This window comes from Protomyctophum bolini (genome assembly GCF_963924005.1).
Source record: "Protomyctophum bolini genome assembly, chromosome: 12".
NCBI lineage: Eukaryota > Metazoa > Chordata > Actinopteri > Myctophiformes > Myctophidae > Protomyctophum > Protomyctophum bolini.
Window position 1 is genome coordinate 1,005,361 of NC_137873.1, and position 72,089 is coordinate 1,077,449.

At 42.6% G+C, this 72,089-nt stretch overlaps 2 protein-coding genes across 2 annotated transcripts; both read right to left on the reverse strand.

Moving 5' to 3' along the window:
- Positions 1 to 1,208: 1,208 nt before the first annotated feature.
- On the reverse strand, positions 1,209 to 58,224 carry LOC308325391 (laminin subunit gamma-1-like; the record flags this gene model as incomplete). The annotated part of the gene is made up of 12 exons (XM_080777878.1): positions 57,429 to 58,224; positions 26,312 to 26,616; positions 14,899 to 15,029; positions 12,327 to 12,493; positions 8,970 to 9,167; positions 8,524 to 8,641; positions 8,223 to 8,321; positions 5,146 to 5,282; positions 4,371 to 4,493; positions 3,268 to 3,457; positions 1,922 to 2,034; positions 1,209 to 1,435 (listed from the first exon to the last, which is right to left on the reverse strand). Exons 1-12 carry the CDS (start codon positions 57,805 to 57,807, stop codon positions 1,209 to 1,211), a joined length of 2,187 nt encoding a protein of 728 aa, XP_080634004.1. The 5' UTR covers positions 57,808 to 58,224.
- Positions 58,225 to 66,115: 7,891 nt separating this feature from the next.
- LOC308324932 (histone H2B 1/2-like) lies at positions 66,116 to 66,430 on the reverse strand (the record flags this gene model as incomplete). Its single annotated transcript, XM_080777277.1, has 1 exon — positions 66,116 to 66,430. The coding sequence occupies one exon, from the start codon at positions 66,428 to 66,430 to the stop codon at positions 66,116 to 66,118; it is 315 nt and encodes a 104-aa protein (XP_080633403.1).
- Positions 66,431 to 72,089: the final 5,659 nt, after the last annotated feature.

The window sequence follows — 72,089 nt, forward strand, 5'->3', positions numbered from 1 at the left end:
TTGAAGATGGATGGATGGATGTTGGGGTAGGGGTATACTAGTCCTTTTTTTGAATGAAATAAGATAATTATAATGACAACAATGTGATCATTGGTCTTGCACCTGAAGTTCAAAAAGGAGTAGGAAGAAGTAAAAACGTATTTACTCCTACCCCCATCAGTAATTGCAATAAACATATAATCCAAATGTAACAGCATCCATACATACATACATACACACACACGTACATGTGTCCATGTGTATGTAAGAACAATACATGAGAAATCAAGTATAATAATTAAGAAATCAAGTATAATAATTAAGAAATCAAGTATAGTCCGAGACAATCAACGTGCCTCATCCTCCACTCTGTAATAGTTAAGTAAGTCATTTTTGTACATACTCTTAAATTGTACAATGTTGGTGCTTTGTTTGAGTTCTACAGCCAGACCATTCCACAAATTGACCCCACAGATTGTTATACATTGACTTTTCATGGTAGTGTGGACAAGAAGTTTCTTCAAATTTAGCTCCCCTCTTAAATTATAACCCCCCTCTCTGTCAAAAAACATGTTCTGTGTGTTCACTGGTAATAATCTATTTCTTGCTTTAAACATGACTTTGCTGTTTTGAACTTGACCATATCAATGAATTTCAATGCCTTTAACTGTAAAAAAAAAATCACACCTGTGTGAACCAAGTGGTGCAACTCCCCTCCCTCCCTCCCTCCCTCTCTCTCTCTCTCTCTCTCTCCCTCTCTCTCTGCTCCGTTAGATTACGTCCACCTCCCATTATACAGGCAGTTGATTTGCGTCCAGCAGGTGGCTGATCAATAATGTGTATATCTGGCACTTTGATAATCAAATATAACCCTATGCCTTTTTACTCAACTAAGATGACGAGAAAGTTGCATTTGATAAACAATCTGCAATATCCCCATGTCCGTTATTGCCATACTTTTTATTTGAGGTTGCTATAATTAGCTTAGTGTTTTTAATCAATATGCTAGCCTGCTAAACCATCCCCGTTATGTGAATGCACATTATCATGCGTCTTCTGCAAAAAGGTCTGGCTGAGATACATGTTAATGTGAATTCATGTGATCGGGACGGTTTACCAGTCTATCAATATTGTTAGATAGCCCATTACATATTAATGTATATGGAGTAAAAATGTAGTCAACTCAAAGAGGAAGTAGGTCATCTAAGTTTGTGAAAACATTGGGTCGTCTACGTACCAGACTTGGGGTCATACGAGTCGCTGTGTTCGTTGCAGGGCTCACAGGAGCTGAAGGGTCCCAGCGCGGGTGTGGCTCGCTGGTATCCCAGGGTGCATTGCTCACAGTGCTGTCCAACGTATCCCTGGGGGCAGGTACACTGCTCCACCCAGCGGGCGGGGGTCCCGCCCGCGCCCCGGCGCGCAGAGATCAGGGTCACGTCGTCCAGGTAACCGGCACCTGGGTGACAAAAAGAATGAGAGATTCCATTTTAGTTTCTACATCTACAACCCCAAAACCACCATTAACCGCTTGGAATGTTCAAACCTATCTCAAACATTGTGTCATTATCGTTATTAGAACAAATAACTTTGCTTAAATAACGGTGAAACATGGCCTTCTCTTGTGGTAATAATCCAAAGTCACATGATAAATTAGTGGGTTGTTTTGTCAGACACAGACAGGAGGCTCAAACGTGACATTGAGGAGCAGCTCTATTCTCAACTCGACATGCCAAAAATGGTTGGCGCTTGAAGAGCAGCACGTCTTTACCACACAGCTAAAACAAAAAACACTATGTGGACAAAACCCCTAACTGGACATGGTTTCATTAAGTTCTATTGGGCCCAAAAGAACCACAACACTCTTTATAGACAAACTGACACCATGGTGTCTGAGATCTTCTACTTGGTATAATTGTTGGTATTATTTGAGGGGGTACTTTACTTTTCTCGCTGTAAGTTCCTCTGATCTTGATGGAGGTCAGGTTGTGGAGCAGCTTCTGGAAGTCAGAGTGACTGATGGTTGGTCTCCAGGGGTAGTCAGTACTGTCATGAAGCCTGCAGGGGGCGCACACACACACCACAAAAATGTAACACACCACACACACACCCACACACACACTACACTACACTACAACAAATGCAGATTAACACACAAATAAACTGTTCTGTTCACCACTTAAGTATTCTTAGTGAACTGTACATACACAGACCGCTTTTCTCCTGTCTATACCAATGGTCTTCAACCAGTGGTCCAAATGGACAGTTGATAACCAAATGGACCCTTAATAGATCTACAACTTTTGAAAATTATTTTTTAAACATCTGCATTACTTAATTTTCAAGAATTCCACACAATTAGAGAATGTAGAAGAATTGCCTGTTATCTCTCCCATGGTACAAACATCAATACAGCATGGAATTGTGGACAAACCATCACACAAACCAGAACAAAAACTGCAGCGAATCCACCTGAACCCCTCTCGCTGAACCCACCTGAAGACGTATGTCTGCATGTTCTCACTACCCACCTGAAGACGTATGTCTGCATGTTCTCACTACCCACCTGAAGACGCATGTCTGCATGTTCTCACTACCCACCTGAAGACGTATGTCTGAATGTTCTCACTACCCACCTGAAGACGCATGTCTGCATGTTCTCACTACCCACCTGAAGACGCATGTCTGCATGTTCTCACTACCCACCTGAAGACGTATGTCTGCATGTTCTCACTACCCACCTGAAGACGCATGTCTGCATGTTCTCACTACCCACCTGAAGACGCATGTCTGCATGTTCTCACTACCGACCTGAAGACGCATGTCTGCATGTTCTCACTACCCACCTGAAGAGAAGACGTATGTCTGCATGTTCTCACTGAACCCACCTGAAGACGCATGTCTGCATGTTCTCACTGACCCACCTGAAGACGTATGTCTGCATGTTCTCACTGAACCCACCTGAAGACGTATGTTTGCATGTTCTCACTGAACCCACCTGAAGACGCATGTCTGCATGTTCTCACTGACCCACCTGAAGACGTATGTCTGCATGTTCTCACTGAACCCACCTGAAGACGTATGTTTGCATGTTCTCACTGAACCCACCTGAAGACGTATGTCTGCATGTTCTCACTGAACCCACCTGAAGACGTATGTCTGCATGTTCTCACTGAACCCACCTGAAGACGCATGTCTGCATGTTCTCACTGACCCACCTGAAGACGTATGTTTGCATGTTCTCACTGACCCACCTGAAGACGCATGTCTGCATGTTCTCACTGAACCCACCTGAAGACGTATGTTTGCATGTTCTCGCTGGGGTAGGCGTTGCCCTGTGCGATGAGAGGCACTGCCACTCTGTGATTGGCTCCCTCCAGGATCAGGTCCTCGGCCGACAGGCGCGTGTCTCGACGGTCCACGCGGAAGCTCAGCGTCAGGTTCTGACCGTAGCTCAGCAACTGGTCGCCGAGGAACTTCTCTGTATCCACGAGAAGAGATGAGAGGGTTCAGGTGTTGTCATAACACGGGTTATTCACATGTTGCCAGATAAAATCTGGGGTATGCCTGTCACGATTACCGATTAATTGTCACAAACAATTATGATTAATGATTTTATTGTTTTTGGCATTGAACATTGGCACTTTGATATGAAATTTCAGATTGCCTCTAAGGCTTCTTAATCAAAATGTGCACAGGGGGAGGCCTGGGCCATGGCTCAATGGTCCAGGCACCTTGGCTGGTAATCCAGTCTGGCAGTGTGCCGCGGGTTCGACTCCCGATCCCGACGGCCTTTACTACATGTCTTCCCCCCATCTCTCTCCCCATTTCCTGTCAGCCTACTGTCTGTCCCTCCATAAAAAATATAAAATAAAGGCGAAAGCCAAAAACAACATTAAAAAAATAATTAAAAAAAAGTGCAAAGGGCAGATATGACAAGTAATTTATACTTGTATACAAATAAATGATTTAATACTTTTATAGTATTTTTTAGCACAAATAGGTCATCTACACGCTTGTAGATCTGCTATTTCTGCTTGTTTAAACGATTATGACGATTATGCAATAATTGAGACAGATCCTTTAGAATTTTAACGATTCCAAATGGGCTCTTACAGGTGTTATGGTGGTCCAAATTACAACGTTTGAGAACCACAAGGCGTTCTGGAAACGGTTCCAAATGAGACGGAACCGATTCCTCAATGTCGGATCCAGTCCGACTATAAAAATAACGTGCATATCACACAGGACCCGAGGGTGTGCAGTGCCTGGTGTGAAGGCTGTCGAATAATCAGTTGAACCGCCCGGCCAGAACCGCTGACCTGACCAAATAACCATAAATGGTATGGTGTGTTTGTTGCTCTGTGTGGGAGTGAGGGAGTGTGTGTGTGTACCTGGAGCTATGAAGTACATAGGGAAGTAGTCGTCAGAGATGAGGGAGATCTCCTGACCACTGGGAGAATACTGGACCGGAACACTGGAACCATCGCGCTGCTGACCACTCCACTGTTCATCATCTGCACACACACACACAGTTATGTTCAGTGTTAATATACCTCTGTAAGGGTCAGACAGACCACTGGGTTAATGTATGGGGAATGTAATGTATATCCCCAGTAACGCACCAAACCCACAGGACGTGCCGCCGCCGGCGTTAAGCGTTGAGTGTTTGATATTGATGCTAATGAATGTAGCTGTTCTCACTGGCACGCGTTAAGATGAGTTTTGTGAGGGAACAAAAGCATATATACTGTATATTTTGGACAGGAATTGGACGAGAACAGTCGCACACAAAAACCTGTGGACACTTTTTTGGTGTGTCTGTCAACTTTGTTTTTTTTTCCAACCAAGGTTCATGTTATTAGAGACGGTAAAAAAATGATTGTTATTATGCAAAATATGTATTTTCTTTACAAAATGTTACGGCAATGTCTTTATTATTATTTACTTTGGTCCTACTAGACCCCAGGAAATTACATCTGGCCACAAAAGATCACAGGATGAATGTGAAGGCGTGTGAAGCTGTGAGTTTACTGGCAGAACGCCATTGTGGGTCGTGCGCTCCATGGCCACTAGAGAGCACACTGACGGGAGATGTCTATAAATTACCCAAACATTACCCCTTTCATCCAGTGTACAGGTGTTATAAAGGGTTAGCGTTAACGTTACCTGCATTAAAGTGTGTGGTGATGGTGTGTATGCTGTATCCCTCGGCGCTGTCACACACCGACGAGTGTTGGAAACAGAAACATGCAGTACACCCCTGATGGTTCAGGGGGTCCAGGTTGAAGAAACCCAGCTTACACCTGGAAAACAACACAACATGATCAACACCTGGAAACGCAAACGCACAACAAAATACACACCTGGAAACGACACACGACGAATACAAATGGAATAACTTTGCTATTCACATCATAGGGCTTTAAGTGTTTAAGGCAGAAAACAGTGTGTAACATGTGTGTCGGGTAGTTGAGAGTGTCGGGTAGTTGAGACAGAAAAAGATCCATTGGAACACAGGTTCTCTTTTCAATTTCCTGAACAGTAACAATGTCGTCACTGTCAGGTGTATATTCTATATATTCTTTAATGAAAGTATTTAACTTTTTCATGCTTCATGTTAGGTCGACTCTGACTCCATGCCCATGATGGCGTGTCTGCTTCATGTTAGGTTGACTCTGACTCCATGCCCATGATGGCGTGTCTGCTTCATGTTAGGTTGACTTTGAGTCCACGCCCATGATGGCGTGTCTGATGTCCCATGAGGTTTCTCTGTCTGTCTGTGCGTGCGTGTGCGCACATGCATGGTTTCAGGGTTAATTAAAGTGTGCTGACAGAATCAGATCCTATAGACATAATAACAGCTGGTACTGACAGACAGAGACATGCAATTGCATGTGATCCAGGCCCCTGTTGAGTGTGTGTGTGTGTGTGTGTGTGTGTGTGTGTGTGTGTGTGTGTGTGTGTGTGTGTGTGTGTGTGTGTTGAGGTCCCTGTAGAGTGCCTGTGCGTGCTCAAGTTAACAGTTACAACTGAGAATCCCAGACTTCCCTTTCCGGGCCACATTAGCCAACCCATTAAGACCCGAGACCAGATTCTACAAATGTCTTCAAAATCCTGACAGTTTTCGGAAAACCTTTTCTATACGTTTGGGGTGCTCAAACTTTTTCATGTCAAGTACTCCCAAAATTGTATTGTAATGCATTAGGCCCCTGACCCATATCTGAAAATATGTTGTTCCAGGGAACCCCCAGAAGCAAAGATTTAAGTTCAAAACGTTCACTGTGAAAGAATACATTTTCAAAGATTTGAGAAAAATCACATCTGTCTGAATTTAAAGATGAATGTCAACGTTTGGGAAAGTGAGGACATTTTGAGTGCGTCTGTGTACTGAGTCTACTGACAGTGAAGTATAACTTATAACTGTCGTCACTGCTCTGAGTTACACAATTTACACTAATAGCAATGAATGAGAGAGTGAGCGTGTGTGCACGTGTGTGTGTGTGTGTGTGTGTGTGTGTGTGTGTGTGTGTGGGGGGGGGGGGGTAGAGAGAAAATAGATGAGGAGAAAAGAGGAGAGAAGAAAATAGAGGTGGTGAGCGTCACTGACAGGAAGAGAAAGACAGCTGATCAAGACGGACACAAATAGACAGAGGGAGATAGACAGGGGAATTCTAGTGTGTGTGTGTGTGTGTGTGTGTGTGTGTGTGTGTGTGTGTGTGTGTGTGTGTGTGTGTGTGTGTGTGTTTACCGACAGTGAAATATGAGGCTGGCTCCACTGCTGTGAGCTACACAATTAACACTAAACAGCAATTAATTTAACAGGTCCATCCAGCAGATGGGGAGTTCCTGTTGTAATATTATGAATATTGTCAGCATTGTCAACACTTCTTGTTGTTCAGCGGATATCCATTAATTTTGATGAGATTTGTCACATAGGGAGTCAAACTGTTTGATGGGATTCGTTGAAGCCAATGAGAGCAGAGTGGACAAGATTATGAAGAGACTATACTGTCGCTAAACAATAAATGGGTTGGGGAAACTAAAAGAAGACGGGTCACACGTTGTTTTGTGATCTCTTGCAGTTGTCCGTTGAGCTTTCTAATTTCAATGAGGTACCTACAGAGCACAGAGTAGGTTTCTAAGCTTAGTAACCCTTTTCCAGAGCAAATACTACCTAGTATAAAAATGTATTCATTATCTACTGTACATATCAAAACAAAAAAGAACATTATAAGACTCCTATTATTTTCCTGGTTGATTATTAGGCTGCAATCATTCAAAAATAGTGTTTGTTTGTCCGGCCGGCTCTCATTGACTGCATTCCATCACATTTCCAGCTCAAGTTTGCTATCCCAGTGTGGCTCTATGTTGCATGTGATGACATAGAACATGGTAAATATCTACGTCTATGTCAGGTCTTCTGGTTGATGTGTGATCCATTTTATTTATAAAAATGACCATATATTTTATTTGTACATATCTTACAAAAGGAGAAAACACAAAACGCTTGAGAGCTTATTTCCATCATGATCCTTGCATCATGAAAATGTGTGTAAACTGAACACTATGTGCTTGCCATGTATAGACAAGTAAAATACAACAGTACAACATGGGCACTGTAAAAGGAACCCGTTACAACTCAACTAATAGGTGGTTATAATTACTAGGTTCAGCTGCTATTCAGACGGCTCTTTATGGAGGACATAACAAGTTAACAAACAACATTTGAGGTTGAAACATGTCATTAAGTCAATTTTGGATAAGAAATAAAACTCCTACAGAGTGCATATACAGTATATCCTGCCTTCTGATGTTATCTTTTTATTCTTTCCTATCATGCGGCTGTTGGAACAGCTTGGATTTGTGTGCATTCCACTAATCTGTGTCATGGAGAAGTTCAGGGTTCTGCTGGTGCATCGGTTGTGTCGAGTGAAATGCTGTGTACTGTTCACAGTGGCAGTTAAAAAGCTCCAGGCTACCATTCATTTTCAATGGAAGCCAGCGACATGAACATACAAAGCTACAGGCTACCACTCCTTGTCAATGGAAGCCAGCGACATGAAGTTCCAACGCTACAGGCTACCATTTATTTGCAATACGCATTCTACACACCACTGGGTTCGGCTGACAGTTCTGAGTTCTGTTCTGCTTACAGCCAGGAGTAGGTACATGTGTGTGTGTGTGTGTGTGTGTGTGTGTGTGTGTGTGTGTGTGTGCGTGCGTGCGTGCGTGCGTGCATGTACCCGTCACAGCTGAAACCTTCTACGTTTTCTTTACATTGACATCTTCCAGTCTGAACGTCACACTCCTGAGTACTGCCTGATGGATTGCATGAACATGCCCTGTAGAGAGACGAGAGACACAGACAGAGAGAGGGAGAGACACAGAGAGAGAGAGGGAGAAACACAGAGAGAGAGAGAGAGAGAGAGATCAAAGAGTGAGATTAGGTGCAAACCATACAGTAAATTATTGTGTTAACATTGAGAGTGTACAAATGATCCATCTGAACACTCTCTCAGTTAGAGATTGATCAAAAACAATTACCTGCAGCCAGCCTCAGTCAGAGTGTGAAATCCTGGCTGACAGCGGTCACATTTATCTCCCGTCACTCCTGGTTTGCAGCTACACCTCCCAGTGCTGTCACACTGTGTACTCTGAGACCCTGAGAGGAAGAGAGGAGAGGTTACCACCACAGATACATAGTAGATACATCTTTTATTGTCGTTTACCGTTGACTTTACAGTGTAGATTAGGGTCCCCTAGTCCCAGATTAAAAAAAAAAAAAAACACCAAACTGAGGGTCCATGGTCATATGTGGTCTCTCAAAGTGGGGTCCCCCAGGGGTCCTGAAGGGGGTTCCAGGGGATCTCCAGCTAAACAGTTGGTAACACAGTCTACAACACAGTTATGGGGTCCGTGGCCGAATGCATACTAAACTGGGTGGTAAACATGGTGCAATCTGCAATGCATATCAAAGTGGGGGTCCTTACCGACAGGGTTGCATCCACATGGCAGGCATCGTCCCCCTGTCTGCTCTCGACCCTCTGGGTAGTAGTTGTCAAGGCAGCGCTCACAGTTTGGTCCGTCGGTGTTGTCGGCACAGTTCCGGCAGTGACCTCCGTGATTTGTGGCGCGGTACAGCTCTGCGTCGAAGTAACACTCCAAACTCTTCCCGTTACAATTGCAGGCTGCACACACACACACACACACACACACACACACACACACACACACACACACACACACACACAAGTTAATAGTTTGTTATGAATATCAACTTGTTTAAAGGGATTGTGACATTTAAAACACATTTTTGTAGATATTTTGTGTTCTTTGGCTTTTCTTGACATCAATTTCACCAAAAAAAACCCAAATTTGAACATTCAGTGTATTCTCCGCTGTCTGGACTTTTGTGAATAATTATGCAAATATGACTCGTGGGTTGGACGGCGGAGGCCTACGTAATGTAACGCTAAACCCCGCCCCCTCTCCTCTGCTCCCTGCCTACCAATTCTACTACCCGCCCCCCTCCTCCTCATCCCCGCCCCTCTCCTCTCCTCCACCTGATGCTCTCCTCTCTTCTTCCTCATTCTGACCGCGACTTTGTTTCAGTATAATAATAATAATAATAATGGCTTCTAGAGAAAAAGCAATCTGCTCCGTTGTCGGCTGTGTCAATCAACACAAGTCCTTGCACTTTCCACCAACTGGCCTAGATGAAGATTCACGCTCTAGGTGGATGCATTTTATTTTTGACGGTAACGTTCCAACCAAGTTGTCAAAGAAGCGACTCTTGGTGTGCGCACATCACAAGTTCAGAGTGGATTTGCAACCAAACTTTTTATGAACCCAGGAGCAATACCAAGCATTCGTGTCCCAATCCCAACTATAAGTATTTATACTGCAATGATTTGTGTTAAATTGTTGTGCAGTACTATTTGAGAGGACTCACAATAAAAAAATCAATCGCCTGCAGCACTCCGAAGTGCTTCATGGTAGCCTACTTTTAATTTATAGTCAATCACTGCCACTACCCGCATTAGCTGTGTGTTTGACTATTATTAATCTTTGATTCGTGGCGTGCACCAGCTGTTGTAGATTGCATGTGCTCATTATTGTTCTTGTAATGCGATACAGTGGAATAGCAACGCAGCCAACGCTCGTGTGATATAATCCACGTTAAAAGTATGGCGAATAATGATAGGCTATAGTCATTGAGTATGATATCGATGACATTACACAAGTTTATGTCGACGTGGTCGTGGGGTGAGATATTGCAGGAGTTTCATAGGCGCGTTCGGAAATAGCGCACTGAGCCCACTGGCACTGTGCAATGCAAACTAATAGGAGAGTGCGCTCCGGTGCGGTATTTCCGAACGTGCCTTATTTGTTTACCAACTGTTGCTCGTACGATGACGTTGAATAGAGAATACATGTTACAAAGGGAGTCTACCAACGCGCCTCAAGCCTAAAACGGCTGATCCGGTGCTTCACAGGTGCAGGGACATCAAAGTTGCAAAAGGAGAGGAGACTGGAGCAACACGGACATTTAGAGCCTTTTACGTTTCGACCTTGCGGTCTTCATCAGAGTGGACTCTGATGAAGACCGCAAGGTCGAAACGTTAGTCGTTTTGTATACTCAGCACCTTAATAAAAGGCTCTAAATGCCCGTGTTGCTCCAGTCTCCTCTCCTTTTGCAGCAGAGAATACATGTTGTTGTCCATCCCCTCAGTACATACATGCAGTGATAGTCTTATTATAAATAACATTTTATATAAACTATAACCAAATAGTTATAAAAGGAGAAGAAGTTGCGTGCGTTGGCACTGGCAGCGTTGCTATGGCTGAGATGCTGTGAACTTGTAAAGGAAAAAAAAAAAGAACAGTCCCTTTCTCTGAGGGGGGCGGAGAGGTATGGAGGGCTTGAGGGGTGGGGGGGGCGGAGCTGGGTAGTGATTGACAGGAAAGGGGGAATTACCGACATCTACAGGCTAAAATAATGTGTTTTTCTATGCCTTCTCAGGATGCATATTACATACACACAAAAACTCCTGGCAAGAAATACTGGAGTGGAGATTTCTGTTCAAACTTTTTAGACACGTTTGAAGGACCATGGCCAAGACTTTTAATGTTGTTAAAATTATGTTAAAAATAATGTCACGATTCCTTTAAATATTATTGTTTGGGTATATTTCATAATCAGAAATTCCTCAGTGGTTAACAGCAGGAATGTTGTTTAGTGCGTGGAACAGACTAACACTAACACGATAACTTTCACATAACATGCACCACAGAACGGAAGTGCAACAGTTAATCCAACTAATTGATCATGGAAAAAAAGTATTTCTTATTATTTAAACAAACGATTTTAGATTTTAAGTAGAAGAAGTTAAAACAGTTGATCTGTAAGCTCAAAATCCATTGCATCACGTGAGCTTGAAGAATAGCTATTTTCACACGACACTGTTGTACAATTAAGTATACTGTACAATAGGGGCTTAAGTGGTCAAATACATTCTCCTTCTGATGTCGGAAAATGTTCTAGAGATTAATGGGAAAAATAATGGCTAGAACAATAGCTAATAATATAGTGTGTATGTGCGGTCCTGGTGTAATGTTTCCAGACGTTGGTCTTAGGAAGAGGATTAGCAGTGAGGGAGTTGGCCTCTCAATCCAGTTAGTCATGCATCTGTGCTCGGCTGTGGATGTCTGACTTGCCAGGAAAATGTTTTATTTTTTCAAATGCATGTTTGATAAAGCCAGCGTCCTCCAGGATCAGCAACTATATACACGCTACAACTATTTCATGTTCTTTATTTGACCGATCCGGATACATTTGTATCGCGCAACAGTAAACTGATCTTACATCAGTTTATAGTTTATATTGTGCAACTGTATAAACTATATCTCACACTGACAGATATTTCAAAATCACATTCTTTCCACTGATATCCGTCTTCAACTGCCACAGTTTTTCCCTCTATCAATGTCTCCATCTCTCTCTCTTCCCCCCCCTTCTCTCTCAAGAGAAAGAGAGATGGGGATTGTGCAGTTGTGTAGGGTAGTTGTGTATCATTACATTGGTTACAGTTGTGTATCGTTTTGTAGTTGTGCTTTCATTAGTGTTGCGTCATTCATTCCAAATCCTGTTAGCAACATCATTCTAAAATAACACAGATGCTTTCCCGGTTTTAAACGGCATAACAACTAGGCTAGGCTTTCCCGGTCTTATTGGTTAGACATTCGTTAGGGCTGTCTGCAGTGGCTGGATGTGTGTGTGAGTGAATGGAATGCATCTAAAACTGTAAAGCGCTACATAAATACACCATTTCCAGTTGTATACGTACGTAAGCATTCGTTGGGGTTCTCAGCGGTGGCTCTCCTCCATGGTCGGTCGTTGTAAAATGGTTGACAGCGGCCGCAGTCGTCTCCCTCCGTGTTGTGTTTACAGTTACACTTCTTTACGTTACCCTCGTTCTTCACACACTCACTGGCATGGCCGTTACACTTACACCTATACACACACACACACACACACACACACACACACACACACACACACACACCATCAGGCTAGGATGTCATCAGGCTAGGATGAGCATTGAGGTAAAGTAGGGTCGCATAACATATTTACTGTCTCTTTTGGGGAGAAACGTCAACTCTTACTAGTCCAACTGTTTTTTCATCGTATGACAGTATCTCCCAAAATTTGTGAAAATAGCCGATCTACAAGCCCTCAATGAGACACTTTGTGAGCTTCTCATTGCTCCCATTTTTTGGGGGGAAATGTTAATGTGATACCAACAGTGGTGAAGTGGCTCCCAGGATTAGACTCACTGTGGTTGTACTGGTCAGCTTCCAGTATAACAGTATTAGACTGTGGTTGTACTGGTCAGCTTCCAGTGACCAGTAAGCGGCCTGCGTTTCCTACCGGATCATAATATATTGTTGATGCCCCCTTCTGTGACGCACATGGGACTGCTTCACCCTTCATGCGTCACATTCCAGGAGGACAGCACTGCCCGTCTTTCCTCTGTGTTTGATGTTGGCACTGCGGGGGAGGGAATCTCTCCCCGGAGTCTCTTTTCGTCCTCCCCGTCGCAGTTCTGTGGACCTCTAATATTAACCCCCAACTGACTGCCGAGTGTGACCGTGGATCAGGCCTCTTCATGGAGCCCACCAGAAGTGTGACCTGGACCCGGCCTCACAGAGCTCGACCTGGACCAGATGTGGACCAGACCCCTCCACGGAGCCCATTCTGCCTATTCTCTGTTTTTTCTCTCTGTCTGTCTATCTCTCTCTCTCTCCCTCTACCCCCCCCCCCCCCCCCCCCCCCCGACACGGTCGAGGCAGATGGCCGCCCACCCTAGAGTCGGGTTCTGCCTGACGTTCCTTCCTAAAGGGGAGTTTTTCGTTACCATTGTCGCAATGTTGCTTGCTCTGGGTGGATCTTTGTTGGTTGTAAAGTGTCTTGAGACAACTTGTTGTGATTTGACACTATAATAAAATTGAATTGAATTGACAATTCTGTCCCTATTGGTAGTGGTACATTACTCAAATGGCGCCGAGTCGGCTGTAGCCGACTTCACAACGTTCGGCATGGCGGCTCGCTCGGCAGTGCCTCTCGTTGCTCATGTCTGCGACTGATAGAGACAGCGCGCCTCCGTCGTCGTAAAAGTTATTTCCTAAATACTGCTGTAGTCTACTCTGTTCTCACCAAGTGGGCTGAGTGGTCCGCCTCGCTGGAGTGACAAAAACTATACCTAAAATTAACCTTAATCCCAATAAAATAATTTGTGACGCATTTTAGATAAATAAGCAGTGTCGGGAGAGGGATTCGATCCCGAGTCGCTAGGAATGTAAGTCTATCACTTAACGCTTCACGCCACGGGGGCATCTGGTATTGTATGCCGTTTGGGGTGTTATTTAACGTAGTTTGCTCATGTGAGAGGCAGTTCCGCGTGCGTCACAGACGGGGGCGTCGCCAAGTTACTGTGATCCGGTGGGAAAGGCTAGTTCGGGTTAAGCAGAACAGTAACAGACTGTGGTTGTACTGGTCCTCCAGGAGTGAACCCTGAACCCTCTCAGGGGAAGAGAGAGAGAGGCGCTGCAACAATCAATTATTTTTTTTAGTGAATATCCTATGAATTACTTAAAGGCGCAGTGAAACGGAAATGGTGAACAACATGAAAATGGTGTTTCCACATGAAACACCGGTCTGAAGTTTCTGAACCAATCAGAGTGTCGCATCCCTTCAGGCGATGGGACGGTAGCTAGGGACGGTGGCTAATGCTATGCGCAACAGCGTGGTGTTGTTTGTTTATAAATCAGACGGTCGCCCAGCACAACCAGTTTACTGTTATGTGGCTTATTTCTACCCTATAATGTTTTCAGAAACATATTTTAGCGTGATGATTAAGTTGAAACCGAGTAATACACTGTCTGAATGTTATCTTGAATGGAAATAAAAACGGAGAAATCTGTAATCAGAAGCAGCTGTGTTGCATGGATGCGCAGACATGGGGAATTAAACATGTGAGCTTCATTTTTATTGGCTTTTATCGATGTGTATCTCTACACGTCATCACGCAGCACGTTTTCGTTTTAATAAATAAATAATACAATCGTTTTTATGGACCTTTGATATAAAAACACACAGAAATGAGAATTTTCCCATTGTTTTGGCATCCATTGTTAGGTATGCCCATATGATGACCACGGATATGGTCTAAAAGTGTGAAAAACTTATTTTTCATTTCACTGCGCCTTTAAGCGTCTTTTGAGGGATTATTTGTGAGTGGGTAAAAAGTAATAGATCTTTCATAATCAACTAATTGATTAGTCTGAATAAACACGTTTAAACCCCCAAGAGATAGAGACAGACAGACAGACAGAGGTTTGTGTAGGGTTGTGTCTCACCTCCCTCCCACAGCGAAGTCAGAGATAGCGTAGTAGTAGGACTGGAGGACCTTGGGATCGTTGAAGACCTCGTCTCCAAACGTGTTCAGTCTGTTCAGAGTCACCCTGATGTCCGTGGCTGTCACCCATTCCTGAAACACACACACAAATATATTAAATATACTTAATACTACTATTTTAGCAAATTAGGCGGCATTCGCTATACATACGAAGACGAGAAAGTTGCGTCTCCAAACTCTCCCACTCTGGAAGGTGGTTTCAAAATTAGCCGGTTAAGTCCCCAAAAACACTGTCTCCATGTGGCAAAAAGGGCAGATCGGCTAAATACTGTACTTGCCCGGGTAACGCAGAATACGTCCTCGTCTGGACATAGCATTAGTTTGACTCAGTTCCACTGAAAATATTGTTGCGAGGCGTTGTGATCTTGTAGCTATTTTCACAATTATTGCCTCTTTCTTGGGTCATTTGACAACTTGGCCAGTGTTGTGAGAAAACATCAAGCTAATCAGCTCCCGACCCACAGTTTGAGAAACACTGCTCCAAACAACAAACTTAATGTTTTGGCTTATAGTAGATAAATTAAAAATCACACCTGTGTGAACCAAATGGTGCAACTCTCCTCTCTCTCTCTCTCTCTCTCTCTCTCTCTCTAGACACAGCACTACCCTTCTCTCTGTTTCTGGCGCCCCCCAGGGCTCGACAGTGCGACTAGGTACTCGCATTTGCGACTAAAAATATCACTGTGCGAGTTGTAAAATTCAATTTGTAGCACAGGTGCGACTACAGGATTTGACCATTCAATCGTGATAAAGACAAGTCTCTGTCTACAGCAAGTGCACATTCTATAGTCACGGTTCTATACCTACATTTATATTTCTGAACGGCGGTGTCGTTCGCCAAAAAGAGCAGAGCTACAAGCTAACAACGTGTCGCGGCTCAATGCGGTTTTCATTTGAAGATCTGTCCCTTTGCTCCCACCGCCCCGCCCCTCCCTGTGTTGCTGATCAGTTCTCTTCTCTTCCCTGTCAGCAGCGGAGCGAACGCAACAGGATAGCATGTATTGGTAGCACAGAAGACAGAAGGAGTTGCTAGGACCCCGACACGTTGAATACTAAAGTTATTTAGAAAGTTTGTAATGTTAAAACATCACTTGATATAACTTTTAACCAAACGTGGGTGAAACAGCGTGCAGCCGCGCACGTAAAGAGTGCACGTGCGCACGCACATGGAGTGGACGTATCGATGTATACCGGTATACCAAAACAACCCTTGCTAAGCACCTCTCTAAAAGCGTGTGCGCAGCAGCGCAATACGAATGACCGACCTGGCTGGATATATTAGTCAGTGGCTTGCTCAGGACCAGGTCCCCCTCTCCATAACTCTAAATGCAACGCATTAGACTAGCTATGGACCAGAGCTAGTCAGTGGCCTCACTAGCCTGCATAACGAGCAACGTAAAAAGCCTATATGTCGGATTTTCTGTCTGAACTGAAGCAGCCAAAGCCAAGGAGAATGTTACATTACTAATTCACCATCGAGTAGCCTCTGCACTAAATGTCACAGTCACATGATAGAACAGCAAGATAAAAACGGATAGTCTGTCCATCCATTCATAAAATGAATTGACTATCTATCTATCTAGTATCTATCTATATATCTGCATACCAAACTAATAGTCTATCAGTATAAAAACAAATTGATTATATAGATTATATAAAAAAATATGATATCCAGATGAATATCAATATTGTGATAATTTCTGAAAAGATATTGTGATATAATATTTTGTCATATTGCCTGCCCCTACCTCATATCACTTTATTAAAGAAAAATCACACCTGTGTGAAGTGAGGGGCACTCTTATCATCATACATCATGTTTTAATTTACGTCATATTTAGCAGAATTTTGACCTAATTTATCCGTTCATTGTCAATGGGAAATATTGAGACGTGTGGGGACTAAAGCTGTATATAGGAGGGGCTAGCGCACCTCAAAAACACATTATTTGATAACTTTTCATCGTGCTCCTAAAATAATTTGTGTGCTACTAGATTTTTCAACTTAGGCGCACACGTGCTACTTGGAAAAATGCTAAGCGTCGAGCCCTGGCGCCCCCTATTGCTATTAATAAGTAACATACTCGTGCTCATTGACGTACACAAACAGACAAACAAACAGGTACACGGACATTGCAAGCTGGTTGTAGAAGTGGTTGCACCACTTAAAAATACAAATACAATATTTTTTTACTACCAGCCAGGCAGGGTCCAGGATATGCCTGATAATCTGCCCTGACATATGTATAGCAGCCGCCTGTCAAGAGTAAAGCCCCGTTCAGACCGAAGAAGCAGAAGCTAGCTTTAGCTTCGTGGTCCCATGTTATCTCTATGCAGAACAGCTTCTGCGTTTAAAAGCTGGAAGAATAGCTTTTTTTTGTTTTTGCGTTTTTTTTTTCTCACCGAACCTGAACTTTAAAGCAGCTTTTAAAAGCTGGAGCTTTAAAAATCTGCGTGTAGCCAATCAGAGCACAGCGTGGTTTGAGGAGGCGGAGTTGAGCTCATTTTACAAAACCAAAAAGCTCTGGAAAAGCTGTCCGACCCAATTGTCCGCATTAAAAAATAAACTTTTTAAATATGGGCTGTATATGAAATATGAATGGATATTTGGCAAGACCATAGCATATTTAGCGATAGAAATTAAAGTTTATATGAGAAACAAGTTGTCGAAGCGGTGAAAACAGGTTGTGTTCCGTGTTCCGTCGCGAGTGTCACGTTTCTGGGGACAAGTGATCGTGCATTCACCCCCCCCTCCGGTTCTCATCGAAGCTATGGAATGGATGGACTACTGAACTGAATTCTCCAGAACGCTATCCGTCGCTGACGCTGATTGTGGACTAAACAGTGCACACACACACGGTTGATAAATTAGCAGATATAGATAGATAGACAAACAACTAAACAATATAGTTGTGTCGGGAGTTTTCCCCAAAACCTTCCCCGAGAAGAGGGGAGGAGCAGCCCGCTCTCAGCGCGTTTCTGTGCCGTTTCCTCGTGTGTCTCTCGGTAGTATGTTGAAGCTTTTGCACCGTCAATCATACCTTTAAAATAAATAATTAATAGCCTTTATATCAGTTGTATGTACCCCCTCTATTTACCCCCCCCCCCCCCCACACACACACACACACACACACACACACACACACAGTACGTAGTGCAGTAGTCCCGACTCCCTAGTACTGGAACGCCGAGGAGAGCTGTGCTCGGAGACGATTTGCTGGACGTTTCCTCGCACTAAAATTAATTGCCCTTGTCGCGGGACCTCGCCCTGAGCACAGGGTGTTGACCACTGGTGTACGCTCCTCGACACCCAGTCTCAACTTAGGGGGTCCTCCGCGGGCCGGGCCACAGGGTCCAGAAGTCGGTCCACTTTCGCTCGGGGACCTATAGGTTCAATTGGTTTATTGCGTTCATGTATGTAGGCCTATCGGCTATCGATGAACCTCATAGCATGATATTGATTATTAATTAAGTAATTAAAGTATGCCTAGCCTACTAGCACAATGTTTCACATCATCTGCTAATTAAAAGAAAACTTTAAATGTGCTGATGCTGTAGTGAGGGTCCGGGGGGTGGAGGAGCGGTCTCCTACTGCCACATACCGGTAGCCAGCCGAGGAGGGTCAGTGACGGACTGAATGTCCGGAAATCACACGTAAACATAAGCTGTTTTAATTGCTTTTACGACGTGCTGGATATATACAATTGTATTTCTACGGTATGCTCTTTCTAAATCAACATTAACATTACATACAGAGCCGCCATTTAAAAAAATGCCAGGAGGGTTTCGCTCGTGGCCTAGGGGGGAGAGGAGAGCGGAGTGGGGGGAGTTTACCAAGTTTACCAAGATTATATTATTTATTCATCGATACATAGGCTATGATGTAACTAAATATATAATTATGTCTCCTCTACAGTCGCTATTTTACATTTTTGACTTTCAAATGCGCATCTGCTCAAACTGCCTGTCTCTCGTCTCAAAGCCAGACAGCCAGTCCAGGCAGCTTGAGTGACAGGTACCTTGTACACGCCCACTTTCTCAAAAAAAAGCTGCGTCTTTTAGAGTTCTGCTTTTGCTTTTTAAAGCAGCTTCTTCAGTCTGAACGGGGCTTCACACATAGCTGCTACTGTAAAGCCCCGTTCAGACCGAAGAAGCTGCTTTAAAAAGCAAAAGCAAAACTCTGGAAAACGTAGCTTTTTTTTTTAGAAGGTGGGCGTGTACAAGGTACCTGTCACTCAAGCTGCCTGGACTGGCTGTCTGGCTTTGAGACGAGAGAAATAGCACAGGCAGTTTGAGCAGATGCGCATTTGAAAGTCTAAAATGTAAAATAGCGACTGTAGAGGAGAAATAATTATATATTTAGTTACATCATAACCTATTCATCGATGAATAAATAATATAATCTTGGTAAACTTGTTTGTAAATAACCGAACGAACCGGATCTCAATCCTCCCCGTCTTCAGTGCTCATGTCTCCCCCCCCACTCCGCTCTCCTCTCCCCCAGCTAGGCCACGAGCGAAACACTCCGGGATTTTTTTTTAATGGCGGCTCTGTATGTAATGTTAATGTTGATTTAGCAAGAGCATACAATTGTATATATCCAGCACGTCGTAAAAGCAATTAAAACAGCTTATGTTTACGTGTGATTTCCGGACATTCAGTCCGAAGTAGGGAGCCCCTATCGCGGCGCTGTCAGCCTGTCACTGAGGCCTCCTCGGCTGGCTACCGGTACCGGTATGTGGCAGTAGGAGACCGCTCCTCCAGTCCACCCCCCGGACCCTCACTACAGCATCAGCACATTTAAAGTTTGCTTTTAATTAGCAGATGATGTGAAACATTGTGCTAGTAGACTAGGCATACTTTAATTACTTAATTAATAATCAATATCACCGGAACGGAGTCCAGTGCAACGGACGCGTGTGTGTGTGTGTGTGTGTGGGGGGGGGGGGGGGGGGGGGGTGTGCATGAGTGAGAGAGAGAGAGAGATATCATTTACTTAACATTAACATGAATAGTTAATAGGGCCAGTATATACGGTATATGGCATATATATATATATCTCTCTCTCACACACTCACACACACACACACACACACACACACACGGGGGGGGGATTGTGTTCTATCTATCTTAAATATAGGCTATCTACTGTCTTTCAACTTTTGCTATGAGGTTCATCGACAGCCGATAGGCCTGCCCTACATACATGAACGCAATAAACCAATTGAAATGATTCCCTCAAATAAATATTATCTATATGCGATTCGTTTATCAATTCAGAACGCAGCAAACCAATCACAAAACACGGGCAACATATTGCATAAATAGAGGGGGTACATACAACTGATAAAGGCTATTCATTATTTATTTTAAAGGTATGATGATTGACGGTGCAAAAGCTTCAACATACGGCACAGAAACGCGCTGACAGCGGGCTGCTCCTCCCCTCTTCTCGGGGAAGGTTTTTGGGAAACCTCCGACACAACTATATTGTTTAGTTGTTTGTCTATCGATCTATATCTGCTAATTTATCAACCGTGTGTGTGTGCACTGTTTAGTCCACAAACAGTCCACAAGCGACGGATAGCGTTCTGGAGAGTTCAGTTCAGTAGTCCATCCATAGCTTCGATGAGAACCGGAGGGGGGGGTGAATGCACGATCACTTGTCCCCAGAAACGTGACACTCGCGACGGAACACGGAACACAACCTGTTTTCACCGCTTCGACAACTTGTTTCTCATATAAACTTTAATTTCTATCGATAAATATGCTATGGTCTTGCCAAATATCCATTCATATTTCATATACAGCCCATATTTAAAAAGTTTATTTTTTAATGCGGACAATTGGGTCGGACAGCTTTTCCAGAGGGTTTTGGTTTTGTAAAATGAGCTCAACTCCGCCTCCTCAAACCACGCTGTGCTCTGATTTTTTTTAAACGCAGAAGCTGTTCTGCATAGAGATAACATGGGACCACGAATCTAAAGCAGAAGCCAGCTTCTTCAGTGTGAACGGAGCTTAACTGTGATATCAGAGTTAGGCCCGTCACAATTATTACATAATGGCCTAATCACAAATATCTGATGATCACAATCATTTTTGCATTATCGTCATAATTGTTTCCAGGTTGCAAAAAATGTCATTATATTTTCAAACATTTTCAAAGAATAGCAGAAATAGCAGCAAGCTCACACGTTCACAACGTGTCACGATGCAAAGTGTTGTGAGCTGCCTGTGTAGACTGCCTATTTTCACTAGTTTGGGTCCCGGGAAGACATGGGTTTCGAACTAAAAGGTTTGGGAACAAAATCTTCCCATCTCAAAGATTAGACCATTCCTCACCAAGGTGTCTGACCAGGTCCTTATCCAAGCCACAGACAGACACAGACATACAGACAGACAGAATGCCAGAGAGCATCAACCCAGCCATCCCAGGCAGTGTGACGCTGGTTTGGGGTCAGAGGTATAAATAGCAGTGTTCCAACTAGTCAAATAAGGCAGCATGAGGCCGCAGGGGCTAAAAGTGTTCGTTTGGGGGAAAGGAAAGTCACAACACAGCCCGGAGCCCACTGACTGACTGACTGACGGACAGCCCAGAGCCCATTGACTGACACAGCCCGGAGCCCACTGACTGACTGACGGACAGCCCAGAGCCCACTGACTGACTGACTGACAGCCCGGAGCGCACTGACTGACAGACTGACAGCCCGGAGCCCACTGACTGACACAGCCCAGAGCCCACTGACTGACTGACACAGCCCAGAGCCCATTGACTGACACAGCCCGGAGCCCACTGACTGACTGACAGCCCGGAGCCCACTGACTGACAGCCCGGAGCCCACTGACTGACTGACTGACACAGCCCAGAGCCCACTGACTGACTGACTGACAGTCCGGAGCCCACTGACTGACTGACTACACAGCCCGGAGCCCACTGACTGACTGACTGACAGCCCAGAGCCCACTGACTGACACAGCCCAGAGCCCACTGACTGACTGACTACACAGCCCAGAGCCCACTGACTGACTGACTACACAGCCCAGAGCCCACTGACTGACTGACGGACAGCCCAGAGCCCACTGACTGACTACACAGCCCGGAGCCCACTGACTGACTGACTGACAGCCCAGAGCCCACTGACTGACAGCCCAGAGCCCACTGACTGACAGCCCAGAGCCCACTGACTGACACAGCCCAGAGCCCACTGACTGACTGACAGACTGACAGCCCAGAGCCCTCTGACTGACACAGCCCAGAGCCCACTGACTGACTGACTGACTGATTGGGAACAAAATCTTCCCATCTCAAAGATTAGACCATTCCTCACCAAGGTGTCTGACCAGGTCCTTATCCAAGCCACAGACAGACACAGACATACAGACAGAATGCCAGAGAGCATCAACCCAGCCATCCCAGGCAGTGTGACGCTGGTTTGGGGTCAGAGGTATAAATAGCAGTGTTCCAACTAGTCAAATAAGGCAGCATGAGGCCGCAGGGGCTAAAAGTGTTCGTTTGGGGGAGAGGAAAGTCACAACACAGCCCGGAGCCCACTGACTGACTGACTGACGGACAGCCCAGAGCCCATTGACTGACACAGCCCGGAGCCCACTGACTGACTGACGGACAGCCCAGAGCCCACTGACTGACTGACTGACAGCCCGGAGCGCACTGACTGACAGACTGACAGCCCGGAGCCCACTGACTGACTGACTGACACAGCCCAGAGCCCACTGACTGACTGACACAGCCCAGAGCCCATTGACTGACACAGCCCGGAGCCCACTGACTGACTGACTGACAGCCCGGAGCCCACTGACTGACAGCCCGGAGCCCACTGACTGACTGACTGACACAGCCCAGAGCCCACTGACTGACTGACTGACAGTCCGGAGCCCACTGACTGACTGACTACACAGCCCGGAGCCCACTGACTGACTGACTGACAGCCCAGAGCCCACTGACTGACACAGCCCAGAGCCCACTGACTGACTGACTACACAGCCCAGAGCCCACTGACTGACTGACTACACAGCCCAGAGCCCACTGACTGACTGACGGACAGCCCAGAGCCCACTGACTGACTACACAGCCCGGAGCCCACTGACTGACTGACTGACAGCCCAGAGCCCACTGACTGACAGCCCAGAGCCCACTGACTGACAGCCCAGAGCCCACTGACTGACACAGCCCAGAGCCCACTGACTGACTGACAGACTGACAGCCCAGAGCCCACTGACTGACACAGCCCAGAGCCCACTGACTGACTGACAGACTGACAGCCCAGAGCCCACTGACTGACTACACAGCCCGGAGCCCACTGACTGACTGACACAGCCCGGAGCCCACTGACTGACTGACTACACAGCCCAGAGCCCACTGACTGACTGACTACACAGCCCAGAGCCCACTGACTGACTGACTGACACAACACAGCCCAGAGCCCACTGACTGATTGACTGACTGACTGACTGCTGGCAAACCCCATGCGCTGAGCGGAGTCCCTCAGGACTCGATACTAGTCTATTGTAGTTTCTGTTTTCTCTCTACATTAAACATCTTCACTGAAAACGCGTTCTACGCTTGTAGATCGGCTAATCGAATGGTTTTTCCCCTCATTCCGAATGCTGGGGTTCACTTCAAAGTGGTGAAAGACAACACTGATTCCTTCCACCTTCCACCTCTCAGACCAAATATCTACCACTCAGGCAAGACGGAACGGTCGTTTGTCCAGCAAAGATATTGGGCTCATGAGCTCCAGGCAGTACCAAGTGACAACCAGTAGCTGTCCTACCAGGCAGTACCAAGTGACAACCAGTAGCTGTCCTACCAGGCAGTACCAACTTAAGTGACAACCAGTAGCTGTCCTACCAGGCAGTACCAAGTGACAACCAGCAGCTGTCCTACCATTTAGGAAGAGTAGGGAGACCAGTAACCTCCAACCACTGCACATCATCTTCTCCTTATTTTGTACCAACAGCTTGGACCATACAGATTGGACCAAATGTCTTATTCATTAAAATATATTCCATAATGTTAATGTTATTAACACTACTTTTTCCGGGGACGTTTTCAGAATAAAGGCACTAGAGTGCAAAGCAGATGGGCAAATGTTATTCTGAAAAGCCCGCCTTCCAATTCCCCTCAAACAGAACATCGGCATTCTGATCAAAACCATAGACAGCGCCGTAGATTCAGAGATACGTTTTGCTGGCCCTTAAAACAAGTGAATAATAATAATAAACTTTATTTATATAGCACCTTTCATGTTATAAAATGCAACGCAAAGTGCTTTACAAGAAGATAAAAACACAAACGTAAAATAACAGTTAAGCAAGCAAAACCACAGTAGCCTTAAGACAATAAAAAACAATAGCAAAGAGCATAAAACAACAATAAAAGCAATAGCAAAGATCGAAAGAAAAAGAAGAAAAAAATAAAACAGCAGTAAAACAGGCAAGGCAGTAAGAGCAAACGGGTCTTGAGCTGTGCTTTGAATATGGCTACGGAGGGTGCCTGTCTAAGCTGTAATGGGACTTTATTCCAGGCAGAAATAGAAGCAGAAATCTGCCTCACTGTGTCTTTTAGTTGCCATCCCTTTCTTTATGCACCTCAAGCAGGCCAGCAGTGGAGAACCTGAGGGGGCGGCCTGGGACATAACTAGGTAGACAGTCGAGGAGGTAAGAGGGTGCAAGACCATTTAAAGCTTTAAAAACCAATACAAGAATTTTAAATCAATCCTAGAAACTACTGGAGCCGATGTAGTGAGGCTAAAACTGGGGTAATGCGTTCTCTCATCTTCAACCAAAGCATTGCCTAGCAACAGGAGCTGGCAAAAAAATTGATTACAGCGATCCCGTTTTATATCACCAAGGCACATCCCGGTTGTAAACAAGTCCTTAGCACAATAAGTGTTAAGTGGTGTGATTTTACTGACAAACTCAGTCAGTTCTTCAGAAATGTCACAACTATCAATAAATGAAGCAGGTGTTCATGAAAGGTCTGGATGTCTTCGCACATCTAAAACTGGACTCTGCATTAACAGTTAAAGCTGTGTGACTGGTTTATTACACTGACCAACCCACTGGGGAAAGCAATGAACATAAAACATAACTCAGTTTTCATGAGTTCTGGAAACTCCTGCCAACACCACGATAATATCAGAGAGAGGGAGAGAGAGAGCGGTTCACGGAGAGGGAGAAACAGAGAGGTGGTGGAAACTGCCTGGAAAGTGTAAAAAGAGAGATGTTCTTGTCATCCTGACAAGAACAGTTGGAACAGAGAAAGAGAGAGAGATAGTCCATAGCAAAGTGTTGCAGCTGTTGCAGCAGACACGTGTGTGTGTGTGTGTGTGTGTGTGTGTGTGTGTGTGTGTGTGTGTGTGAGTGAGTGAGTGAGTGAGTGAGTGAGAGAGAGAGAGAGTCAGTGGTGTAGTGGGAAATCTGAGGGCGTTACCTAGCAACATGTTGCAACACTTGGTAGACTCACACTGACCAGCTGCAGTATGATCTCCTCCCTCCTTCTTTCCTGTCCTTTTCTCCCTTCTCTCCACCCATTTCCTTATTTTCCTATGCTTTACAACCTTCCCCCAGTTTCCAAACACACAGAGATTACCTTCAATACAAATAAAGTGTCCACTGTCCAGCGAGGAAATGAGAATATAATCCAATAACATCAGCCCTGCAAAAACACCTCTGTGTACGTGCGTGCGATGGAGAAGACTGTACCTGTTGCTACTTTCTTTAATCTATACACCTGATGCTAAACAATGTTCCTAAAAAAGGACATGCACACACACCTGCTCACAATGCTGCTGTTCTAAATATAGAGTTTAGTTTTAGAGTCAGTCGACTGTTTTAACTTTTTGCCTTGTTTAAGTGAAAAATGTAATAGTTTTAAGCTCTCAAGAGCTAGATTATCATTAAACATCTGCATTACTTATTACTTATTGTGATATTGTTTTGGGTCTGAGAGGCTAAACCTCATCAAATGGTGGTCCTTGGCTCGAATTAAGGCTGCACAATATATCGTTATCGTATCGTTATCGAGGTATGAACATGCACAATATCAGGATCGCAAAAAGGCAACGGTATCGTGATATAGATATATCGTCGACTTCTAAAGCCAGCCCTCTGTTTTAGCCTGTGCCCCTCGGAAAATAAACCATCACTCCGTTTGTCCCTCTGTCTCTCACACACACACACACACGATATATCGTATCGATAGAGATATCTGCAATATATATCGTGATATGAATTTTTGTCCATATCGTGCAGCCCTAGCTCGAATGCCGAAAAAAAAAGAAAAGGGACTATATGAAAAAGGTTCTAAATGAATGAATTGCCATGCATTCTTACCTGTAGAACCGGACTGTTGTCAAAGTTGTAGGCGCTGGGTCTGCCCTCCAGGGTGGAGAAGGCCACGTTGCCGCCGGTCAGAGGAGAGATGTCGCTGAAGTCGTCCGTGCACAGAGCCTGCATCTCATCCTCCCCGGTCCTGATGAAGCCTCGATTCTGCTTCTGGTAGGTCTTCTCACAGGAGCCGCTGAAGTACTGGTAGGGAACCCAGGGAGCGTCCTCGCTGGTCCGCTTGTAGATAGCAAAGCTCTCCGGGCGGCTGGTGTGGAACTTGAGGCGAATGTACGTGATGTCGAAGGCCTTACCTGCAGAACATAATGAGAAATGTTTTCATGTTCTCAACATCAACAGAGCTGCCAGCCAGTGCAGTGCAGGGCGTCCTCCTCAGCCCTCTTCGTAAAGAGTCCCGTCCTGTCGGGACTTGCCCGTTTCCTGCCCGGACCAGCCGTCCACGGCTACATAGAGATGAAAGTCTCTCCCCACCGCCAAGCCCTGAGCACACCTCACAGCACTACAAACAAGCCCAATAAATACAGCAAAGTGGCATGTGTTTAAAATGTACTCACTGATACGCTCTCTATCCTGAAAAAACAACAAATAGTAAATGAGGAGAAAAATAACTATTGCAGTTAGTTAAGATAGGTTTGCTGTTACTCTGCTTTTTAATTATACTCATAGAAGGAATTTTTGGATATAATATATAAGCTCTTTTTGTCCGTCTGTAATCTGGATTCAATTTCACTGAAAACTACAAATGATGGGAGTGTGTGTATGAAAAAGATTTCCCCCCACTTAATTTCACCTGTAAACCTTTAATGTAACAATAGAGTTGAAGTTGAACAACTAAAGCATGTTGCTCAGTAGTCAGTAGCATTTTGGGGCATACATTTCCCCATTCATTGTAAACATAAACCCTCACAATCAAAACGATCAAATAGCTAAGACATTGTTCAACCAAATGTAAAGCTAGCAATGAACATGCACCTAGGAACATGACAGTGTGATAGTAAAAACACATCATCCGGTTGAGGAGCCCAGTAACTTCTAGCACTGAACATGAAAACTTTGAGTACTACGATTCATTTTCTGTTGTAAGTAGGGTAGGCATTTATAAGCTTTTAGCTTCTGCCTACTCCTTTTGATCATCTTCATGTTTTTTGGTTTTGTTTTCATACCAGCTTATGTTCATTGTCTTTACATTTTGTATCTGAAACTGAAGGAAGATCAAATAAACTAAACTAACTAAACTAAAACCATTAAGACATGTAATATGAAGATTCCAGCCAGGAAACCATGTGTTTAAACTTAAAGCCTTCATCATGTTCAACTGAAACACCTCATTTCACAGCCCTCCCTTAAGTTATCATTCAAATGAAAATCTCTTTTATTCACTGAATTTTATCAAGATGTTTCACAATGAATGAATGTCACAGGCCTTTGTCATGACCGCCACAATCCCATGGCATAAAGCTGAGCTGGGAGGCAAGCAGGAAAAACAAAGGGGCTGTAATTAGGAAAGGGGCTTGCAACAAATATAAATAAAGCGACAACAAACAGAACACAAGTCAATTAATGTCACATGTTTCCACCTCAAACACAGGAATCTCAGCACAGCCCTAATATCAGACTTTGTTACCTAAGGCTACAAAGATAGGTTTGCTGGCTACAGAGAACTGCATGACTAAACCACTCAGGAATGTCAGGCACTATATTAAAGACACTGGTGGTGCTGCTGGGTGGATAGACTTATAAAACCTGTCTCGCACACCAAGTAGATCTTATACTGTATATTAACTAATTCAATGAATTGTCACAGGCGTGTTGTTTCATCATGTCAATCAACTTGATTCAATGAGGCCTTTTCTGTAACATACGATAACTTGTGATTGTCAAATACTCAACTGTAACAGTATCCAGCTGTTTTACTCCACTTATGTTTTACATATTTAATAATACTATGAAGTATGAAGCCAACAAAGGACTAAATTAATTTCGCTCCTATGCCACAAAAATGTGGAACACCCTACCAACTGTCATTAAGACATGTGAATCCCCCACCCACCCCTTTTTCCCCTCAATGGTTATGTTTTCCCCCCTTTTTACATCCTATGATGATTTCCTGTTTTTGTCTATATAGAAGTCTATATGTGTACGCTAGGGTTGGGTGACGATACGAATACATCGTCAATCGCGAATATATAAATCCAATCGCCGAATATTTTTATTAGGCGATTTTTCGGGACGATTTTTAACCTTTAAAGTGTGAGCAACATGTGAATCAATTTGGGCCAGGAAAGTAGTAACAGCGACAGTTATAATGGTATGGTCCCCGCAGCCGTGATGCTCAGTTGCTCTCAGTGACTCACAGTGTGAGCCGAGGGACCGAGCCGAGGAAGGCTACTGTTACTGTACTGTAGCCTACACAGGGCTCGACAGTGCGACTAGGTACTCGCATTTGCGACTAAAAATATCACTGTGCGAGTTGTAAAATTCAATTTGTAGCACAGGTGCGACTACAGGATTTGACCATTCAATCGTGATAAAGACAAGTCTCTGTCTACAGCAAGTGCACATTCTATAGTCGCGGTTCTATACCTACATTTATATTTCTGAACGGCGGTGTCGTTCGCCAAAAAGAGCAGAGCTACAAGCTAACAACGTGTCGCGGCTCAATGCGGTTTTCATTTGAAGATCTGTCCCTTTGCTCCCACCGCCCCGCCCCTCCCTGTGTTGCTGATCAGTTCTCTTCTCTTCCCTGTCAGCAGCGGAGCGAACGCAACAGTAGGCCTATAGCATGTATTGGTAGCACAGAAGGAGTTGCTAGGACCCCGACACATTGAATACTAAAGTTATTTAGAAAGTTTGTAATGTTAAAACATCACTTGATATAACTTTTAACCAAACGTGGGTGAAACAGCGTGCAGCCGCGCACGTAAAGAGTGCACGTGCGCACGCACATGGAGTGGACCGGTATACCAAAACAACCCTTGCTACGCACCTCGCTAAAAGCGTGTGCGCAGCAGCGCAATACGAATGACCGACCTGGCTGGATATATTAGTCAGTGGCTAGCTCAGGACCTGGAGGTGGTTGCACCACCTCGCACTAAGTTCAAACGTAGCCTAGTAATTGCGTAAATGGCCTTTACGTCAAGACTTATGCATTACTAAAATGTAAGCTGTTGCACCACACAAATTAGTTATAACGTATCTCTAAGTAACAACTAAATATTTACGCAAGCCATGTGGCAGCACTAAGTCCCTAGGAGCAGTCTACTAACTTGTTATCATCATGGCTGACCGGGTTGATTTCATTGACACATTAATTCAATATAACGAAAGACCCCGTCCTCGCCAACGCGTTTTGCGAGACCGACTACACCCGCTTGATATTTATGATGATGTCGACATATTTGCCAGATTCCGTTTTAAAAGAGACGGCATTATGAAAATAACAGACGTGTTGGCTGAAGACATACAGCACAATAGCGACTTGAACGGTGCGCTTCCCCCGAGTCTCCAAGTATGCGTCGCCCTGCGTTACTTTGCAACGGGGTCTATGCAAAACGTGGTTGGCGACACAATACAAATACACAAGTCTACAGTATGCAGGGCCGTGCGCAGGGTTGCGCTCGCCCTGTGCACGCGCATGAATGACTTTGTATACATGCCAGAAGAAAGCAAAAGCTAAATTACATCAGACAAAAGTTCCATGCTGTGTCAGGGTTCCCAGACGTGATTGGCTGTATAGATGGGACAGCAGACGAAACGGCGAGTTTTTTTTTTTTTTTTTGACAAGATAACGTTTACTTCCTAGTGTAGAAACCGCTCGTTTTCATTGGATCCGGGAGCTATGACATCATTTTATGAGACTATACATTATTTTAGGAACAGTCTAGGCACTACTAGTTACGTTATGCCTTAACCAGTCGTGGTGCAACTCAATTTAGTAAGCCACTAGTTACAAACTACCTAGTAGTTACTAAGGCTCTAGTAAGGACTTTACTCCACAATTTAAGACAGAATTTACGTTCTGGTGGTGCAACCACCTCCAGGTCCATAACTCTAAATGCAACGCATTAGACTAGCTATGGACCAGAGTTCAGTGGCCTCACTGGCCTGCATAAGTGAGCGACGTAAAAAGCCTATATGTCGGATTTTCTGTCTGAACTGAAGCAGTCAAAGCCAAGGAGAATGTTACATTACTAATTCACCATCGAGTAGCCTCTGCACTAAATGTCACACTCACATGATAGAACAGCAAGATAAAACGGATAGTCTGTCCATCCATTCATAAAATGAATTGACTATCTATCTATCTATCTGCATACCAAACTAATAGTCTATCAGTATAAAAACAAATTGATTATATAGATTATATAAAAAAATATGATATCCAGATGAATATCAATATTGTGATAATTTCTGAAAAGATATTGTGATATAATATTTTGTCATATTGCCTGCCCCTACCTCATATCACTTTATTAAAGAAAAATCACACCTGTGTGAAGTGAGGGGCACTCTTATCATCATACATCATGTTTTAATTTACGTCATATTTAGCAGAATTTTGACCTAATTTCTCCGTTCATTGTCAATGGCAAATATTGAGACGTGTGGGGACTAAAGCTGTATATAGGAGGGGCTATAGCGCCCCTCAAAAACACATTATTTGATAACTTTTCATCGTGCTCCTAAAATAATTTGTGTGCTACTAGATTTTTCAACTTAGGCGCACACGTGCTACTTGGAAAAATGCTAAGCGTCGAGCCCTGAGCCTACATGTTGTTTACGCTCCGGAGTCCAGAACCATGCAGTTTAATAATATACAGTCGCAACAGAATGCACACTGCTGTCTCGTGTCTCATCCCAATGCGCCACCCGTGAAGTCGGGGGAAAAAAACAAACAGGCTGGTAGTGTTGTTAGTATAGATGAAGTTCAGTGGGTTAACTTGAATCATTAGCTACACGCTAAGCTAACGATCCCTGAGCCTATACTGTATAGGCTTGGGGATCATTAGCTTAGCGTGTAGCTACTGATTCAACCCACTGAACATCATCTCCGCCTGTAATCCAAGTTATTTTTTTATTGACAACGTGAACGAACCCCGACACCAGCGCTGCAAAAATAGACAGATCTACAAGCTCTCAACGCGTAGCGAACGGTGCTGCAGAAACAGGCAGTGGTTGTGACGTTAGCTTAGCTTGCAGCTGCTTGTCCGTTCCAACTTCACTTCATCTAAACTTATTTCTTATTTTGTTACCCCATGGCTGCGCAGTTGTGCTGCAAAAACAGACGGATCTACAAGCTCTCAACGCGTAGCGAACAGAGCAGCAAAAACAGGCAGGCAGGACGCGGCGCCTTGAGAGCTTGTAGATTTTTTTTTGCGACCTGCAGTGAGCTGTTCTCACTTTACTTTTATGACACGAATACATCGTTAATCGCCGATTCTTGGTCAGACGATGGGCGATTGAAAAAAATTGGCATATCGCCCAACCTTAGTGTACGCTTCAAAATGTTGAAAACGGTGGACCTTCTTGTAAACAAGTGTAATGCTTTATGGTGTCGTCCACTCAGAGTTAACAGTTTTTGTATTGAGTTGTGCTTGAAATGTATACTGTAATTCTGCAAACTGTTAATACATACATCAATCAAAACAAAAAAACACAGCTGAATAAACATGTAAGGTGAACTAGGACGTATTGCCAAATGCCAAGCAATGTACTGTATGTACATTGTACACACTGTATGTGTAGCCTACATACACAGCTTTAGGATCCGCTATTACACCTAGTCAAACTAACACTCACATTTTGCCGTTGCACACATCATCCCGTTAAAAATGGCAAAGCACCAGTTGTGTGTCCTGTGCATTTAATCTCACAGAGAACTGAGGAAGTAGTCTGCACATGCATCCATCGAGCAGCACAGGGTCTGCCAGAGCAAGCTGCAGGGAAGTCGTGCACCGGTACTGTACAGTCTGGTGCAAGGTGAGTTTTACAGTATGATAGGGGTGAGATTTACGGTATTTAAGTTTATTCACCTCCGGCGCAGCGTGGAGTTTGGTTTATTATAATTACCTTAACAAACCAGAGTGCTGGTGAATTTCAGGTGAGGTTTGGTTCATTATGATCACCTCACCTAGCTGCAGGTAGCCCCGCAAGCAGAACCAAAATGTAGTAAAGTTTCTGACACTTTGATTACTTTACCCATTGGGTCCTGTTTCACGCTGGGCTGCCGCCAGTTACGCACACACAAATACAATGTAAACACGTAAGGAGAAAAGAATCTGCGCGCTTTTACGATGTTTTTCCATGTGTTAACTTACGAATGTGCGAACTATAAGTACCTTACATACCATACCGACACATCTCCTGTGTCGCGGAAGCCGTTAAGTATTTTTAATCCATGATTGATTAAAAATGTCGCTTCTTCCTACCTTGTTTATTGACACCTCATTGTACCGCCTATCTGGCTAGCTAGTGGTGCTATAGCTATGACGGAGCAGATCAGAGGCAGGGACGTAGCCCGCAAAGCCAACCGCACATCGGGAGGCGGTACAATAAACGGTAAATAAACAAGAAGAAATCAAAGCGACATTTTTAATCAAACATGGATTAAAAATACTTAACGGCTTCCGCGACACAGGAGATATTCTCAGAGGTATGTCAGGTACTTATAGTTCGCACATTCGTTAGCCATAACAGGAAAAATAATCGTAATACCGCGCCGATCGACTAAACGAAGAGTTTGTTTATATCCGCGTTCCAACAATCGCATTAGAAAATTTTAGCATGGCCAGGAACCCTATATAAAGCGACAATCAAATTTCATAAAAGCTTTATGTAGGGTTCCGAGTAGCCCCTCTCGGAACCCTACATAAAGCTTTTATGAAATTTGATGGTCGCTTTATGTAGGGTCCCTGGTCATGCTAAGATTTTCCAATGCGATTGTTGGAACGCGGATATACACAAACTCATCGTTTAGTCGATCGGCGCGGTATTACCACGCTTTTTCTTGTGTTCGTTTACGAATGTGCGAACTATAAGTACCTTACATACCTCTGATAAAATCTCCTGTGTCGCGGAAGCCGTTAAGTATTTTTAATCCATGTTTGATTAAAAATGCGCTTTGATTTCTTCTTGTTTATTTACCGTTTATTGTACCGCCTCCCGATGTGCGGTTGGCTTTGCGGGCTACGTCCCTGCCTATGATCTGCTCCGTCATAGCTGTAGCACCACTAGCTAGCCAGATAGGCGGTACAATGAGGTGTCAATAAACAAGGTAGGAAGAAGCGACATTTTTAATCAATCATGGATTAAAAATACTTAACGGCTTCCGCGACACAGGAGATGTGTCGGTATGGTATGTAAGGTACTTATAGTTTGCACATTCGTAAACCAACACAGGTAAAAATGGCGTAAAACCGCGCCGATCGACTTCTCCTTATGTGTTTACATTGTATTTGTGTGTGCGTAACTGGCGGCAGCCCAGCGTGAAACAGGACCCAATGTGTAAAGTAAACAAAGTGTCAGAAACTTTACTACATTCGGGTTCTGCTTGCGGGGCTAGGTTCCGAGAGGGGTTAAGCTACTGGAGTAACGTGGTCCTACACTCACGAACTGACAGTAATGTGATCCTACGCCCGAATTTCGTTGCGCATTTAGTAGTGTAATGACGGTAACTGCTGTACAGCGCCGGAGCGGTGGCTATGTGCGCGTACTCAGACGAAGCAGTGGAAGGTCCTGAAAGATACATAACGTCTTACCCAATTTTGCTGTTGTATGAATACAATGATGCTGTACTTTATACCGGATATGTTAAATACTCTATAATAATAGTAATAATAATTAGAATTATAAACTACTACTACTACTAATAATAATAATACCTTGCTGTTGTATGAATACAATGATGCTGTACTTTATACCTGATATGTTAAATACTCTATAATAATAATAGTAATAATAATTATAATTATAAACTACTACTACTACTAATAATAATACCTTGCTGTTGTATGAATACAATGCTGCTGTAATGTTAATGCTGTTGTATGGACACAATCTGCCCATCTGCCTATGTGACGGCAGACTGCTGGGCGAGTGCTGGCGCTTTGGCATGGGGAGCTCACATCATCATGTGGAATTAATTATGTACTGGCCATATATGGAGCGTCTTAAGTGTACAGGGTTTGATGAGGTCAGATCAACAGATCAACATATGGAATATCAGAACAGGTTAGCTCCATATATGGAGATCTAAGGGTTTGAGGTCAGATGTAGAGTTTCTGGTAGGCTCCATATAGGCAGATCTAGGTGATGATCCACTATTCTCCATGTAAGGCTATCCAGGGTTTGATGAGGTCAGTGTCGTGATCTTCATAAATGGAGATGGCCATATGTGGTGGCGTGACATGTCAGGGTGCGTGACCATATATGGAGACGTGATGTCACGAGGCGTGACCATATCTGGAGGTGTGGGTGATGGACAGACGTGAGATGCAGTTTTTCATAGTAAATGTTTATTTAACTCTGAGATTGCAGTCTCCGTTTTATTTAATTAAAATAAATCGAATGGACCTGCAACCACACACAGTCTGAACATTGTGTCTGCACAAGTGCATTTGAAATCCATTGACAATGTCCAGCTAAACATTTTATGAGATATTGGCACAATATTAATTTTGAATTGTGGAGAAATATCATGTCAAAGTCGCCTTCTTAGGCCAAAATCGCAAATAGACTAGAGACAACTATGAAATTTGAACTGCAACCACACACATTCTGAACATTGTGTCTGCACAAATGCATTTGAAATCCATTGACAATGTCCAGCTAAACATTTTATGAGATATTGGCACAATATTAATTTGGAATTGTGGTGAAATATAATGTCAAAGTCGCCTTCTTAGGCCAAAATCGCATATAGACTCTAGAGACAACTATGAACTTTGAACTGCAACCACACACATTCTGAACATTGTCTCTGCACAGGTGCTATTGAAATCCATTGACAATGTCCAGATAAACATTTTATGAGATATTTGCACAATATTACTGTGGCATTGTGGAGAAATATAATGTCAAAGTCGCCTTCTTAGGCCAAAATCGCATATAGACTCTAGAGACAACTATGAACTTTGAACTGCAACCACACACATTCTGAACATTGTCTCTGCACAGGTGCTATTGAAATCCATTGATAATGTCCAGATAAACATTTTATGAGATATTGGCACAATATTACTGTGGCATTGTGGAGAAATATAATGTCAAAGTCGCCTTCTTAGGCCAAAATCGCATATAGACTCGAGACAACTATGAACTTTGACCTGCAACCACACACATTCTGAACGTTGTCTCTGCACAAGTGCATTTGAAATCCATTGACAATGTCCAGATAAACATTTTATGAGATATTGGCACAATATTACTGTGGCATTGTGGAGAAATATAATGTCAAAGTCGCCTTCTTAGGCCAAAATCGCATATAGACTCTAGAGACAACTAAAAACTTTGAACTGCAACCACACACATTCTGAACATTGTGTCTGCACAAGTGCATTTGAAATCCATTGACAATGTCCAGCTAAACATTTTATGAGATATTGGCACAATATTAATTTTGCATTGTGGAGAAATATAATGTCAAAGTCGCCTAACATAAATTGCCAGGAGGTGCTCTACTCAAGGATCTCCTCAGCTCCCTGCGGGCCTGTAGTGTCACTGAGAACTTGTGTGGACATGGATATCCAACTGTTTAGGGGGGTTGACGTGATGTGATTTCTGAATAAATTCAATCAATCGTGGGTATATGGCCCGGGTAGATTACTGGGGGCCTGTTTCTGTGGGGGTCCATGCGGCCTGGATACATTATTGGGTTGTGCACCCTGGAGCCCCGGGCCCCCAGACCCCCGGCTGTGTCTGGTTATTTGGCCGGCTTTGGGGGTCCACGACCCAGGTATATTTTTGGGAAGGACCTCCTATGTGGACCCCCGGCAGTCTGTTCTGTGCCATGGTGCAAAAAAAAAAAAATTATTATAAAACAATACCCAAGTTTTACCGCCTGGGGGTCTGCCGCGGGCCTCCGGTACACCCAGACCCCATGAACGTGTCCAGGACAACGGCCCAGTCCCAACGATTTTCCCTGAAACGGCTGAGGTACAGCCTTTGATGGGGCTTCGGTAACGCGTTGCAGCTCCTTCTTTTTTCCTCTTTTTACGGTAACAAAAACAGCCCTAGCTCCAGAACCGAGGGCTCCACGGACACATGTCGGCCAGCGGCACGCGGTGGTCCAAGCCCCATATGGTCGTGGGCCACTCCCCGGGCGAACGGCGGCCCAAAAAACGTGCATGATGATGATTAGTATTTTATTTAGATTTTTATTATTACCCTCTACCCTAGAGTTTGTGTGTGTGTGTGTGTGTGTGTGTGTCATAGTTTCCCACTGTAGCCTACATTTTTGGCAGTGATGAGTCAGCACAGGTGGTGTAGTAGTTGCAGTGTGTGTGTGTGTGTGTGTGTGTGTGTGTGTGTGTGTGTGTGTGTGTGTGTGAGTGTGAGTGTGAGTGTGTGTGTGTGTGTGAGTGAGAGATCTATAGGCATTCAGCTTTGTTGTTTCTTACAGCTGAGGTCAAACATCCCTAGCTGAGGTCAAGTACCCAATTCATGTCCATTGGAGGTTAAGCAGGGGACAGCAGTGAATAATAATATATGTTGCAATTTCTGTAGGTTTTAATTATTGTTTTATAATTATTTAAAAAAAATAGTCAAATGTGTGTGTAAATACTTCATGCAATTTTGAAAAGGCTGGTTGTCAAGCGAACAGTAACAGTCATTGCCCTGGCTAAAGTCTGTCACAGAGGTTGAGTGTGTCTGTCCTGGCCAATTGAGTGCAGGAAGGCCACAGGGGGCCGTGTGTGTGTGTGTGTGTGTGTGTGTGTGTGTGTGTGTGTGTTTTTTTTTCCTCCATCCTCCCCCTGTGCGTATCCCCCCCCACCCCCTGCCGCATCCCAGATTCAGGTGACCGAATCAGAACTTTGTAACCGAGCAGAACTGGGACTCCCTGTTTGATGGAGGGGAGGGGACAATTCAGACACCATGCTGGGAAGCTTCTCAGGTACTGTGTGTGTGTGTGTGTGTGTGTGTGTGTGTGTGTGTGTGTGTGTGTGTGTGTGTGCAGGCAGCTATAGGCACCCTGACCTGAGACTGACCTTCACCTGGGTCAATCCAATTTAGTGTTTTGCCAGGGGGTAACTTGGCAAACACCCATCTACATTTGGAATGACCCAAACATTTGCAGAGATCTGATTGGCTTAAACAAAGGCATATATTTTGGCTTACTTATTTCCCTTCAGTAGCCTACACAACATCTGGACAGGTGGTTACAATCAATTGTTGGTTTTGAATTTGCATTTTTTCATCATCAAGATGAACAATCCACAAAAGTAAGTAGCCTTCTCTCACAATGACTGCATTAATCGTTTATTATTTCCATCCTCTGTTTTAGAAAATCAACATAGGCCTACATATATTTCTTATAATATAGACTAGCCAATCTACATTGACATGTTGTGATGTATTTTATGTATTTATGTATGTTATGTATATAATGTATTTATATTAAATATTTACGCACAAGCACCTTTTACATTCAGCACATTTGCTGTACTAATAGTCCTGATTTGGCATGTGTAATCCGTTTACTGTTATCTCCTGCAGGTATTTTGATGGCCAAATGATTAGCTATTTTTTGTCATGATTCAGCTCACAAAATTGCATGTCATTGAGTTTTGGTGTAATATTAACTATTTTAAATCAAATATAATTTGTATTTCAGAACATATTATTTCCCTAAATTTGGAGAGGTGAGTAGCCTATAGAGTGACTATACACAGTATTACTGCATTTATCCACCTTTATTAAACCTTTATTAAAACAACTACCACCTATAATGCTATTTTAAAAAGGTGTCATTATGATGTAATTTCTGATTTCAAGAATACAACTGTTGTTACATTGTAATAGCTGTCACCTTTTTTTCCCCCATTGTCATTGTTTTAGCGAAAGCATACAAAGACTTCTGATGAAGTGGTATTTGCTATAAAGCAAATAGCACTTAAAAAATCAATAACAGACAGTTATAGCGATAAACAAGGATTTTGGGGAGCTGTGTGCCAAAACCTTGATGTTCCAAACTCAAAAAATAATCGCAATAAGATCCACCATCTGTATGAAAGGGTAATCTCCTTTAATCTTCTTTTAACATTGAATGCATGCACTTGTGTAATTTCTGCACTGGAAATTAAGTATAGACCTTTTGTTATTGTTAAGGAAAAAACATGATCCATTGACTTTTGAAAAATGTAAAGGCAAGGCACCTTATGTGGGAATTTGTTGATATAGTGATGGCAATATGGTTTAAAAAAAACATTTGGAACAGTAAAGTAAAGTAACCAGCATTTGACTTGTTTTTTTATAGGGCATTCATAAACTATCAATACAAATTATAAACTTAAAAGTTAATTGGCTGTATGTCAGTGTTATTCTTAATAATTTCATCCTTATTTGTCTGACAATAAGTCTCCCCACTACATTATCCATAGTTCACCTCGTAATAACAAATGTATACCTTGCTACTCTTCCACATGTGCTACTGTCTGTCTGTCTCAGGGTCTGAAAGCGCAGGTGCATCTCCCCCTGCAGTCACTCACAGGCGGCCAGCAGTCTGCTTCTCCACATTCAGACACGCCGGATCCCCAGAGCTCCCCGCCGTCCCTAGCACCCATCAACACAGCCTCATCATCTGGCCAGGTAAGGCCTAACACTAGTAACACATAATTAAAGGACCATATAGTCAAGCCCTTTTTTGATTTGACACATTAATGATTATTAATTCATTTATTAGTGATTAGCGGGGCAAATATCTCACAATGGGTAAGGGCTAGTTGTTGTAATGCATGGATATTAGAACATTCTAATGTTGTTGTTTAGCACTTGTTTTTGGAGACCTAGCTCCCTCTGGAAGCCAAATGGATAAACTGAGAGTTTAAACACCTGCAGTAACATGTATCATATGTGTATTAGGACTTTTGGGGTTATTTGATTGACATGAATGAATAAGCCCATTACTGACAAAAAGTGCACAGTTAATAAATGTTAACTTTGCACTTTTGGGGGGGCCCTGAGCTTGAGCCTCCATGTGACAGCAACGTGGTCGCAATATCAGGGCCACCCCTAGCTCAGGGGAACCTGGGCCTGGGCCCAGCAGGCCCGTTGGATAATCCTCCCCTGCCATAATGTAACACAGCAGCCCTTGTTGCTTTCTAATGGAGCCAGACTATTCTTTTTTACCATAGGCTAAAAGCGGATGTGATGTTTGTGGGCGTTTATTTTTCTCTCTGTGTGTGTGTGTGTATGTATGGCTGCTGAAATTGATTGATACAACAATTTGAAATGTGATGTGTTACTATTACAGAGTGGTGAGGAGAAGAGTGACCATGACGTTCAGGTTCAAGAAATTTCACAGACTGAAGTAAGTTGTATCCAGTTAATTTTATTTTGAAAAGATGCTTACTAATTCTAACACTTATTTTTAGTAGAGCTGGGACTTGATTAAAAAAAGTAATCTAATTAATCAGAGGCTTTGCGATGAATTAATCTAGATTAATCGCATTTTAATCGCATATCATTATTTGACCCGAGAACAGTGAGAAAGCAATTTTTTCAAATGGATTTTGGTATACTAGTGAATCAATGAATAGTGAATACATAAGTTTAAGCAATAAAACATTGTTTTTGTAGTAATAGGGGTAATAATTATTTATTGAATAATTGCACACAACTGTGCTGTAATCCACGCTACCATCGGATAGCCTTTTAAATCCTATTTCCAATCCAAGGGGACAAGCAAAGTGATCTCAGCGGCTTCCCCCAGTATGGTGTACTGTCTGCGGTGTAACATTCTGGTGATGTTATTGCCTGGAGAGGACATGGACACTTGGTGCTCAGGTCCGTCTGAAAACTGTCCAGTGACAACGTTCTGCGGTGAAAAAAATAGTGCGATTAAAATGCGTTATTTTTCTGTAGTTATTTTTTTTTGTAATTAATCGCAATTAGTCCCGGCCCTAATTTTTAGTCTTTCATTTCACTTCCAAGCAATTTGTAATCTGATATATTGAAATTTCAGAGCTCAGATGAGCTGACAGGAGAAGAGCTGAGTCGAGAGAGTACAAGTGAGGTAAGTTGTTCAAATGCTATTTTTAAATAAGTGCTTACCACTGCTGATGTGATATGATTCTTTTTTAAAAGGATGGCGAGGACGTAGGAGTTATTTTTCATTTGCACAAATGTTTAGTATTTCTAATACTTCATTTCATTTTCTAAAATTTCACTTCCAAACGTTTTCTAATCGGATATATTGAAATTACAGAGCGGAGATGAGGTGCAGGTTCCTCAGGTTTCACAGAGTGACGTAAGTTGTCCAAACTAAAGTTTCCTGTTCATTTATGTTACATTTATTTTGAAAAAAAACAATGATTTGTAAGACATATTCAATCTTTCATGCATATTCAATGTCTCATATTTGACTCCCACCGTCATATGGGTTCTTAAATTATTGATTAAGGAACAATTTGCAATGTGTTCTGTTGTAATTACAGAGTGGAGAGCATCATCAGAGTGGAGGATCGGTTTCTAGTGGAGATGACTTTTTTGGACAGGCAAATGAATCTCCAGTAACAGGTGGGCTGCAGTCTGCTTTGTCACAGTCTGAAAGAATCCACTCCCCTGACTCCCAGAGCTCCCCATCCCTACCACCCATAACAACAGACCCCAACGTCACGGTCCAGATACCCCCACTCTCCGCCCTGCAGGATCAAGCCATAGTGGTCGATTTCACCAGTGTGAGTACTGAAGAATGTCATAGGAAGGTCATCGTCAAAACAAGGAACTTTGTTTCATCATTAGATATGCCGTGATCAATGGTGTTAACTATGCTGTAGCATTGAGTGCTAATAAAAAATAACAAGTATTTATACGATTTTTTTCGTCCTAATTTAACTGCCCGCAATGATATATGACTTCTGAAATTGAATAATACAACAATTAGCAATTTGTTATGTTGTAATTACAGAGTGGAGAGCATCATCAGAGTGGAGGATCGGTTTCCAGTGGAGATGACTTTTTTGGACAGGCAAATGAATCTCCAGCAACAGGTGGGCTGCAGTGGGCTGCACCCCAGAGCTCCCCATCCCTACCACCCATAATAACAGAGCCCAACGTCACGGTCCAGATACCCGCACTCTCCGCCCCGGGTCAAGCAGTGGTCGATTTCACCAGTGTGAGTACTGAAGGCCATCAGGAAACAAAGTCCCTTGTTTTGACGATGACATCATCGTCAAAACAAGGGACTTTGTTTCCGGTGATCAATGTTGTTAACTATGCTGTAGCTTTGAGTGATATACTAAAAAACAAAATCAGTATTTATATGTTTCTTTTTTCATCTAAATGTACACTTAACTGCCAACAGTGATATAATATCTCAAATTGATTAATAAAACAATTTGCATTACATGTTGAAAATACAGAGTGAAGAGGATGAGAGTGAAGCAGAGGTTTCGAGTGGAGATAAGGTTCAGAGTGGAGATGAAGAAGACTCCAGTGGAGAGAAGAAGGTACAGTACAGAGTGGACAGATTCCACAGAGTATAGTAAGTTGTCAAAATGTTCCAGTTATTCACGACTATTGTGCTTTGCAACAGTGTTGGAATAGTTAATTACCCATTTTGGCCGGGAACCCCTTTTGGTGTTTTAAACATTATGTTATAATTTAGCTATTGAAAAATAGCAGACCTACGAGCTCATAGCGCGCCACCGAGTGGCGCGCTATGAGCTCGTAGGTCTGCTATTTTAGAAAAATCGTAAAAATGTGGCGCAAATCTTTGAATAAATATTCTTTCAAAGTGAATGTTTTTAAATCAGGTCTAAATGGGTTAAAACGTTAACATATTACATATTACTAGTTAGTTGTACTATTATTACTATACTTATTACTCCCTGTCAAAAGCAACTTTTCCTAAGTTTCATTTTTATTTTTTTTCTTGTGCCCAGTAATTGCATCTTTTGTCACCAAAAGTCTTACTTTCCAACACTGAATGTAACAAGTAAATGTTTTCACAAACGCATTCTGCATCATTAGAATTCATTTAACATAAATGTGCCCATTTGATTGGGCAAAACATGTATTTATTATGGAATGTTGTGAAATATGCCTAATATCCAGCACCATACTGTATGTTACACAAATATGCATTATATATATCTCCCATATATATCTCCCATCAATCATGAAAGAATACTGTTTGGACAGTTACATTTGTGTAGACCATGTACTAAAAAACTAAATAAGTATTTATACGTTTCTTTTTTCATCTAAATGTACACTTAACTGCCAACAGTGATATGATATCTAAAATTGATTAATAAAACAATTTGCATTACATGTTGAAAATACAGAGTGAAGAGGATGAGAGTGAAGCAGAGGTTTCGAGTGGAGATAAGGTTCAGAGTGGAGATGAAGAAGACTCCAGTGGAGAGAAGAAGGTACAGTACAGAGTGGACAGATTCCACAGAGTATAGTAAGTTGTCAAAATGTTCCAGTTATTCACGACTATTGTGCTTTGCAACAGTGTTGGAATAGTTAATTTAACCCATTTTGGGCAGGAACCCCTTTTGGTGTTTTAAACATTATGTTATAATTTAGCTTTTGAAAAATAGCAGACCTACGAGCTCATAGCGCGCCACCGAGTGGCGCGCTATGAGCTCGTAGGTCTGCTATTTTTGAAAAATCGTAAAAATGTGGCGCAAATCTTTGAATATATATTCTTTCAAAGTGAATGTTTTTAAATCAGGTCTAAATGGGTTAAAACGTTAACATAATACACATTACTAGTTAGTTGTAGGCTACTATTATTACTATACTTTGTCACCAAAAGTCTTACTTTCCAACACTGAATGTAACAAGTAAATATGTTTTCACAAACGCATTCTGCATCATTAGAATTCATTTAACATAAATGTGCCCATTTGATTGGGCAAAACATGTATTTATTATGGAATGTTGTGAAATATGCCTAATATCCAGCACCATACTGTATGTTACACAAATATGCATTATATATATCTCCCATATATATCTCCCATCAATCATGAAAGAATACTGTTTGGACAGTTACATTTGTGTAGACCATGTATTTTCTTTTCTGTGTACTGAATCTTATTATTTTCCCCATATCAGAGTCCACCGATATCAGACCTCTACACACGTCCTGCACCAAAGAAAGGCTTCTTTTATATAAAAAATAAGGATTGGAAGAAATTGCGACAAAACCAAACAAAGAGACAATTTAATAATCTTGAGTGGACTAATATAATATCAACAGGCATCAGATCCCACCACCCATACTGTAGCTTTGCCTTCAATAGGCATACTGTGAAAACAAAGCTCTCCAAGAAAGAAGGAGGACTTTTTAAGTGTGATGGCTATTGCACCATGGAGGGCTGTCCGGTCCAAGTTGTCGTAAGAGTTCAAGATGAAGCTACATTAAAAGCATGCATTGAATTCTCTGGTGGAGATGTTTGCCATGTTCAAGATGACCTTCGACGAAGGCCTGTGCGTGCTGATGCCCGCGCAAGATATGGAGAGAGACTGCAGAGTAAGCTACCGAGGTCGTTGTATCTTGACGATATCAGAGAGATCCCAGAGGATGTCATGGAGTCTGGATGCAGGGACACAGCGCAAACCCCTTCAGTTTTGAAGAACATTGCATGTTCTGAAAGGAGACGTTTGCGAGCCGATCCAATTGAAGTGCTAAGTCTGCAGAAAATGTTGGATGCAAAGACCGGAGGTGATGGTGAAGTGCTGCAGAAAGTATTAATGGCCCCAAAAGGAGTGATGCTCTGGTCAAAGAAGACTCTGTCAGTCTTCTTTGCCCGATGCAAAAATGATGTCGTTTATATTGATGCGACAGGAAGCATTCTGAGGAAAGCCAAAAACTCACCGCCGTACTACGTGTACGAATTAATAGTGAGAAATCCGACAAAAGGTGGATCCCCTCTACCCGTGGCAACGTTCCTCACTTGTGAGCACACTACGGCCTCAATAACATATTTTTTACAATCCTTCCTGACAGACCTGGCAAAGAAGCATGGCCCTCAAACATATAAAAGACCCGTCATGATAATTTGTGATGGATCCATTGTCCTCCTTCAGGCTATTTCCTGGACATTTTGTAGACTAAGCCTTCCAGAACTCCAGCAGAGGTACTACAATATTATTACAGGACAATGTAACTCAGACAAATTTGACCTCCCCATCGTCCATCGTTGTCTGAGTCATATTGTCAAAAATGCAAAGGACTTGTGCAAGAAAAGGTGAGAAATATTATAATATATATATATAATATAATATTTTATTGTGTAAGTTCCCATTTTGAACTGAAGAAATAATTAACAGCCTCTTTTCCCCTATAGTTTCCCTAAGGCATACTACAGTCTGGCTATGCACGTGTTTGGCCTACTTGCAGACTGTGGCACACTGCCCGAGATGGACGACGCTGTAGTCAGTGCTACAGTCCTCTTTTCCAGTCCCAGCACTAATACAAATGTGGAAAAACATTTCAAAAACCTCCAGCAACTCATGCAGGAAAAGGGAATTGGTGACATTGACAAAGGAGTTGTCGAAGTTGAGGAGGAGGATGACACGGTAATGCTATTTTTGACACAATAGTCAGATATAGTACTATGCTAAAAATAATGTATATTCTTTTCCTCTTTGTAAAAACATTAGTTTATTCAAAAAAGCCCAAATTAACTTTATCCTAAAACCTTTTAAGTTTCTGTTAGTTAGATCCATTTAGACGTCAGGCCGATTCCAAAAGTGTCTTCAAAATCCTATTCTAAAAAAACTTCACATTGATATTGGTGCTTTCAGGCAGAAACCCACGATGTTGGAAGCAATCCGTTTGAGATGCATTTTGATAATGTCATCAGAAATGTTTCTATTGAGGTGAAGGGCCCTCCAAATCCATATTACTCCCCTACATTCATCACGACACTGGCCAAAAACTTCCTGCCCAATGCTGCCCTTTGGTCTGGAATGATGCTAGGTATGATAAGAACACTTTTATATTTTATATTATCTTATTTAGCAATGAGCTTAAGTGTGAATTATATCTATTATTTTATTTTCATTGATGTGTAAAATACACAACATTATGTTTAAATTTACCACATAATTTTATTTTTTTCTTCTTAGGGAACTTATATCGACATGGTATGGATAAGGGTGGAGCATACAATCATTTCAGAGAGGTCTTTGAAAAAGTCTGCAAAATCAAAACACAGGTACAATTACATAATTCATCCTGGTGTGATGCGCACGCACACACGCACGCACTCAACCTCTGTGACAAACTTTAGCCTCCCAGGCAATAACTGTTACTGTTCGTTTGCAACGAGCCTTTTCAAAATTGCCTATTGAACTATTCACACATACATACTGAGCTCCATTGCACATCTCATCTCCCAAGGGTGAAAAAGATAAACTGTAAAAGATAAACCTACAGATATGTCTAAACAAAAGAAAGTAAAAAGGATATGGTTGCAGTGTAAATGTTTTTTAATCTGTATTGTGTTGCAGAACTTCACACAGGATAACCGGACACAGGGCATCATGGAAAAGAGCCAGTGGGACTTGAAACACATACGATTCCCTATGAAAGGTCTCACAAGGCTAGATGACTTTGTGAGCCAATACCAAAAGATCCACGATGCCATGTTGCGTGAATACGGCGACAAAGAGCGCACCAGAAAAAGGGTTGGTTGGAATGTCATATGTCAGTCAGTCTATATGTGTAGTCAGTCTATTAAAAGAAAATATATATATATATAAAATATTAAAAAAATATTTAAATAATCTGCCTTAGGCTACTCGTAAAACTTTTGTAAAATGTTTTTCAAATATGGCAAAGACTTAAATATTAAAGCATAAGGCGTGCCCAAGATAGGTCTGTCCTGTCAGTAGTTCAAAAGTAAATTCAATTCAAGTCAATTCACAGAGACAAATGTATCAAATAAATGAATAATTACATAGATGTGGCCTTCATGAGATTAATGAATTATTAACTTAACCTTTTTCATTTTCAAGAACTACCGGATTGACCTGGAACAATGGAAAAATAAAAGTAAAACTCGACGTGGCACCTATGTTTCCCCGCTTTTAAAGACCTTCAGATTCAAGAATCCTGAAATGCAGGTGTGATTTGTTAATCTTTTATGAATTTTGGCATCACCTTTTGTTTGAAGCTCCTTCCATTTTTTTGTGTACACATAATGAAACTGTTTGAAATGTTGTATTACAGCACAAAAACACCGGTGAGACCCCTACAAAGGCAAAAACATCTCCTGGGACCATGCCACAGGTGCTCAAATGTTCCATAGGCTTTATACTTTAATAAAATAAACACTGTTGTTAATTACCACTATATCGCTATATATATATATAGGCTATTTAGTTACTTTTCTTTGACATTAATGCCATACAGTTCAAAGACACCCGTGAGGCTCCTTCTAAGGCAACAGCTTCTCCAGAGTCTCCATTGCACTCTGATACTGAAGACCTTGAAGGCACCGTGACCAAACCACAGGTGATTAAATGATCCTATACTTAATACTGTTTTAATGACTGAACAATTACTAAAAGTACACTAAACTACAGAAAAGTATGCAGTTCTCGTAATTAGTTTAAACACGTCTCATTGCAACTCGTGAGCTTGTACATTGGCTATTTGCAGTATACTCTGGTTCTCCACTAGAAGCGGTATGAACTATAGGGCATCATTTGATGAAAACAAGATAAAAAGAAAGGTTGTAATATGTTATGAACATATTACAACATATTACAAGTAATAGGCAATTATTCTGTAAATTAAGTAACTTAGAGTTGTATTTGTTCATTAAACAAGAAGCACTTTAATATTGTTGTAAGTCATTCATTAACACTGTATGTACAATATGTAATAATGTATACTAAAATCATAAAAATATATACTGTAGGCAATGTGAAACTTAATTTTCTTTGACATGTTGTATTACAGTTCAAAGACGTGAAGACAAAGGCAACAGCATCTCGTGACTGTTTGAGCTTGACCTTGAGTGATTCAGAAGACCTTTCTGACCCTGGGACCTTACCACAGGTGCTCAAATGCTTCTTTGGCTTTTTAGTTTTTATAAATGTCATCATTAACATTGGGATGACTTATGAACTATACTAGAAGCCGCATGCAGTGACATTACTTCTCATAATGAGTTTTTAAATGTATATTGCTGCTGTCGGGTCGGGTGGAAACCTTTCATGTCCCAAAACTTTAAGTTTTCTTTTTGAGCGGTGCCTCCGCTCCATTATGCAGCTACTGTATTCTCAACTTCATTCTTTCGGTCATGATCCACACTTCATGACCATAGGTGAGAGTAGGAACGAAAATTGCTCAGTAGACAGAGAGCTTTGCCTTCTGGCTCAGATCTCTTTTCGTGTGAGTGCAGTACAGCGAATGCAATTACCGCCCCTGCTGCTCAGATTAGGTAATTTTATTATGTTATTATTGTCTTAACAATGTAATGACTATGTAATCTAGTATTGTAAATGACAATGTATAGTAATAACTGTGTAGCCTATGATAAACATTAATTCATTTTGTTTGACATGTTCATTACAGTTCAAAGACACGGCTAAGATGCCTCCAAAGACAACTGCATCTACAGTCAACTCCAGTGACACAGAACTTCTTGAGGCCATAGCACCGCAGGTACTCTAATGCTCCTTTTTTAAATGATTACTGTTGAAATGACTGAACTATTAGTTATTATAATGAGTGATTAAATTAAGTAAATATAAAATAATTTAAAAGTACACTGTAAACTGGATGTAGTGAGAATGTTTATAGTACTTTGTGTCTCTTTTGTCTTTTTTTTCCTACAACATGACTGATAGGCCTACATGCATTAAAAGTTAATGTGGTAGTATTTCAATTGCTATACATTTTTACAATTTAATTAAATTAATATCTAAATATACTGTACTCCAACATATATGTTACTAGACCTTGATTAGAATATCACTGCCAAGTGCCAATTTGGAAAATGGATTTTAATTTTTATTTCTGTCTCTCTATCTGTTAAATGAACTAAAAAAAGAAGAAGGCAGTTCCACAGAAAGCCAGAGTGCGACGAAGGCGCTCCAAAGTTGAGGGACCAATCTGGCGTGGAACCAACAAAGGAAGACGTCCACCAGTCAGAGTCGATCGAAGAGTAGAAAAAGTGTCTCTCGTGAGAATTCTTGAGATGGACTTTTGGCTAACAGATAAGCATATTGATCAAGCCACTTACTTTCTGGCAAATGAATACACTAACATTGATGGTTTTCAATCTGTATTGCCTTTTGCAGCTATACCAAAGGGGGGCGTTGTAGGCACTCCTGAAGGAAAGTTCATTCAATTTTTGAACATTCGCAGGTCACACTGGGTTACTATAAGCAATATATTTTGTGACCAAGACCAGCTGGTTGTCTACGACAGCCTTAGTCTTAGACTGGACGATCCAACTAAACAGGCTCTATCCTGGCTGCTCAGGACAAGATCACCCTTTTTCGAGGTTCTGCTGCCAGATGTGCAGCAGCAAACTAATGGAAGCAACTGCGGGATGTTTGCGGTGGCCTATGCATATGCTTTGTGCCAAGGTGCTAAACCAGAGATGTGCACATTTATGGAAGGCAAACTGAGGTCACAGCTGTTCAATTCTATTTCCAATGGAAAAATGCAAATTAAATTCCAACCAAAAACCACAAAAATAAAAGATGACAACAAAGCCATCATTAATGTGTACTGTGTGTGTCGTACTGCACACAGCATGGAGTTGATGGTGCAATGCGCACAGTGCGAGGAATGGTATCACCCTACATGTGTGACCATTCCAAAACAAGTAATTGGCAGTAAAGTGACCTGGCATTGTGACATCTGCAGTTAATTTGTGAACCTCTTTATTCACAGATGTATTTATTGATTTCCCCAAGTCAAGGAAACCTTGAGATCTAGTGTGTCTTTTTTTTATGCTAAAACTTGTCATTTGTGTTTTTTTAATATTACTTCAAATGTTATCGAAATGTTACGCAAATAATTATCTCTATAGTCATGTGATCAAGAAAGATCTGTTTTATTTTAATATTTGTATGAATATTTCTTGAATAAAAGGTCAAACTTCAATATTTGTGTATGTGTTTAGTCGGGAAGGGACTTATAAAGTGGGTTTAATTAGTTTATCAGAGTAAATGATATGCTATCCACCGACCAGTGATACCCTGGCCTATGTGTTGAGTCATATTATAGCATTTTCTAATGTGATATAGCCTACAATTAGACACTGTAACATGTGTGTTCACTGTTTATCAGTGATAGATTGTGACCTCATCAAATGGTTTCCATTGCAAAAATGAAAAGACATAATGAAGGTATTTCTTAGATTTTGTAACAAGAAAAATAGTAATTAAAATTGTTTATCAGTGATAGATTTTTACCTTCTGAAATGCTTTTCATTGCAAAAAAACAACACATATCTAAGAAAGTCTCTTTTCTGATTATATCTATCCATATTTCCACAGTAACATTGGACAAAAAAGTTATCAAAGTCTACAAGTCAAATTTTGACATTGTTCATTTGTTACAATAGCACTGGCTAGCAGTAATATGGTACCAACATCTTTCAAATGTTTAACTGGACATTGACAATTGATTACAATAGCACTAGTGCAAGGGAAATTTACAAAATGGCTGTGGTTCAAGACCAAAGTTTCTCCACAATTCCACAGTAATATTGTGCCAATATCTCATCAAATGTTTATCTGGACATTATCAATGGATTCCAATAGCACTTGTGCAGAGACAATGTTCAGAATGTGTGTGGTTGCAGTTCAAAGTTCATAGTTACTTGCGCAAGCAGAGCGCGCAAGTAATATTTTCGCCCGGTCCATATGCACCGTCCCAGCCAACCCGCCACTTTTGATGCGTATGCAAATAAAACTGCAAAATTTTGCCGGATTTGTTGGGACCAGAGTACATGGTGTGTATACGTATGACTAGCTCTCAATGATGACGTAAGAAATATGGTCATGTATGTAATCTGGTCCCAGCAAATCAGGCACAGATATATTACATACATGACCATATGTCTTACGTCATCATTGAGAGCTAGTTGTAGTGGCTAATCAACACTATGAACAATAAAACTTAAAAGCCACTAAAAGCACCGGGCAGCGAATCTTACGCAGTTGGTAGGGAATAAGACCATTGTCCAGTCAGGGCAGCAACATTTGATGGTGTTTTTATTTTGCTTCTCCAGACAGACAGTACAAGATGTCATCATGTCACAGTGCTCTCCCTAACCTGCTGGTAAAAAAACATGGACCTTCCCAGTGCTCACTGACTACCTGTGTGCTCACTTAATTAAATAGCCTCAGCTGTGCCCCCAGAACTGCCCATCACCTTCAAAACAAAAGCATTAGCTGCAACAGAAATAATGGCTGTAAACAAACCAATTAAGCAAAGCAAATTAAACTAAAAATAAGAAATGCATTACATATATAACAGAAATACTGAAATAGAAAATTACTGAATATAGCTCCCACACTAGTCATACATATACATATATATGTAATTTGAAAAAAAAAAAGCAAATTGTGCCTGATTTGCTGGGACATGGTGTGTATACGGTATGTATGACTAGCTCTCAATGATGACGTAAGACATATGGTCATGTATGTAATCTGGTCCCAGCAAATCAGGCACAATTTTGCTGTTTTATTTGCATAGGCATCAAAAGTGGCGGGTTGGCTGGGACGGTTTTTGGCGCAAAGGAACCACAGTATACGCTAATCAACTTACAAATGACATATTATACATGTAATGTATATGTAATGTCAGAGTGTAATTCGTTTTCGATGGTGACGTAATGACTATGTTTTAGTGTTGGGAGGCACTGATTAACATATACGTAACAATCCAAAGTCGTCACTTACGTATTCATTACAACATTCTGTTTCTGGAGTGTATAAAATAACGGTAGTGTCAAAAAGTAGATCATAAAGTATTGTGCAAAAACTAGGTCCCAAAGTTTTATTCTAGAAAGAAAAAATATATAGACATCGTGAGTCAGACGGGCAGCGATTGACAGGAACCACTGACCTAGAGGTCCTTAGAGACGGGCAGAGACTGACAGGAACCACTGACCTAAAGGTCATTTTGAGACGGGCAGCGGCTGACAGGAACCATTGACCTAGAGGTCCTTAGAGACAGCGGTCGAAAGTACTTGCGCGCTCTGCTTGCGCACTAGTTGGCCATTTATGGCCTACTAGTGTGTGCAACAAGCAAGTATGCACTCGACAGAGTGCAGTTCTAGTTGTCTCTAGTCTATATGCGATTTTGGCCTAAGAAGGCGACTTTGACATGATATTTCTCCACAATGCCAAATTAATATTGTGCCAATATCTCATAAAATGTTTATCTGGACATTATCAATGGATTTCAATAGCACCTGTGCAGAGACAATGTTCAGAATGTGTGTGGTTGCAGTTCAAAGTTCATAGTTGTCTCTAGAGTCTATATGCGATTTTGGCCTAAGAAGGCGACTTTGACATTATATTTCTCCACAATGCCACAGTAATATTGTGGCAATATCTCATAAAATGTTTATCTGGACATTATCAATGGATTTCAATAGCACCTGTGCAGAGACAATGTTCAGAATGTGTGTGGTTGCAGTTCAAAGTTTTTAGTTGTCTCTAGAGTCTATATGCGATTTTGGCCTAAGAAGGCGACTTTGACATTATATTTCTCCACAATGCCACAGTAATATTGTGCCAATATCTCATAAAATGTTTATCTGGACATTGTCAATGGATTTCAAATGCACTTGTGCAGAGACAACGTTCAGAATGTGTGTGGTTGCAGGTCAAAGTTCATAGTTGTCTCGAGTCTATATGCGATTTTGGCCTAAGAAGGCGACTTTGACATTATATTTCTCCACAATGCCACAGTAATATTGTGCAAATATCTCATAAAATGTTTATCTGGACATTGTCAATGGATTTCAATAGCACCTGTGCAGAGACAATGTTCAGAATGTGTGTGGTTGCAGTTCAAAGTTTTTAGTTGTCTCTAGAGTCTATATGCGATTTTGGCCTAAGAAGGCGACTTTGACATTATATTTCTCCACAATGCCACAGTAATATTGTGCCAATATCTCATAAAATGTTTATCTGGACATTATCAATGGATTTCAATAGCACCTGTGCAGAGACAATGTTCAGAATGTGTGTGGTTGCAGTTCAAAGTTCATAGTTGTCTCTAGAGTCTATATGCGATTTTGGCCTAAGAAGGCGACTTTGACATTATATTTCTCCACAATGCCACAGTAATATTGTGCCAATATCTCATAAAATGTTTATCTGGACATTATCAATGGATTTCAATAGCACCTGTGCAGAGACAATGTTCAGAATGTGTGTGGTTGCAGTTCAAAGTTTTTAGTTGTCTCTAGAGTCTATATGCGATTTTGGCCTAAGAAGGCGACTTTGACATTATATTTCTCCACAATGCCACAGTAATATTGTGCCAATATCTCATAAAATGTTTATCTGGACATTATCAATGGATTTCAATAGCACCTGTGCAGAGACAATGTTCAGAATGTGTGTGGTTGCAGTTCAAAGTTCATAGTTGTCTCTAGAGTCTATATGCGATTTTGGCCTAAGAAGGCGACTTTGACATTATATTTCTCCACAATGCCACAGTAATATTGTGCCAATATCTAATAAAATGTTTATCTGGACATTATCAATGGATTTCAATAGCACCTGTGCAGAGACAATGTTCAGAATGTGTGTGGTTGCAGTTCAAAGTTTTTAGTTGTCTCTAGAGTCTATATGCGATTTTGGCCTAAGAAGGCGACTTTGACATTATATTTCTCCACAATGCCACAGTAATATTGTGCCAATATCTCATAAAATGTTTATCTGGACATTATCAATGGATTTCAATAGCACCTGTGCAGAGACAATGTTCAGAATGTGTGTGGTTGCAGTTCAAAGTTCATAGTTGTCTCTAGAGTCTATATGCGATTTTGGCCTAAGAAGGCGACTTTGACATTATATTTCTCCACAATGCCACAGTAATATTGTGCCAATATCTCATAAAATGTTTATCTGGACATTATCAATGGATTTCAATAGCACCTGTGCAGAGACAATGTTCAGAATGTGTGTGGTTGCAGTTCAAAGTTTTTAGTTGTCTCTAGAGTCTATATGCGATTTTGGCCTAAGAAGGCGACTTTGACATTATATTTCTCCACAATGCCACAGTAATATTGTGCCAATATCTCATAAAATGTTTATCTGGACATTATCAATGGATTTCAATAGCACCTGTGCAGAGACAATGTTCAGAATGTGTGTGGTTGCAGTTCAAAGTTCATAGTTGTCTCTAGAGTCTATATGCGATTTTGGCCTAAGAAGGCGACTTTGACATTATATTTCTCCACAATGCCACAGTAATATTGTGCCAATATCTAATAAAATGTTTATCTGGACATTATCAATGGATTTCAATAGCACCTGTGCAGAGACAATGTTCAGAATGTGTGTGGTTGCAGTTCAAAGTTTTTAGTTGTCTCTAGAGTCTATATGCGATTTTGGCCTAAGAAGGCGACTTTGACATTATATTTCTCCACAATGCCACAGTAATATTGTGCCAATATCTCATAAAATGTTTATCTGGACATTATCAATGGATTTCAATAGCACCTGTGCAGAGACAATGTTCAGAATGTGTGTGGTTGCAGTTCAAAGTTCATAGTTGTCTCTAGAGTCTATATGCGATTTTGGCCTAAGAAGGCGACTTTGACATTATATTTCTCCACAATGCCACAGTAATATTGTGCCAATATCTAATAAAATGTTTATCTGGACATTATCAATGGATTTCAATAGCACCTGTGCAGAGACAATGTTCAGAATGTGTGTGGTTGCAGTTCAAAGTTTTTAGTTGTCTCTAGAGTCTATATGCGATTTTGGCCTAAGAAGGCGACTTTGACATTATATTTCTCCACAATGCCACAGTAATATTGTGCCAATATCTCATAAAATGTTTATCTGGACATTATCAATGGATTTCAATAGCACCTGTGCAGAGACAATGTTCAGAATGTGTGTGGTTGCAGTTCAAAGTTCATAGTTGTCTCTAGAGTCTATATGCGATTTTGGCCTAAGAAGGCGACTTTGACATTATATTTCTCCACAATGCCACAGTAATATTGTGGCAATATCTCATAAAATGTTTATCTGGACATTATCAATGGATTTCAATAGCACCTGTGCAGAGACAATGTTCAGAATGTGTGTGGTTGCAGTTCAAAGTTTTTAGTTGTCTCTAGAGTCTATATGCGATTTTGGCCTAAGAAGGCGACTTTGACATTATATTTCTCCACAATGCCACAGTAATATTGTGCCAATATCTCATAAAATGTTTATCTGGACATTGTCAATGGATTTCAAATGCACTTGTGCAGAGACAACGTTCAGAATGTGTGTGGTTGCAGGTCAAAGTTCATAGTTGTCTCGAGTCTATATGCGATTTTGGCCTAAGAAGGCGACTTTGACATTATATTTCTCCACAATGCCACAGTAATATTGTGCCAATATCTCATAAAATGTTTATCTGGACATTATCAATGGATTTCAATAGCACCTGTGCAGAGACAATGTTCAGAATGTGTGTGGTTGCAGTTCAAAGTTCATAGTTGTCTCTAGAGTCTATATGCGATTTTGGCCTAAGAAGGCGACTTTGACATTATATTTCTCCACAATGCCACAGTAATATTGTGCAAATATCTCATAAAATGTTTATCTGGACATTGTCAATGGATTTCAAATGCACTTGTGCAGAGACAACGTTCAGAATGTGTGTGGTTGCAGGTCAAAGTTCATAGTTGTCTCGAGTCTATATGCGCTTTTGGCCTAAGAAGGCGACTTTGACATTATATTTCTCCACAATGCCACAGTAATATTGTGCCAATATCTCATAAAATGTTTATCTGGACATTGTCAATGGATTTCAATAGCACCTGTGCAGAGACAATGTTCAGAATGTGTGTGGTTGCAGTTCAAAGTTCATAGTTGTCTCTAGAGTCTATATGCGATTTTGGCCTAAGAAGGCGACTTTGACATTATATTTCTCCACAATGCCACAGTAATATTGTGCAAATATCTCATAAAATGTTTATCTGGACATTGTCAATGGATTTCAATAGCACCTGTGCAGAGACAATGTTCAGAATGTGTGTGGTTGCAGTTCAAAGTTTTTAGTTGTCTCTAGAGTCTATATGCGATTTTGGCCTAAGAAGGCGACTTTGACATTATATTTCTCCACAATGCCACAGTAATATTGTGCCAATATCTCATAAAATGTTTATCTGGACATTGTCAATGGATTTCAAATGCACTTGTGCAGAGACAACGTTCAGAATGTGTGTGGTTGCAGGTCAAAGTTCATAGTTGTCTCGAGTCTATATGCGATTTTGGCCTAAGAAGGCGACTTTGACATTATATTTCTCCACAATGCCACAGTAATATTGTGCCAATATCTCATAAAATGTTTATCTGGACATTATCAATGGATTTCAATAGCACCTGTGCAGAGACAATGTTCAGAATGTGTGTGGTTGCAGTTCAAAGTTCATAGTTGTCTCTAGAGTCTATATGCGATTTTGGCCTAAGAAGGCGACTTTGACATTATATTTCTCCACAATGCCACAGTAATATTGTGCCAATATCTCATAAAATGTTTATCTGGACATTGTCAATGGATTTCAAATGCACTTGTGCAGAGACAACGTTCAGAATGTGTGTGGTTGCATGTCAAAGTTCATACAATTGTCTATTTATGTTAAACGACTTTGACATGATATTTCTCCACAATGCCAAATTAATATTGTGCCAATATCTCATAAAATGTTTAGCTGGACATTGTCAATGGATTTCAAATGCACTTGTGCAGACACAATGTTCAGACTGTGTGTGGTTGCAGGTCCATTCGATTTATTTTAATTAAATAAAACGGAGACAGCAATCTCAGAGTTAAATAAACATTTACTATGAAAACCTGCATCTCACGTCTGTCCATCACCCACGCCTCCAGATATGGTCACGCCTCGTGACATCACGTCTCCATACATGGTCACGCCTCGTGACATCACGTCTCCATATATGGTCACGCACCGTGACATGTCACGCCACCACATATGGCCATCTCCATTTATGAAGATCACGACACTGACCTCATCAAACCCTGGATAGCCTTACATGGAGAATAGTGGATCATCACCTAGATCTGCCTATATGGAGCCTACCAGCAACTCTACATCTGACCTCAAACCCTTAGATCTCCATATATGGAGCTAACCTGTTCTGATATCCCATATGTTTATCTGTTGATCTGACCTCATCAAACCCTGTACACTTAAGACGCTCCATATATGGCCAGTACATAATTCATTCCACATGATGATGTGAGCTCCCCATGCCAAAGCGCCAGCACTCGCCCAGCAGTCTGCCGTCACATAGGCAGATGGGCAGATTGTGTCCATATAACAGCATTAACACTACAGCAGCATTGTATTCATACAACAGCAAGGTATTATTATTAGTAGTAGTAGTAGTAGTTTATAATTATAATTATTATTACTATTATTATTATAGAGTATTTAACATATCCGGTATAAAGTACAGCATCATTGTATTCATACAACAGCAAAATTGGGTAAGACGTTGTGTATCTTTCAGGACCTTCCACAGCAGTTACCGTCATTACACTACTAAATGCGCAACGAAAATTCGGGCGTCGGATCACATTACTGTCAGTTCGTGAGTGTAGGACCACGTTACTCCAGTGCTAAGCTGCAGGGTGAGTTCTAGTGTGTTTCAAGTACATCACAACGTATGTATTAATATTATTTACCTAGGTGCAGGGTGAGGTTGATGGTGTTCGGGTACTGGATCCCGGCCAGCATGGTCTGGCTCTGCCACCAGGTCAAGTCCTGGTGCGTGTGGTAGTCGGTCAGGTACGAGGCGTTGTGGTGCAACCGGGGGTCCGCGGCGTCGCAGATGTGGCAGGACTTGGTGACCCCGGTGAATCTGGTCTGCACACAGTACTGCTCCGGCGGGGCGCCGCAGGTGTTGGTGGCCACCACCGTGACGTCGAAGGCGGCGTTCACGAACTCCGGCATGCAGCGCTGGACGCGGTTCTGCTCGTCCGTGCAGTCGTTCATGGCTCCGAACAGACCGCTCAGCGACGCGAGCAGCAGCACAAGTTGACTGGTGGTTACACTATGCATCATGATTCTTCTGCGGAGTGAGTCCCCGTTTCTTCTTTCCAAACGTTATTATTCCCTTTTATTTTATTTGTAACTAGCTAATAAACCTGGCAGGTAACCAGTGTTGGTTTGTAAAAAAAAACCAGTTACCTCCTCCTGGAGCACAGAACCAGTAAAACCATGCGGAGAACTTTCTCCTCCCTGCTGCTCCCAAAGTTTTCTCCTCCTCAAAACTTTTTTCTCTCTCTCTCCTCCGAAACAAACAAACAAAACGACGCTCTTCCTTCGTCTCCTTTCCCCCCGAACAACTTCTCCTTTTTTCTCTCCGCCTCCTTGCATGCCTTCTTTGTTTCTCTCCTTTCTTACTTTTCCTTGCTTTTCTCTCTCTCTCGCTCCTCGTCGTGTTGTGTGTTAGTGCGTTCCGCAGGCTCTCAGCTCTTTGTGCTCTGCACCGCCATGGACGCAAAACCTACACAAACGAATACACCCGTCACCCCGAGCGGCGCACTGCGCCTATGCACTGCGCATGTTCAACCACAGGCCGTCCCATAGGCAGGAGAGACGCTCGCGCTGCGATTGGCCAACCGCTGGTAACTAACCTGCCCTTGTTCAAAGTCTCCCTGGCAACCAAATAATCTAATCACACGTGATCACTCCCTCCGGGCCATGGCATCTAAACTCTTTCACAGAAAATAAATTCCAAGGTCCACTTCCGTTTGAAGGATGATTAGATGAGTACTTAGTGACCCATGTATAAAACATGAATTATTAAATATGTATTAATATTATTCTTATTATTATATATTGTATTTCACCTGAATCATGAATATATATAAGGAATGATCATCATATTTCTTTGTTTCATTTGTTTTCTGAATAGTTTGTTTTCATACAAATAAATAAACTAAAGTAAATTCAAGCTCCATGTTTTACTAGCCGATCTACATCAACACATGACCATAGATCGGCTATTTGAACTATTCATGCTTTTCAAATTAGTAAAAAAGGCAAAACACTTTAGGGATAAGGCGTTTAACACTGACGAAAATAGGGCCCGTAATCAATAAACATTACTGTAATAATGATAGCTGTTTCTCTACAATAATTTGTTGACCTAACATTCCCAACCCCATGGTAAAGACTCTCCCTTCTAGGAATCAACGCGTTGCTACAATAAACATTGTGAAAGGTAGGGTGGCTACCGTGGCTATTCCTCCATACATATCCCACAAATGTTTATTCACTAGGCCTATTATCATGACAGGAAATTAAATTGTTCTGCCCCAGTGCCCAAAGGCAAAAGCAGCCAGTGATGTGTTTTTCTTTGAGACTCTGACATGTTTCTTTTTCAGTTTTTCTCCATGCTCTCACTCTCTCTGAACCCACCCCTTTTCACTTTCTTTCCTGGAAAAAACAAAATGATGGAGCTTGCACGAAAATGAATTTGACCCAGCTACAACTGTAAACCTCTGATGTGGCGACATAAAACTGATTCTAATTCTTACTTTCATGATACAGCTGCAGCCTGCCAGGCTGAAGTAGTGGTGGAAGAATGTACTGTAACGGACCCCGGGATGGTCAAACTTTTATTTTGAAGGGTATGGCCGGAAGCGCCAGCCAGCTGATGTTTTGTTATTGTTCACTGAATGTTTGGAGTTTCATTGTTTCCTGATCTGTCAAATGTGGATTATGATGGTTTATGGGTCAGGATGCATATTTTGTAATACTTATCAGAAATGTAGACATGTTATGCCAATGCATAAATATGATTTACTTTTATATTATGAAACTGCTTATATATATGATGTACTGATATGTGACGCTATTGATGTGATGTTTATTGATCTTTGATGTATGTATTATATGTTTTTCTTTCAGTATTCACGGTGACAGTTTACAAATAAAATGGTAAAATTCATCAGTCGATCTCCAACTCCTTATTGCCAGCTGGGTCCGCTACAGTGAAAACTTTACCCGGATCATCTCTACATTCTACAAACCATGGAGGCCTGCTGCCTACAGTACACCTGCATTAAAATGGACCTCTCACTTCAAGGCATCTGAGCTCAACCACACTCTTCAATCTTACACACAGTCAGGAAACAAAGAATGACTATACGGAAAGTGAACAGTGAATTCAACTTTTATAATGATGGACATTTACATTGTTAAAGAGCATATTTAAATTGCATAGGCTCTAAGGAAGGTTACATTTTTCTGCTATTAAGGTTTGCAAGTGTTTGTTTTGTTCATTTGCAATACAATTATCTATGGAAATATGAGTTTACTGTGCTACATTAATCCTGTAGTAATTTAAGGTATATTTAGTCGTTTTCAAAATGGCAGACAATACAGATTATGAGGTTGAGCATAAAGTGAAAAGTATTTTTGAACTATATGAACATTGGAAAATGGCAGCACGAGTAGTAAAGAAACAGTTAAGGTCCAGCGTTACATAGAGGGACCCAAGACTTCTCCTTTACACCTTGGAGAAGAGTAAAGACATTTTTGAACTGTATGGTGAAATCCAGAAATGCAGCATCACACCACCTGATGGTCTACGAGGCCGAGTGGCTTTATGTGAATGCGCTTCAAAAGAGTTTTTCAAAGTTGTTGCTGAGAATATGGTAAATGGAAAGTTTTACGGAATGGAAGTGCATAATTATTTTCATGAAAAGTTTAGTTATGATTCCTTTCACTCCAAAGCCTCATCATGGACAACAGAGTACAAAATGATACGTGAGCAGGAAGAGCAAAGGAAAGCTCTGGAAGCACAAAAACATGAGATGGAGAGGCAAGAGAAGAGAGAGCAGCAGAGGCTCCTGGCTGCTGAGCAGGAGCAACAGAGGGCTGCCACAGAGGAGAGAGAGCAGCAGAGGAGGCTCCAGGCTGCCGCACAGGAGCAGCAGAGGAGGCTCCAGGCTGCCGCACAGGAGCAGCAGAGGAAGCGCCAGGCTGCCGCACAGGAGCAGCAAAGGAAGCGCCAGGCTGCCGCACAGGAGCAGCAAAGGAAGCTCCAGGCTGTCAGAGGAGCAACAAAAGGAGATCCACCACTGCCAGACACAACAGCCAGGTCGGGTGCGCTGGATCGCAAGGAAGAAAAGGGCATCGAGGAACAACTGGAGGTGAACGAGGGAGTGGCAGCAGGGAAGCCCAAAGACTCAGACCAGCAGGGTGTATCAGCCGTAGCCTCCGATCCCAAGAGGCCAGGGGATTCAGTTGGAGCTGGTGTTCTGCAGGTCGGAGGGGCCTCATGCCATCCCTCAGAATCAAGTTCAAGCTGAGGGCCAGGCCCCCAAGGCAGTGGCTGCCAAGGAAGACACCCTGACTGCTTTAGTAGCGACACGAGCAGCTAGAGGAGCACCACTGCAACGAGGACGACAACCAGATGACGTACAGGCATCCGTACCCATGGTGGGAGGAGGAATCATGGTGGGAGGAGGGTGGTTCAGATTATTGCTACCTATTGTGAAAATCTTAAATGCGTCCGGGGTCACATGATTTTTATGTAAAAATAAATTGTAATTTTTAACTTTATCTAAAGGGTTTTAAAAATCACTATTTTTGGTGGGAGTGTAACGGACCCCGGGATGGTCAAACTTTTATTTTGAAGGGTATGGCCGGAAGCGCCAGCCAGCTCCTTCCGGCTGTCATCAGAGGGCTATTTAAATCCAGCTTAGCATGTGCAGGGAGAGGAATTGTTTGGCATGGACGGACGGCATGGGGAATCGCATGACAAACAGACATGTTTGGTGCGATCCCCATGGACATATAACTTTGAGAGAACACAAGAATGGACCTTGAGAGAGACATGCTGTTTAGAACTCTATGATTTAGCGCCTAGCTGGAAGGGGAAAAAGGTATTATTGTTTTTGATGTTTTGTTATTGTTCACTGAATGTTTGGAGTTTCATTGTTTCCTGATCTGTCTAATGTGGATTATGATGGTTTATGGGTCAGGATGCATATTTTGTAATACTTATCAGAAATGTAGACATGTTAGCCAATGCATAAATATGATTTACTTTTATATTATGAAACTGCTTATATATATGACGTACTGATATGTGACGCTATTGATGTGATGTCTATTGATCTTTGATGTATGTATTATATGTTTTTCTTTCAGTTTTCACGGTGACAGTTTACAAATAAAATGGTAAAATTCGATCTCCAACTCCTTATTGCCAGCTGGGCAACAGTGAAAACTTTACCCGGATCGTCTCTACATTCTACAAACCATGGAGGCCTGCTGCCTACAGTACACCTGCAATAAAATGGACCTCTCACTTCAAGGCATCTGAGCTCAACCACACTCTTTAATCTTACACACAGTCAGGAAACAAAGAATGACTATACGGAAAGTGAACAGTGAATTCAACTTTTATAATGATGGACATTTACATTGTTAAAGAGCATATTTAAATTGCATAGGCTCTAAGGAAGGTTACATTTTTCTGCTATTAAGGTTTTCAAATGCAAAGGTTAAGTGTTTGTTTTGTTCATTTGCAATACAATTATCTATGGAAATATGAGTTTACTGTGCTACATTAATCCTGTAGTAATTTAAGGTATATTTAGTCGTTTTCAAAATGGCAGACAATACAGATTATGAGGTTGAGCATAAAGTGAAAAGTATTTTTTAACTATATGAACATTGGAAAATGGCAGCACGAGTAGTAAAGAAACAGTTAAGGTCCAGCGTTACATAGAGGGACCCAAGACTTCTCCTTTACACCTTGGAGAAGAGTAAAGACATTTTTGAACTGTATGGTGAAATCCAGAAATGCAGCATCACACCACCTGATGGTCTACGAGGCCGAGTGGCTTTATGTGAATGCGCTTCAAGAGAGTTTTTCAAAGTTGTTGCTGAGAATATGGTAAATGGAAAGTTTTACGGAATGGAAGTGCATAATTATTTTCATGAAAAGTTTAGTTATGATTCCTTTCACTCCAAAGCCTCATCATGGACAACCGAGTACAAAATGATACGTGAGCAGGAAGAGCAAAGGAAAGCTCTGGAAGCACAAAAACATGAGATGGAGAGGCAAGAGAAGAGAGAGCAGCAGAGGCTCCTGGCTGCTGAGCAGGAGCAACAGAGGGCTGCCACAGAGGAGAGAGAGCAGCAGAGGAGGCTCCAGGCTGCCGCACAGGAGCAGCAGAGGAGGCTCCAGGCTGCCGCACAGGAGCAGCAGAGGAAGCGCCAGGCTGCCGCACAGGAGCAGCAAAGGAAGCGCCAGGCTGCCGCACAGGAGCAGCAAAGGAAGCTCCAGGCTGTCAGAGGAGCAACAAAAGGAGATCCACCACTGCCAGACACAACAGCCAGGTCGGGTGCGCTGGATCGCAAGGAAGAAAAGGGCATCGAGGAACAACTGGAGGTGAACGAGGGAGTGGCAGCAGGGAAGCCCAAAGACTCAGACCAGCAGGGTGTATCAGCCGTAGCCTCCGATCCCAAGAGGCCAGGGGATTCAGTTGGAGCTGGTGTTCTGCAGGTCGGAGGGGCCGAGCCTCATGCCATCCCTCAGAATCAAGTTCAAGCTGAGGGCCAGGCCCCCAAGGCAGTGGCTGCCAAGGAAGACACCCTGACTGCTTTAGTAGCGACACGAGCAGCTAGAGGAGCACCACTGCAACGAGGACGACAACCAGATGACGTACAGGCATCCGTACCCATGGTGGGAGGAGGAATCATGGTGGGAGGAGGGTGGTTCAGATTATTGCTACCTATTGTGAAAATCTTAAATGCGTCCGGGGTCACATGATTTTTATGTAAAAATAAATTGTAATTTTTAACTTTATCTAAAGCGTTTTAAAAATCACTATTTTTGGTGGGAGTGTAACGGACCCCGGGATGGTCAAACTTTTATTTTGAAGGGTATGGCCGGAAGCGCCAGCCAGCTCCTGCCGGCTGTCATCAGAGGGCTATTTAAATCCAGCTTAGCATGTGCAGGGAGAGGAATTGTTTGGCATGGACGGACGGCATGGGGAATCGCATGACAAACAGACATGTTTGCTGCGATCCCCATGGACATATAACTTTGAGAGAACACAAGAATGGACCTTGAGAGAGACATGCTGTTTAGAACTCTATGATTTAGCGCCTAGCTGGAAGGGGAAAAAGGTATTATTGTTTTTGATGTTTTGTTATTGTTCACTGAATGTTTGGAGTTTCATTGTTTCCTGATCTGTCTAATGTGGATTATGATGGTTTATGGGTCAGGATGCATATTTTGTAATACTTATCAGAAATGTAGACATGTTATGCCAATGCATAAATATGATTTACTTTTATATTATGAAACTGCTTATATATATGATGTACTGATATGTGACGCTATTGATGTGATGTCTATTGATCTTTGATGTATGTATTATATGTTTTTCTTTCAGTTTTCACGGTGACAGTTTACAAATAAAATGGTAAAATTCATCAGTCGATCTCCAACTCCTTATTGCCAGCTGGGTCCGCTACATGTACTCTTATGTTTACTTATAAGTAAGAGTAATTACCACAAAGTAATGAGTTAGTCTGTTATCACTCTTATCAATCTGGGAATTAACCCATTGGCAAAACAAAGGAAAAACAACACCCAGTCTTGAGAGACTAGTCTGTTTAATATAGGTTTATATCTCACATCTCACATTTTATGACTAGTCTGTTATAAGTTTATATCTCACATCTCACATTTTATTTGAGTAAAATTAGGTAAAAGAAGGCCTACAAAAAGGCATTAGGCTATAGGTCTACTGAAGTAAAAGTGTTCTAATCTTTTTTAAATAGCCTTATTTAGCCTTAATTTTCAGGTCTGTTGAGAACTCTGTTGAGAGGAAGGCTGGATGGCCCATGGGGAAGGATCAACATCTCTCTCTCAGCTAAGGAGTCCTTGTCCTGAAAAATATTGAAGACCCATACTGGTGTGTACACTTTTAAACTAGCCTAATTATGTGTGTCTTTTAGCTTTTTTTTTATTATTCTCATCGTGTGCCAGGCATGTTTAAGATTATTCCAACTTTGTCATTTTATTAAATTAAAATAGCAGATATTTTATAAGATACACAAAGAACAATAATTTGTCACATTTAATGGATGGAGCTGAAGAGGAGTAGTGCCAAAGTATAAAAGGGTTAATGTGGTTAAACTGATTTTGATTCTATAGTATACTAAAGTAATTTTGCTGCAGGGTCCTCCATGGCACCCCCACCCAACCCCCACCCCGTAGGCCTGCACGATATGGACATCATTTCGGCATTTATGCCAAATATTGCGATATCGATACGATATACAATATTACCGTTCTAATTTCATATTCTATACTTTAAGTGTTGCAACATCGAAAACTAAACATTATTAAAAAAACAGAATAATAACAAGTCAATATCACTTTAAGTGCTGTTGGTTTGTTCACCTTTGGCCTTGTTGCCTTTGGCCAACAAACTGCTGGGTGGAGTGACCATCGCTCAGGGCGGTGTGCTGCCCAACATCCAACATCTTTTTCCCCCCCTTCCCGCTCTATTCTACATGAGGTCCTAAATGTTTAATGTACATTAATGCTCCAAATGCTGTTTGTGTAATGCTTGCATGATATCTAGTAATTTTCTATCGGCATGTAATCACAATACTTTAATTTATAAGATTATATATGTTGCTGCCCAACATCCAGGCTGTTCTGCTGCCCAAGAAGACCGCCAAGAAATAAACCTTCATTTCGACTGAACAAACCCCCAAAGAGCCACCCACTGTTTCCATATGAGTAATTTCCAATTTAACGTCCTAGTATTATATGTAAATAAGTAATAGTGAAATTATATTACACTGCTGCGAGCTGTCCATTTAAACAATGATATTATGAAGACATTTTAATTATACAAATGGTTTTAGATCATGCTAGCAGCCGTTATGAAACCCACAGATGTCAGATAGACATTTAAATTAAGTCTATATTATGCAATGATAACTTTTCTCCATTTGTCATGTATTTTTATTTACACGATTGCTAGTGTAGTGGAGCAAATATGAAATCTACATGACAAGATTCTTTAAAGTTCATAATGTTGAACACCATTTACAGCAATTATTTAATTAATGTACAGTAGCCTACTTAAACATGCATAGTCTTCGCATTGTTATTCAGAAGAGCGTCAATGACTGACCTGGAATAACTGGATTAGCAGTCTGTAAAGGCCATTTGCTTAGAGTATTTGGATAAACCCTTTCTTGGACAAGATGTGTGGTCCTTAAAAGGACCGTTGTGTTTAGAGCAGACAGAACAGTTTACTTGGAGCTGGTGTACTTGGTCACAGCCTTGGTGCCTTCAGACACGGCGTGCTTGGCCAGCTCACCGGGGTAGCAGCAGGCGGACGGCGGTCTGAATCTCCCTGGATGAGATGGTGCGGCGCTTGTTGTAGTTAGCCAGTTTGGAGGCTTCACCGGCGATGCGCTCGAAGATGTCGTTGACGAAGGAATTCATGATGCCCATGGCCTTGGAAGAGACACCGGTGTCAGGGTGGACCTGCTTCAGAACCTTGTATATGTAGATGGCGTAACTCTCTTTCCTTCCCTTTCTGCGCTTCTTGCCACCCTTCGTGGCGGTCTTCGTGACGGCGCCCTTCTTGGAGCCCTTCTTGGGTGCTGGTTTCGCTACTTCAGGCATGTTTCTTTCTCAGTGGAACGAAGATAAGAAGCGATCTGTGAACGGAGTTGCACCAGTATTTATAGCACGCCTATGCAAATTAAGTGTGCGACTCCCATAAATTATTGGCTGATCTGATCCTGCCACAAAGAGGGTGGTGTCTTGTCTTTGTTCCTGCCTATGGTTCCTGCATACTGTTTTCCCGCTCGTGCAACATGGTGAGGGGTTAATATACATTTAGAGTAAATTAAGAATGTACAGATATTTTGGGTATTAGGCTATTATGTTTTTCCAATACTTACAATTGTTTACAAACACTAACTCAAACAATAACATAAAATAAGAAATACAAAACAAAGAAAAACATAGCAAAAAATCACTTTCAACACATTTTACATTTGAATTATTATTTTCCCAGGGTTACTGCAGTGTGGTTTACATAAGGTGTTCTTTTAACTTGATTTTAAAGATGAATTTTGTATTTGTATTGGTTATACACTTTGGTTGTGCATTCCAACCAAACAGGTCAGTGTCATGCACAGATAATATATAGAGGGTATGCGCGTGACATCATCATAAAACCCCAAAGTTATGCAGGAAGGCCTACTGAGTGACAAAAAACTACTTTCTGGCCTTGACAGCCTTGACAAACAAAAGTCCTTTCTGGTTGCATTAAACATCATCAAACAATCGTTAAACAATGTTAAACTCACTTTGACACTCTATTTGCCATTGACTTCATGCATGTGCATACCCTAGTCTATAGCAGTGGTTCCCACATTTTGTCATGTCAAGGACCCCCAAATTGACACTAATGAGCCCACGGACCCCCATTTGAAAGATATATGCCATAAGAGAAGATTATGACAGCTCTAGCATAGCCGCAATTTGCAACTCTAGATTTTACTCTAGAGTTGCAATACCCTCCATTGACTCCCCACTCATCTTTTTTGTTTTGCGGTCTGCTTGTCTTAAACAACGTTAAACTCACCAACATTGCAGCTGTAGTACAAACTTGAATTATCCTCTTTCAATCTGCCGAGCTTGTTTTTCATAAAAATCCACCATAGATATGTTATGACTCTGAGCTACTTTCTGTCAAGACATCCTCTGCAAGTGATTCTTTTTCTAAGTGTTGCAGTTTGGAAGCACTCGTTTTTTTAACGGGTCGCGCTGCTGCCTCCTGCATTATGTGCAAATTCGAAACAGGTGGTACGCAGGGCCGTTCAGTGACATACGACGAGTCCTTCCAAACCCCAGCACTTAGAAAAAGAATCACTTGCAGAGGATGTCTTGACAGAAAGTAGCTCAGAGTCATAACATATCTATGGTGGATTTTTATGAAAAACAAGCTCGGCAGATTGAAAGAGGATAATTCAACCTTGTACTACAGCTGCAATGTTGGTGAGTTTAACGTCGTTTAAGACAAGCAGATCGCAAACCAAAAAAGATGAGTGGGGAGTCAATGGAGGGTATTGCAACTCTAGATTCATCCCAATATAAAAAAATCTAGAGTTGCAATTTGCGGCTAGATTTAGCAGTGATTCTCAACCAGTTTAATTTCAAGGACCCCCAGTTTGACATGCATTTTAGTCTACAGACCCACATTTAATGGCATTTCTATCTCTGGGACCCCTGATTTATATTGTAAAATCAATGTTGATGTAACTCTGAGAGTGTACGAATGGAACCAACGGGTCCATTTGGTACCATTCAGAGTTACAGAACCATAAGGGTCCATTTGGTTCTAAACTTTCATTTAGCTGGGTACCCCCTCAAGGACCCCTGGGGGTCCCCGGCTCTATAGCATGCACCCGTAAGCAATGACCCAACAGTTGAATAATATACAGATTACAATATCAGGTATGCCAAATCTATAATGTAATGCACAACTGTCACAATTCAATATAGCATTTACTATATAAACACAATATAAAGCACACGTCAGTGAAATAATATATATATATATTGTGGGAGGTCGGGTGGGAAATACAACTCAGAGTGCAGTTTCAGGGGTTAGACACACGATGGCGCCCCTTGCTTTATTTCTCCAACAGGTTCAAACAAAGTCAGTTTTCACAAACAGAACTCAGACAGTAATATTCTTTGCATGAGGTCCCGGTTCCGAGGCGGGAGTCGTCACTGCAGAGGATGAGAGGGGATGTTAGCATACGGTCAGAGCACAAGGTAAGTACAAAGTTGGGGCCTGAGACACCCGGTCTAGGCAGTCTACCAACTAGACCTTTGTATAACTCTTTCTCTTCTTCTTTTCCAGGTTCCAGAGGAGGCCAGGAGGCTCCCCCGGAGGTAGGTAAGGGGGTGCGTATCTTTCTCTATCCACAAGGCACAGAAGAGTACTTTAGAGTAGAAGTACTCGGATACGGGGTGGTGAGTAATTAGAGTAAAAGTACTTGGTATGGTACCGGGCGGGGATGGTACGGAGGGCCCCTTAGGCTCGGCCAACAGGAAGATACACAAGCATTTATATTCTTATTTCTCTCTATCTACTGGGTGGCCGTGTCGGTACGACAACGGCATTCAGGGGGTTAACACAAAGTAAGCGCTCTAGTTTCTAACGGTCTTCTTTCACCGGGCCTGGCGGCGCAAGCCAACTTAAAGTCTCTTCAAAGGGTGAAATCAACATAACACGGGCCTGTCTTCTTTCACAGGGTGGACGTGACACTTTATCTAGAGCCTGCTAGCTTCCATTAGTCTCTACGGGGTTATCTTCATTCAACAATCTTCAGTGTACAACACCACGGTGACACTCTTCATTCACAGTCTTCATTTAGCATCGACAGGGTGACTTCCTTCATTCACAATCTTCGTTATTATCCTTAGCTGCTCATTTGCCACTATGAGTGCCTCTTCTTAATAACACGGGTGATAGATAGTGAACGGTTTGTCTTACTGCGACCTTATGGAGCTGTTGAGCTGCCGTTTCCATACGAGGGTCCCGTCTCCGCACTCGTCCCCGATACGAGCCAGGTGGGTCTCCAGCATGTATGCGGCTCTCCGTGTATATTTGTCTATGGGGGGCACACGCTCCTGCGTGTGCTTCCAGCCCCACTCCTACAAGCCTGGTGATGTGAGAATATAAGAGAGCAATTGAGTGGTGATACAAACGATCAAACAATAAACATAGTCCATACGTGAGAGTCCATAAGTGAGAGGAGTGTGGACTTACCATCCAACGCCGAGTGGACGGCATATGCTGCGCGAGCGTCTGTGTGTAGCAGGGATCTGATACTGCTAGGTGCGCAGGTTGTTTATAAAGGGCGCGGCTGACAGGCTGCGGCTGTCCTTAATTGCTAACCAGGGCGGCGGCCGGAATGAGGCGCAGCTGATTTAGAATTGCTCTGGGATAGTACACTGAGTCTATGACACGGCCGTGGGCGTGCCTGGTTGTCATGGTAACGCGCTCCTCCCCCTGAGGTGAGACCTGACACACTCCACACACTCCCCCCCTAAGTTTCTTGCTACCGCAAGGAGCTTGACTACTTCCCTCGTCTTCGTACAGTCTTGAGAGCGCGTCCGCGTGTTTCATCTTGGTCCCGGGCCGGTGCTCTATCTCGAACTTGTAGCTCTGGAGCTCGACGAACCAGCGGGTGACGCGGTCGTTGCGGTCTTTGTTCGCCGCCATCCACTTGAGTGGCGCGTGGTCGGTCACGAGGGTGAACTGTCTGCCCCATAAGTAGTACCGGAGGTGGTGGATGGCCCATTTCACGGCCAGACACTCCTTCTCGACAGTGGAGTAGTTACGCTCGTGCTTCAGCAGCTTCCTGCTGATGTACAGAACGGGATGCTCATCTCCGTCTACCGGCTGGGACAGGACGGCGCCGACCCCGGTGTTGGACGCATCCGTGGCGAGGCTGAAGGGCCTGTTGAAGTTCGGCGCTACGAGCACCGGCTCACTGCACAGGGCGGTCTTCAGGGTGCGGAAGGCTTCGTCCGCCTCGTCTGTCCATTGGACGTGGTGGGGGAGGCTCTTCTTCGTCAAATCGTGGAGGGGGGCCGCGATCGTGGCGAAATTTTTGACGAATTTCTGATAATAGGCGATCAGGCCGAGGAAGGACTTGACCTGCTTCTTGGTCACCGGACGTGGCCAGGTCTGGATCTTCTCCACCTTCCTCGTCTGTGGTCGGATGCACCCACGGCCGATGGTGTAACCGAGATAGTCGGTCTCGGTCCACCCAATGCGGCACTTCTTCGCGTTGGCGGTCAGGCCGGCCGCCCGGAGGGTGGCTAGGACGGTGTCGACCCGCTCCAGGTGTTGGCCCCAGGTGGCGCTGTGGATGATCACATCATCCAAATAGGCCGCCGCGAACGCCTGGTGGGGTCGCAATATCCGGTCCATCAACCTCTGGAACGTGGCGGGGGCTCCGTGCACTCCGAAGGGCATCACTCTGTACTGGAAGAGTCCGTCGGGGGTGATAAAGGCGGTTTTCTGCTTGGCTCTTTCCGTGAGGGGGACCTGCCAGTACCCTTTCGTCAGGTCGAGGGTGCTGATGAACCGGGCGGGCCCCAGCCGGTCGATCAGCTCATCGACGCGTGCCATGGGATACGCGTCGAATACGGAGATCTCGTTTAGCTTCCGGAAGTCGTTGCAGAAACGAAGGGTGCCGTCGGGCTTGGGGACTATTACGATCGGGCTCGACCAGGCACTGTGGGACTCCTCGATGACCCCCAGCTCGAGCATCTTCTTAACTTCTTCCCTTATGGCCTCTCGTCGTGCCTCCGGGATCCGGTACGGCCGTAGTCTCACTACCTGGCCGTTAAGGGTGTCGATGTCGTGTTTTAACACGGAGGTGTGTCCCGGGAGCTCGGAGAACACGTCGCGGTTCCGATCGAGGAGTTCCCGCAAGTCCTGCGTCTGCTGGGGCGTCAGACCCTCGCCAAGGGCTACGGCCGGGGCCTGCGGGGAGACAAAGGTCAATAAAGCGGGTAGGGGTACTTCCTCCGGCGTATGCCACCGTTTCAGTATATTCACGTGATATATCTGGTGTCCCCTTCTTCTGCCTGGCTGGCTCACCCGGTAGTTTACGGCTCCTTTCCTCTCCACGACTTCATATGAGCCCTTCCACCGGGCCAGGAACTTGCATTCGCTGGTGGGGACCAACACCAGCACCTTATCGCCAGGGGCGAACTCACGGATTTTGGCACCCTTATTGTAGGTGCGCGCCTGGGCGGTCTGGGCTGCGGCCATGTGCTCTCTTACGATGGGCCATATGCGTTTGGCGCGCTCCTGGAGTGCGTCTACGTGTTCGATGACACTGCGGAGGGGGGACGGCTGGCTCTACCAGGCTTCTTTAGCCAGGTCGAGGAGGCCACGCGGTTTCCTCCCGTACAGGAGCTCAAAGGGCGAGAACCCGGTTGACGCCTGGGGTACTTCGCGAATCGCGAAGAGCACAAACGGGATGAGGCGGTCCCAATCCTTGGCGTCCTCTTCCGTGACGCGTTTTAGCATTTTCTTTAAGGTCTGGTTAAACCGCTCGACCAACCCATCCGTCTCGGGGTGGTAGGCGGAGGTCCGTATACGCTTGACCTTTAACCATTTGTACAGGGCCGATAGGACGCGGGACATAAAACACGTGCCCTGGTCCGTCAGGATCTCGTCCGCGATGCCGACGTGGCTGAACAACATCAGCAGCTCGTGGGCAATAGCCCGGGCGTTGGCGGT